This window comes from Rana temporaria, chromosome 3, assembly GCF_905171775.1.
Source record: "Rana temporaria chromosome 3, aRanTem1.1, whole genome shotgun sequence".
NCBI classification, from domain to species: domain Eukaryota; kingdom Metazoa; phylum Chordata; class Amphibia; order Anura; family Ranidae; genus Rana; species Rana temporaria.
In genome coordinates, this window is record NC_053491.1 from 347,566,531 (window position 1) to 347,638,619 (window position 72,089).

The 72,089-nt window shown below is 42.9% G+C and overlaps 1 long non-coding RNA gene across 1 annotated transcript; it reads left to right on the plus strand.

The window, feature by feature from the left end:
* Positions 1-18,396: 18,396 nt before the first annotated feature.
* LOC120932625 lies at positions 18,397-49,693 on the plus strand. The gene is made up of 2 exons (XR_005748022.1): positions 18,397-18,580; positions 49,341-49,693. It is a non-coding gene; the product is annotated as an uncharacterized LOC120932625 (long non-coding RNA).
* Positions 49,694-72,089: the final 22,396 nt, after the last annotated feature.

Sequence of the window (72,089 nt, forward strand, 5' to 3'; positions counted from 1 at the left end):
TTGGGTGTTTTTGAACATTTGTATTCCCATAGAAACTAATGGAAACGCTCGATTCAAGTGTCTAGCACGACAACGAGCGTTTCTATGGGCGTTTTGTCGCTTTAATCTGTTCTGTGAAATAGAATATTCACCCAGGAAGAAGATAAAAAAAATCTACAAACATAGCAACAAATAATGAAATAGATGAGCATTTTTCCTATTGGCGAAAATAAAAAACGCCGAAGTTCAAAAACGTCGGACAATGCTGTATGCAAACGCACGAATATGTATTAATACGCACAACAAAACGTGCGACAAAACACCAGAAAAAACGACCGAAAACGCTACGCTCAGGTGTGAATGCGGCCCAACCCTGGGTTTCCTACACGTGTGGCTGTTGCAGCATTGTGTAAACTATTAGAATAGTTTTTTACATTTTAGAATGGGGTATCTCAAGACTGTCCATAATTTTAGAGGGTGCCTTGAGATTGTCCATAATTTTTAAGGGTGCTTTGACTGAAAAAAGGTTGAGAAACACTGATCATGTAAGATGGATAAGATGACCAAGGATATAATGTGAGGCCAGTAAATCTTTACTGCACACAATACAAGAAAACCAACACGTTTCAGGGGCTTACCAATCCCCTTTTTCAGCCTGTCTGTCTCTTCTTTTTATTCCACTTCTGTACCATGAAAAAGGTAATAAAGAAAAGAGACAGACAAGTTGCTGGCCCTAATGAAGGGGGACCGATGAGCTCCGAAACACGTTTACATTTCATACGACCTTCTGTTGCATGCAAAAAAAAAATCTTAACTTACATTAATCTTTTGCGCTCTCATCTCAAGGAAGTGATTTTTTTTATTATTCCTAAAATGACAATAAGGTGCCATGTTATGCTACGATTTAACAAAGTTTAGTGTCTCCTTTAAAGAAGAGCCGCTGTGTTATATTTTGCTAGCAGGGCCCCTTGTGATGTATATAAATATATATTCCATTTGCATTCCTCCCATTGTTGTTGCAGCGTAAGTTGCCAGCTTGATATTTTGTATTTTAGTTTTCAGATTATCACATCAGATATCTCTTGTTTGAAATGTGATATTAGCACGAGTGTTGATGTAGCATCTGCTTAAACTGTCAAGCGATTTGTCACCAGGCTGCAGGACCCCCTCCGCACAGACTGTCTGGTTTGCATTCTACACATGCTAAGAATGGAGTTTATGAAGAATGGATGGTGTCCCTCCTTAAGTGTGCCTCTCCGCTTCATTTTGAGGCTAGTGAAAAAGATCGGACATAGTTCATTCATTCTACAGAAGTGTTTCCAAATGCTTGAAACTGGAAATTGTTTTCAACAGTAGCGCAACTAGAACCTTCAGGGCCCCGGTGCAAGAAATCATGAAAGGTCTCCCTGACCCCCAGCCAAGGCCATTCCCTCCAAGCCCAGTGGTGGAAAGCCAGAGTCTGGTCGCAAGTGCAACTTTTTTGACCCTGGTAGTTCTGCCACTCAGAGGCATTGCTAGGGGGGTGCAGGGGGTGCGGTCCGCACCCGGGTGACACCCGCTAGAGGGGTGACACCATCCCGACATTTTTTTTAGCTGACATGTGGGGGGCGGCACACTGGGGGGTGTCAGGCCGAGCACCGCGGTACAAGAGGAGGGGGGTTGCGGGGTGACACCGCGGCACCATCCATCCCCTCCTCTCACAGCCACGGGCTGTTAGCGGTGCTCGGCACACAGGCACAGCCGAGTGAAGCCGCTGCCGCTTCCCCCTCTCTCTTTTTTTGTGTACAGAGGGGGAGGGGCCAAGGGGATGTTCTGTCCATGTGCCGTGACAGTCGGCGTCACTGCGATGATCTGAGGCACTGAATGGGGAGGGGGGTGTTTGCACCTGGGGGGTTTCACTGGGGGCGGGGGTGTTTGCACCTGGGGGGGATTTCACTGAAGGGGGGGTGTTTGCACTGAGGGGGGGTTTGTACTTGAACTAGAACAACCAGTTAAAGAAGGGCTCTATTGCGCACCTTTATTCTAGAACAGGGGTCATCGAAACTTCCTAAGCCAGTTTATTGTCCTATAGACTTTAGGGGGCAGATTTTATATTAGGGGAAGTAATAGTGTCCCATCATTGGATGGGAGGAATAGTGCCCCATCATTGATATCATTGGGATGAATAGTGTGCCATTGTTGGTATCTTTGGGAGGAATAGGGCCCCATCGTTGATATCATTGGGATGAATAGTGTCCCATCGTTGATATCATTGGGAGGAACAGTACCCCATTGTTGATATCATTGGGAGGAACAGTGCCCCGTTGTTGATATCATTGGGACGAATAGTATCCCACTGTTGATAGCATTGGGATGAACAGTGCCCATTGTTGGTATCATTGGGAAGAACAGTGCCCCATCATTGGTATCATTATGATAGGAAAGTGCCCCATTGTTGGTGTTAGTGGGAAAATGGTGCCTAATTTTTGATGTCAGTTGGCAGAATAGTGTATTGTATCAATGGGAGGACTAGTGCTTCTCAAGGGCCGGATAAAGGCAAAAAAAGGGCAACGGTTTGGAGACCACTCTTCTAGATTATGGAAGGGTTAGAATCATTTCTTTGTTGGGAAGTTCCATTTTTACTGCCCAAGCCAATAAAAGCCAACCTTTGTTATCCTTTGTGTGCTCCAATGTGTCCCTCAAACAGGAACGATGGGAAATCTCCCCGAATAGGAGCCAGACAGCAATGAAAACAGGACAGAGGTTCACATCCTTCGCCGGAGCATCACAAACAAACAACAATAAGTGGCATCTATTATGAATATAATAACACAAAGGACTGGCAACATAACATTATAGTCCCTCATTTGATAATCAAGCCTCAGTTTCCTGAGATAGCACTGCCCCAGGATCACAGGGCTGTAAGGGAATAGCGCTAACCAGTAAACCAAAGACCTCTTTTCCTCATTTGTAACAATGATCAAACGTAGGTGCTGCAGCCTGAACGCCGCGCCTGAATATATATTTATGTATTCTATACTAATTTGGCCTACTTTAAAGCTTTGATCAGTAAGCCTTGTTTTATCCTTCCAGGAGAATGACAAGAGGAGCAGCGTGCAAGCTGTATCAGTCATATCTGGTTTGCTTACAGAAAATAGGCTTTCACCATAAAACCTCTTTCAACCCTCTCTACTCTTGGTAGATAACCTTACCGGTAGTCTTTGACATAGTTATCATTGGCAGAAGCGTATCTCTTTCAGACCATGGCAAACTCTATAAGGTATACATTACTCCGCTTCTGTTCTTCCCTGAAGTTTGTAAAGTTTTTTTTTCATTAGGGGATTTAAATGAGGAAACCAGGAGTGAAGTACGTGTCTCCCAACTGTCCCTTACTTGGAGGGGCGAGCCCTTCTTTAGAATAAAGACTCTGGCCCGGATTCAGATACGTTATCGTATCTATCAGCGGGCGTATCGTATCTCAGATACACTACGCCGCCGTAACTTAGGGCGCAAGTTCCGTATTCAGAAAGAACTTGCGCCCTAAGTTACAGCGGCGTAGTGTAAATGTGTCGGCGTAAGCCCGCCTAATGCAAATGTGGATGATGTGGGCATGCTTTATTTAAATTACTTGTGACCCCACGTAATTGATGGTTTTTACAAACGGCAGATGCGACGTCCGTGAACGTTTCCAAGTGCGCATGCTCCAAATTACACGGCAAACTGTCAATGCGTTCGACGTGAACGTAACTTACGTACAGCCCTATTCGCGAATGACTTATGTAAATGATGTAAAATACGACACTGTTCGTATGTTTCCGACGTCCATACCTAACATGACTTACCCCTGCTTTATGAGGGGTAACTTTACGCCGGAAAAAGCCTTACGTAAACGACGTAAAAAAATGCGCCGGGCGGACGTACGTTTCTGAATTGGCGTATCTACCTAATTTGCATATTCCTCGCGTAATTCTACGGAAGCGCCACCTAGCGTCCAGCGTAAATATGCAACTAAGATACGACGGCGTAAGAGACTTACGCCGGTCGGATCTTAGGGAAATCTATGCGTAACTGATTCGAAGAATCAAGCGCATAGATACGACCCTGCACACTCAGAGTTACGACGGCGTATGCGGAGATACGCCATCATAACTCGTATCTGAATCCAGGCCTATTTTTCATTTTTTTACTCCTCAGTCAACCCTATTTTTGGTCTAATGTTAAGACCAGGGGTGCCCAACCAGTGGCCGGGGGCCACATGTGGCCCGCGGAGCCCTCTGAAATTGCCCGCGACCTCTTGCTCTGGGATGGTTTAGAAAAAATACTGGGCCATATTCTCCTAGATTTCCCGCGGGCGGCGCGTAAGTCATTTACACTCCGCCGCCCCAACCTACAGGAGCAAGTGCTGTATTCCCCAAACACTTGCTCCGTAGTTTGGGGCGGCGGAGTGTAAATGGCCCGGCGTAGCCACGCGTATCTCCAAGGGGGCGGCTTCTATTTAAATTAAGCGCGCCCCCGATTCTAACGAACTGCGCATGCGCCAGGCTTAAAATAGCCCAGTGCGCATGCTCCAGTTCTCGGCGTAAAACGTCAATGACGCCGACGTGTGCGTCATTGACGTAAAGTCGTATTCAAGAACGACTTAGGGAAACGACGTACCCGACGGGAAAACACGACGCGGACCCGACGCCATACTTAACATGGCCTACGTGGGACTTGCGTAAACTTACCCCTCATATAGCAGGGGTAAGTTTACGCTTACATAAACGACGTTAGCGACGGTTACGCGACGCGAATTCGTTCGGGAATCGGCGTATCAGGCTCATTTGCATAAACAAATGAGACCTGTACGTAAACGCCATCTAGCGGCGGGCGGAGTAATTACATTTAAGATCCGACAGTGTAAGTGACTTACACATGGCGGATCTTAAGTGTATCTATGCGAAAATGATTCTAAGAATCAGTCGCATAGATACACGGGCCAAAAAAGAGAGATACGATGGAGTATCCTTACTCAGAATATGGCCCACTGTTATTAAAGGTAAGTTTATTACTAAAATCATAGGCCCGGATTCACAAAGGAGTTACGATGGCGTATCTCCAGATACGCCAGATACGCCGTCGTAACTCCGAATGCTGGCCGTCGCATCTTGGAGCCTGATTCATAGAATCAGATACGCCTCAATGTTGCCTAGATACGAGCGGCGTAAGTCTCCTACGCCGTCGTATCTTAGGGTGTAATATTTACGCTGACCACTAGGGGCGCTTCCCAAGACTTTGGCGTCGAATATGCAAATTAGGTAGATACGCCGATTCAGAAACGTACGTCGCATTTTTTTATGTCGTTTACGTAAGGCTTTTTTCGGCGTAAAGTTACCCCTGCTCTATGAGGCGTAGCCAATGTTAAGTATGGACGTCGGGCCAGCGCCAAATTTTGCAGCGTTTATGTTGTTTGCGTAAGTCGTACGCGAATAGGGCTGTGTGTAAGTTACGTTCACGTCTAAAGCATTGACTATTTGCGGCGTAATTTGGAGCATGCGCACTGGGATATTTTCACGGACGGCGCATGCGTCAATTACGTGGGGTTACGGCAAATTAGCATACAACACGCCCCCTACAGCCTATTTTGAATTACGCAGGCTTACGCCGGCCAATATATGCTACGCCGCCGTAACTTTAGGCGCAAGTTCTTTCTGAATACAGGACTTGCCTCTCAAAGTTATGGCAGCGTAGCGTATATGAGATACGCTACCCCAGCATAACAATACGCATTTGTATCTGAATCCGGGCCACAGTGGCCGTGGCCGTGTCCGTGTCTGCTCTGCATATGCAGAGCAGACATGGACCTGCCATCCGCCTGCTCTGCTGATTGTGGCCCGCCACCGGTTACCAAGTCGCTTAAGTGGCCCTCACCCTTCAAAAGATTGGGCACCCCTGGTCTAGACTACTATAAAAATTTATTATTTAACTACCCAAAATGTTATACTACATTAAATCGTTCATCCAATTATTGCATTTGTTGTTTTAAATACCATTTTAAAGTTAAAACAATGGTAAAAAATGATTGTGGGTTTAGCCAATTATTTGTTGATTATGAATTTGTCAATAGAGCTGATGAACTTAAAGAGTAACTCCATTCTGAAGAAACTGCTGTTTGTTTGTCTGTGTCCATCTGTATGAGAGTGACTTTATAATTATCAATCAGCTGCTGCACCTACAGGGCTCTAATGAGGAAAGTTGCCGGGTCTGCATCCCTATAGAAGTGATTTTTCCTTTGAGAGTATCTTACTAAAATAACATTTTAGTTCCAGGGGATACCCAAAATCTGATATGTTTGTGAGTGCAGGCTTGTGGGAAAATCATTAAGTCAATCACACAAGCAGGAAATTACATTTCTGGGGGGCATTCTGTACGCCATCTGTGTACAGAACGCCTCCAGGTAGCCATATTGCATTACATTTTACAGAAGATTGCAATGCTGAAGATCGAAAAGGAAAGGTAATTTTTAGTAACATTTTATGTGACTTGTATTTGCTATAGTATATTTGTTAATGTTTTTTTTCCACAAACGTAGTTACCCTTTAATGTAAGTCTCAGGCCTCGTACACACGACAGAGAAACTCGACGTGCCAAGCCCGTCGAGTTCCTCGTCGAGTTCCTTGTTGAACTTGTCGAGAAGCTCGACAGGCTTGCTTTGCGTACAAACGTAACAGACCAAAATCTGGTCGTTCTCCGGCGCGATGACGCTCACGACGTATGACGCGACTATAAAGGGGAGGTTTGATTTTGTTGGCGCCACCCTTGGGGCTCCTTTTGCTGATTCCGTGTTTACGCGTGTTAGTAAAAGTTTGGTGAGTGACGATTCGTGCTTTTCAGTCTTTGTGCTTTCAGATTGATCTCTGCCGTTCAGTTTGTACTTGTGGGGGTCGTATCTAGGCAATCGGGAAGTGCGGTCAGGTCGTATTGTTTTACATTGCGGTCCTGTCCCCTCGTTTTTCATTGTCAGGGTCGTTCTTCATAGGTCTTGCTGTTCTTCACTGCGGTCTGTTTAGTGCAATTCTGATTTGTCGTTCGTAACTAGCCTTGTAGCCATGTTGCAGGCACCTAGTCGTCGCCGACTTCGTGCTAAGCATCTTCTGTGTGTAGGTCTGTTTGTTTATGACCTAGACGATGAGGAGTTCATGAACAGGAGGAGGACGCGTTCATGGACCAAGAATTGGTTGCTCCGTAGGAACCAATTCTCTCACATGCCTTTGCTGCGGGAGCTTCAGGAAAATAATCCTGTTGATTACAGGAATTTCCTGAGGATGTCTGATCCCGTCTTTCAGCACCTGTTGGCTTTGGTGTCCCCCTATATTACCAGGCAGGACACTGTTATGCGGGAAGCCATCAGTGCTGAGCAGAGGCTAGTTGCCACCCTCCGTTATCTGGCAACTGGGAGAAGCCTTCAGGACTTAAAGTTCTCGACGGGCATCTCCCCCCAGGCTCTGGGCCTCATCATTCCTGACACCTGCTCTGCCATCATCCAGGTTCTGCAGGAGGAATATATGAGGGTAAGTTTTCTCCTTTAATATCACATTTTATGTCTATAATGTATGCTAATGTATTGTAGTTATCTCCTCCTTCCCTAATTACCATGTCTGGAATATGCTGTGAATGTCCCCTTTGCCCCCATGCATGCTGTAAACTTTGATGCCCCTTTTTTGGCCTACATGCATATTTCCCATCACGTACCTCCCCAGCATGCTATCCTGGGCCCCAACCTACCTAGTCTAGTCACTTCCCAATGTATTGTGTTATATCCATTGTAATGTCCCCCCCCTCCCCTCCAAAATGTGTTGTAAAGTCTATGTTCACCAATAATCCAAATTATATTATTGTTGTACTCCCAAACTCATCTAGCCCTCCCCTCCAAAATGTGTTGTAAAGTCTATGTTCACCAATATTAAATATATATTTTTTTATATTTTAGGACTCCAAAACTCATCTAGCCCTCCCCTCCCAAATGTGTTGTAAAGTCTATGTTCACCAATAATCCAAATTATATTATTTTTGTACTCCCAAACTCATCTAGCCCTCCCCTCCAAAATGTGTTGTAAAGTCTATGTTCACCAATAATCCAAATTATATTATTTTTGTACTCCCAAACTCATCTAGCCCTCCCCCAAACTTGGGCACTGGCCCATCAGAGGGGGTGTTTAATGTGTTAATTGTCTAAATATATTTAGATATAATATGCTAGTTCCCAGAAATGTTATAATGCTTATAATGTCTTTGTCTTATCTGCTTGCAAGGTTATGTGGCTAATTTTTTGCATTTTTTCATCCCCAGCTTCCGTCCACACCACAGGAATGGGCAGTCTGTGGCTTTGGACTTCCAGACCCGATGGAACTTCCCCAACTGCGGGGGAGCCATCGACGGGAAGCACGTCCGCATCGTGCCTCCACCCCGTTCGGGATCCCAGTTCTTTAACTATAAGGGGTTCAACAGTATTGTGCTGATGGCGGTGGTGTCAGCACAGTATGAATTCCTTTTTGTGGATGTCGGGATGAACGGACGGATATCGGATGGGGGAGCCTTCAGGCAGACGGAGTTTGCGCTTCGCCTTCAGGATGATGATCTGTCATTGCCACCGGATGACCAGAATGTAGAAGGCCTGCCATTTGTTTTCCTGGCTGATGAAGCGTTTGCCCTGGGACCCCATCTTATGAGGCCATTCCCTCAGCGCACCCTCACCCCAGAGAGGAGTGTCTTTAATTTCCGGCTGGGCCGAGCACGCAGAGTGGTTGAGAACGCTTTCGGCATCATGGCCAGCCGGTTCCGCCTTTTCCTTACCTCTCTCCACATGGCGGAATATAAGTGGAATACTATTATTTTTGCATGCTGCATTCTCCATATTTTTTTGCGGAGACAATCTCCAAATTATATGGCCCTGGTTGGGCCTGAGGCACAACTTTTGGCTCCATCACAAACTTTGGCGGGCCTTGAAGCTGGCCACACAGGACTGCCCCCCCAGAGTGCCCGTGAAGTCCGGGACAAATACATGGACTGTTTCATGGGTAGGGGGGCAATACCATCTCAAGCAAATTTGCCATAATTTTATCTTTCCCAAAAATAAATCCGAATCTTTTTTATAAACTTGTTATGTCTTGCTTGTGTTGCTTGGACTTCTTTACTAAGTGTAACTAAGTGTATTTTCATTATCAACTAGCAAACATTTCCCAGGTGACCCCCAAACCAAACACATAGAAAATTTAACGTATTTTAGGAAAAACACCACACACTTTTTTGAGGTTCAAAAGCTCTTTATTTTACTAATTTTTTTTTTGGTTTGTTTTCCAAAATACCCTACAAAAATATTTGTTTGTTTTTTCTCATACAATATACAATCATTTTTGTAATTTTTTTGGTCTTTTTTTCTCATACAATATACAATCATTTTTGTAATTTTTTTGGTCTTTTCTCATACAATATACAATCATTTTTGTATTTTTTTTGGTCTTTTTTCTCATACAATATACAATCATTTTTGTAATTTTTTTGGTCTTTTTTTCTCATACAATATACAATCATTTTTGTAATTTTTTTGGTCTTTTTTTCTCATACAATATACAATCATTTTTGTAATTTTTTTGGTCTTTTTTTCTCATACAATATACAATCATTTTTGTAATTTTTTTGGTCTTTTTTCTCATACAATATACAATCATTTTCGTAATTTTTTTGGTTTTTTTTTCTCATACAATATACAATCATTTTTGTAATTTTTTTGGTCTTTTTTCTCATACAATATACAATCATTTTTGTAATTTTTTTGGTCTTTTTTTCTCATACAATATACAATCATTTTTGTAATTTTTTTGGTCTTTTTTATCTTAATAAACATTAAAATCTGGTTATTTTATTTTTTTGTTGTTTTTTTAATTAAATAAACAGTAAAATCTGTTTTTTTAATTTTTTTGTTGTTTTTTTAATTAAATAAACTGTAAAATCTGGTTATTTTATTTTTTTGTTGTTTTTTTAATTAAATAAACAGTAAAATCTGATTTTTTTGTTGTTTTTTTAATTAAAGAAACAGTAAAATCTGTTTTTTTCGAATTTTTTTTTTTTTTCTGATTCAGACTGTCCCCAAAACATCAAGTACATTTTTTAATTTATTTTCCACCCTCCTTGTTCTTTCTTTAATTTTTCGGTTGGCCAGATGAATCTCCTCCACCTCTTCTCTGCAGGCCCAGATTTCCGAGATAACCATCTGGACAGTATGCCTGTCCAAGCCACCACCTGATCCTGAAATGTGGGACAAAACCATTTTTTAAAATTAGGCAGGCCTACATCTACATTACCTGAAGCTGGGTTAGTTATATGTTACTTTACCTGATGTGGTGGCAGGCTGCGCATCATCACCATCCCTCGGGGGTGTGGCTTGCTGGACTTCTTGCTCCCGTGTCGAAGCTTCATGACGCCCTACGAGAATGAAGAAAATGGAAACAGGATTTTTATAGCTTATAGGCCTGAAAGAGGAATATGATTCACTTTATAAAATTTCTGGGACTATTGATGTTTTGAAAAACCCCTCAGGGCAAAACACAGGATTGAAGGCATTCACAAAGATCATGACAATTCTTGTAGCTTTGGTCTACTTTTAAACATGTAAGCCAACCAAGTATACACTGGATCACCTCACCTCTGTGTGAACCCCAAAATGGGTTATTAAAGGGGACAACAATTATGCAAATGAGTCCACATGTGTCACCGACTGCTGAGCAGACTCTCCTTTTACTGTATATATTTTAATTTAACAAAAAGTTTTGTTGTTTTAATAGCACATCTACATAATTTTCAATATTGATCTCACCCCAATTTTTGTGAAATGTCATAATTTTGAGGATTTTAAACACAATATTTTGTCGTTCCGAATGTACGTCCAGTTTGACGACAAATTCTTGTGCAGAAAAACATAATACAGTACAACCTGAAATAAAAAACACATGGCGCGGAACAAATCTTACAAAATATATAACAAACTTACTTCTTCTAATCACTCTCCTGATCCTCTTCATTTGTTCCGGCTCCCGTTTTTTCAGGTCACACCACCTTTTCCGGATCTGCTCCTTGGATCTTTTCACCCCAAATTTCTGATGGAGACTCCTCCTCACCTTCTCCATTATTTGGGCCTTGACCTTATTAGGGTACTTGTATGGCCCATGCCTCCCATCATAGTCCTCTGCTTTGAGGATGAGGACCATCTCCACCATTTCCTCAAAGGTCATGTTGGTGGCCTTAAAACGGATTCTCCGTGTCATTCCTCGTCCCGCCTGGCCTGGCTCCTGTCTTGCTGCCATATTATCCAACATGTGCTCCCAACAAAAAAAAGATGGAAAAGGGGCGGGAAAAATACGACACCATGAACGTCAGGGGCGGGGAGACGTGCGTAAAGTCCCACATGCGCGTGTATAAAGGGCTACCACGTGAGTAAAAGGGGCGTTCACAGTTTGTGGAAGACGGCGGAGATAACGATCGGGTCAAAGACCGGTATGTAACTACATTTTACATGTTATTCTTGATTGAATGATTTTGTGGGCTACATCTTAGGTTCATAAAATAAAACATAGCTAGTTCGAAATTTGAAGGTAATGGTCCGCTATAGTGCCGTCGTATGTAACCAACGCTTTGATTATGCATTTTGATCCAACTACTGTTGTGTGGGCAATCTCGGTTCTCATCAGGATGTCTTCTAAAAAAAAGTCGGTTTAAACATGATGCAAATGGTCGCTTTTATGTCTTGACCAAACTAGATCGGAGTGCTTTTCTCTAACGTTTCATACACAAATGAGGATGAGATCTGGCTTATTAGTTCGACACAACTGGTCATCTGTTTCCTAGGAACTGACCCAACATGATCTGCTGCCAATTCCTCCTTGTCGTTTTTGCGACGGAAGATAAGGGGCGGGGGGAAACATCAATTTTTTTTTAAGCATGGGCGGATGTCGTGTGCGGAGTGTATATAAGGCTCGAACACACGTAGCGTCCATACGACCGGGTTGCGTAAGAAAGACGTTTGAACGACAAGCGTGTAGGTATGCTTCGAACTTGGGACAGCAGTGGCATATTCAGGAAAGACAGACATTTAAAGGAGCAATAAGCCCAAATTGTTTGGGGCAGAAATAACTAACTTTACATTATATCAGTCTTGATTTCATGTCCTCATTGTCCTTTTTTGCTTTTAAGCAGCTGTAATCCTTTGCATAAATCCTCACTTCCTGGTTCTCTGGCTCCCTCTAAAATTTATCAGGGGAGCTTGTCACTGTGGTCTAAGCTGTGTGTCTAAAAATCCACCAAAACAATGCTAATAATTTTTGAAATGAAAATATGCCCTTGATTTTATTTTTTTTGTTCTGTGTGTCTCTTTACTTCACAGAAACATTAAATAATTTTAAAAGCAAAAGTGAAACTAGAGGCACATTATATGTATGCACTTGTATGTCTCTAGACACTGTAAACAGTCATTTCCTCCAAAAAAAGAGTTATCCATTAGTGACCCTTTAAGGGCTAGCTGGTGAGAAAGAGTAATTAACTTTATAGACTGTGTATTGACATTATTTTTTTCTCCTTGGTTTTGGACAGGAAAAGATGAACCTGTTTAACAGACCTGAATTTTTGGAGATATTTATTGATCGGTGGCAAGAACTTCCTGTTCTGTGGGCCACCAAAGACCCCATATCACGAAACAGAGAGTTGCGCAAAACCGCACTGGAGAGCCTGCTCCCACTTGTGCGGAGACAGGTGGGGTTTGATGTGACAACTGACCAGTTGGAGGTCAAAATTGGGACCTTGAGAGGCACCTACAGGAAGGCACGCAACAAGGTCTTGGCTTCGATGAGGTCTGGAGCTGGAGCAGGGCGGGTATTTAAACCCAAGTTGTGGTACTATAGCAAACTGAGCTTCCTGGATGAACACCTGGAGGTAAGGGAGTCACTTTCGAGCCTTGCCCCCAGAAGGCACAGAAGGTCCAGCCTTCCCTCCAGCCTTCCCTCCAGCCAACCTGCTGCTCCCTCTGCAGATGAACCCTCTCAGCAGCCTTCCATCCTGGATGAAGATCCGAATTTGCCCAGCTGGAGCCAGGTATATAGTACTTTCAATGTGCAAATGTGTGGTGTTTAAATGTTGTTAAAGAGATGTAAATTAAGATGTTAAAGGTAAAAAAAAATTAGAGCTAAAAGTGTTATACAGAACATTTGTCAGTATTGGCCAGGAATTTTTTTTGTGTGATTGACCATAAAACATGGGTCACAATGATTGGCTTAGCTAAGTCGTGACTAAAAAATATGCAACAGTCAGGAGCTTAAAAAAAAATATTTTAATTTAAAAAAAAAGTAAAACTGTACTTTTTTTCCATACACAGGACGAGACCAGGCAGCAGGAGGATCAGGAAAATGCCAGGCAGGAGGAGGACAGGGTGAGTGGCTTGGAGGAGGCTGCAGGCCCAAGTATCTTGGACGTGTTGGCAGGCCCAAGTGGCTTGAACGTGGTGGCAGGCCCAAGTGGAGCGGATGAGGTGGCAGGCCCAAGTGGGTTGGACGAGGTGGCTGGGCGAAGTACAAGATGTCAGGTGCCTCTTCGCCTGCGTCCGAGAAGGCAGGTGAGGGATACAAGGGTGCGTGACGCCTCACTAGCCCTCATTCGGGACGCCCATGCAACCCTTCAACAGCCTCCCACTGCTCAGGAGGGATTTGTAACGGTGGTTTTGGCCAAAATGTCCGAAATGACAGTAGACCAGCGCCTCCTCTTTGAGGGACTCCTCATCACCCTCGCAAATCAGGGGGTGAGGGGTCTTCTCACGGAGGACACTGTCATTTGCCGCCATCCCCATCCTCACACACCACATAACTCCCAAGCTCCCCCACCTTCTTCTTCTTCTCATGCTCCTTCTCAACCTCCCCCACCTTCTTCTTCTTCTCATGCTCCTTCTCAACCTCCCCCACCTTCTTCTTCTTCTCATGCTCCTTCTCAACCTCCCCCACCTTCTTCTCATGCTCCTTCTCAACCTCCCCCACCTTCTTATTCTTCTCATGCTCCTTCTCAACCTCCCCCACCTTCTTCTTCTTCTCATGCTCCTTCTCAACCTCCCCCACCTTCTTCTTCTCATGCTCCTTCTCAACCTCCCCCACCTTCTTCTTCTCATGCTCCATCTGAACATTCTTCTTCCTCTTCTTCTCCTGCTCCTTCTCAACATTCTTCTTCCTCTTCTTCTCCTGCTCCTTCTCAACATTCTTCTTCCTCTTCTTCTCCTGCTCCTTCTCAACATTCTTCTTCCTCTTCTTCTCCTGCTCCTTCTCAACATTCTTCTTCCTCTTCTTCTTCTACTACTCCTCCTCCTTCTACTCCTCCTCCTTCTACTCCTCCTCCTTCTACTGCTCCTCCTCCTTCTACTCCTCCTCCTTCTACTGCTCCTCCTCCTTCTACTGCTCCTTCTACTACTCCTCCTCCTTCTACTACTCCTCCTCCTTCTACTCCTCCTCCTTCTAATGCTCCACCTCCTTCTACTACTCCTCCTCCTTCTACTGCTCCTCCTCCTCCACCTCCTCCTCCACCACCGTCGTCTACTCATCCTCCACCACCTTCGTCTACTCCTCCTCCTGGCATGAGTACTACCCCTGTGGCACCACCTCCAGCCAGGCAGAAGAGGAAGGCTGCTGAGAAGGCTGCAGAGAAGGTGAAAGAGCAGGCTGCAGGGAAGCCACCAAGGAAGGCCTTGAAGAAATCAAGAAAGTGACTCCCTTACTTCCATGTGGTGTACCAGAGTTCAGGCTGCTATAGTACCACAACCTGGTGACATCTGCCTGCCCTGCTCCAGTTTGTGACCTCGGGGAGTCCAAGACCTTGATGCGTTCCTTCCTGAATGAACCTCTCAAGTCCCCATTTTGGCCTCCAACTGCTCACCAGTCACATCAGGCCACACCTGGCTGTGCACAAATGGCAGCAAGCTCTCCAGTGCTGACTTTTGCATACTTAATTTATTTTTATAACCAAAATAAATGGTACATTTTTATTTTACAGTTCATACTTGTCCTTGTATTTTTTTGAATTACAATTTTGCAAGTGAGAAGGCAGGTTATTTTTTTGAAAAAATTGGATATAAGGTGTAATTTGAAAGGGACAGATGAGATAAGACAAAGCAATAAGGTTTCTATGGGGGGAACTTGACATTACAAAAAATAAAAGGATTTGCATTTTTGTGAACTTTAAAATTAAGGTGAATATTAAGAGCAGGATTTTAAACACAGGACCAAAATAAGGTGAGAATATAAAAAAAAAAAAAAATATTGAGATCAGTAAGAAAAAGGTTCCACCAAATTTTAAGGAACTCTGTGTGAATATCCTAAAAAAAAAAAAAAATAATATTGCTGTTTTGTGCCCTTACAAAAAATTGTGTAAAGCGCTGCAAATAAACGATGAAATAATGTTGGAAGCGACACGAATGTGCTATCTCCATTACAAACGCTAGTTTTACCTATGTTGTTCTCCAGTGTCTAAGTTTTTGACAGGTTTCTTAGCATACACACGACCGAGTTTCTCGTTTAAAAAACAGCCCGATGAAGAACTCGACGAGCCAAAATCGACTGCGATCGAGAAAATAGAGAACCTGCTCTCTATTTGCTCGACGAGTTCCTCGGCGGCTCCATCGGGCCGAAAATGTACACACGACAGAGTTTCTCGACAGAATCCGGCTCTTCACCGAGATTCTCGACGAATTCTGCCGAGAAACTCTGTCGTGTGTACGAGGCCTCACACATGCAAGTAGAATGCTGTTTTGAATTAACTAAGTTGCTAAACAGCATTGACTCTAATGAGTTAAGCCTGTAAACCAGGGATATGCAATTAGGGGACCTCCAGCTGTTGCAGAACTACAAGTCCCACGAGGCATAGCAAGACTCTGAAAGCCACAAACATGACACCCAAAGGCAGAGGCATGCTTGGACTTGTAGTTTTGCAGCAGATGGAGGTCCGCTAATTGCATATCCCTTGCATAATTTTGACTGTCCTATCATCCTGGACCACAGACCTTCCTCGCCGTGCTATATGTTTTCTGCTGCATCATTGGCATGGTTATAGCTCCTTAGTCCTCTCCATAAAAATATGGAAATTTGTGCTTAAAGTAGAACTATAGGCAACTCTTTTTTTTTTCATTTTGTATAGAGTAAGGGAGGGTTATAGCCACTGTCAGTTTATTTTTTACCATCTCTGTCCCATTGCAGAGATTTTCCTTCACTTCCTGCCCCAAACAGGAAGTGAGAGGAAATCTATGCAAATTAAGGGAATCCAATATCCCCCCCCCCCCCAGGCCCTAAGAACTAGTGTCCCCTCTCTGAAATTTCAGGGCGGGTCTTAAACATAAAGAGGTGTGGCCCTGACAGGAATAGGTGGGTTATATTTAAAATGTGGGGGTGCTCGAGTTTAGTCAGGCCTAGGGCAGCACAAAACCTAAATACACTACTGCTCACCAAGGTAACATATTTAAATATGACCCATTTCTCCCACCATATAGAGAAGCAGAGGTCTGTTTTATAATTCGAGGAAAGAGATGATTTCCACTCCTGCTGAATCGGGCAAAATTCGAGTCATGGTCGGCTCTGTCGGCACCATTTTGTTTGACAAAAGACGCTTAAATAATCTACGGAACTGGATGAAAAATTCTCAGCCAAACAATGACTGCATCTATTCAGATACAGGCACTTCGGGTATACAGGCTGTCCAGATACAATAGCCAGTAGTGTAGATTCCTCCATCTGCACTGAATACGATAAAGGGCTAGATTCAGGTACGGCGACGTAAATTTGTGCGGGCGTAGCGTATGTTATTTACGCTACGCTGCCATAATTTAGAGAGGCAAGTGCAGTATTCACAAAGCACTTGCTCCGTAAGTTGCGGCGGCGTAGCGTAAATCTGCCGGCGTAAGCGCACTGAATTCAAATTGTCAAGAGGTGGGCATCTTTTATGTAAATAAAACATGACCCCGCGTAAATGACGTTTCTCACGAACGGTAAATAGTCAATGCTTTCGACGTGAATTTACGCAAAGCACTATTCACGAACGACTTACGCAAACCACGTAAAATTTTCAAAATTCGACGCGGGAACGACGTCCATACTTAACATTGGCTATGCCTCATATAGCAGGAGTAACGTTACGCCGGAAAAAGCCTTACGCAAACGATGTAAGAAAATCTGCCGGGCGCAAGTACGTTTCTGAATCGGCGTATCCAGTTAATTTGCATATTCTACGCTGAAATCGACGGAAGTGCCACCTAGCGGCCAGCGTAAATATGCAACTAAGATACGACGGCGTAAGAGACTTACGCCAGTCGAATCTTAGCCTAATTTCGGCGTATCTTGCTTTCTGAATACAGAAAGAAGATACGCCGGCGCAGCTTTGAATTTACGTGGCGTATCAATAGATACGCCGTCGTAAATTCTTGCTGAATCTAGCCCAAAGTGTGTATGGCTAGGCTTAAGTTGATATTTTTCTCTAGTCTGGAGCCCACGTGAGGTGCTCTATTATGGTGACCTTCTGGGGACTAGATGTGATCATTATGAAGTAGATGCACTTGTAATTCTGCCATTACTTTACTTAAGGTCCTCTGGGCTTCACCCAACACTCCAGTGATGGTCCTTAACCTATACGCCTGACCCCATGGCTGAACAAGAGAAAATCAGCATGATAAAGTAGTGGATGGAGGAATCTTCACGGCCTGCAATGGTGTTCAGCAGCCCTGACACACGCGACAAACTGAATACAATGGCCCTGGCCCCTGCCAAAAAGGGACTGCACCTAATAGCATAAAGTCACTGATTGTCAATGATATTCCACCTGGCTGAGTGTATTTTTAAATCAAGTTTGTCAAGCTAAGTGGTACTTGTAGGGCCACCCACAGCTTGAACTTTAGGCGATTCAACAAAATTGGCCAAAATCCAAGACCTCTACGGACAACCTTACACTGGAACACTGGAAAAAGAATGGGTTGATTTAATATCCTAAAATTAGGATTAGTACTCTTATTGGGTTCTATCGCTATCAAGGGCTCCGTTAAAGAGAATTACCCTAAATTCTTGCCCTGCTGAAACAGTTTCAGCAGACGCCGAGAGAGGAAACATTTGCAACAGGGACACAGACTGCCATAAAAATCTGATGGAGGTTCCCGCCTTTTCCTACTCTACTGAAGAAATAATTTTTTTATTTCTGTCTGTGTTGCTGTTAGAGAGTTGCCCCCACTTCCTGTTTAGTAAAACACTATGAGCAGGACAAGAAGTGAGCATGTTTATACTGGAGCCTGGGATAACAGCAAAACCTGTACTAATTACTCTATCCAAAACTAGAAAAATTAATTCTGTCAAATACAATAATGTTTACATTGATAATACTGTATATATTGTGACAATCATATTTTCTTATTACTTATGCAGGGTGTGTTTCCTGTTTGGGCCTTGCTATTCTGCTTACCTTACTGCAGACAGAAGGAACTGCCTGATTTACAGTCTCTAATTATATGAAACACCCACTATTCTTATGGAAACCAGAGATGTGATTCTTGCCTAGGATTCAGCCACTATAAGGAGACTGGAAGCAGGTGAATTGTCCTTTTTTTTTTAAGATAATAATGCAAATTAAAATGTGTTTAAAAGATTTCTGAAATACAAAGGTCACATTATTTTTTATACAAAAGAAGCACACTGAATAACGTGTTTATTATAGTCCTGCATTCAGGGCCGCCATCAGGGGGGTAAAGGCAGTACACCTGTAAGGGGCCCAGAGGTGCCCAGGCGCCCGGATGGCAACCCCCTTTTTTTTTAGGGGTCCGGAGGTTCCCAGGGGCCCGGAGGCCCACATGGCCCCAGATGGCAACCCCCCCTTTTTTTTTTTTATTAAAAAAAAATATACTTTTTTTTAATATATTTCTATTTTATTTTTTATTAAAGGGACAATTTTTTTATTTATTTTTTTAGAGGTCCGGAGGCAACCCCCCTTTTTTAATTTATTTTTTAGAAAATAATTTTGGTTTTTTAATATATTTTTATTTTATTTTTTATTAAAGGGCCAATTATTTTGGGGTCCGGAGATCCCCAGGGCCCCAGATGACAACCCTCCTTTTTTTTTTATAAAAAAAAATATTTTTTTTATATTTTTATATATATATATATATATATATATATATATATATATATATAATTATTATTATTATTATTAAAGGGCCCAGAAGTCCCCAGGGCTCTGGATGGCAACCCCCCCTTAATTTTTTTTTATAAATGTTTATTTTTATATATTTTTTCTTTATTTTTTTATTTTTATTAAAGGGCCCAGAGGTCCACAGGGCCCCCGGATGGCTACCCCCCCTTTTATTATATATATTTTTCTTTATTTCTTCTTTCTTTTGTAAAGAGCCCCCCCGCTTCTCAATTCGATTCACGGCATCCCCCCCACCCCGCTTCTCAATCTCAGGCGGCAGCACCCCCCCCCCCCGGTTCTCTGCTCCAGGAGGGCCCATGCCTGAAGCTGTGTAAGGGGCCCCATAATTCCTGATGGCGGCCCTGCCTGCATTACAAGGAAAGGCTGTATATTTTATGTAGTTATTCTTTTATATACTGTATTTGCTGGCGTATAAGACTACCCTTTACACCTAAAAAAAAAATACCCAAAAAGCAGGGGTCGTCTTATACGCCGGGTCAGCTGCTTGGATGCCTGCTGGATGTGCGGGAATACTGTATGTGGCTTCGGCTTAGCCAATCCCGGTGATCGATGTATTCAAATGAATACAGAGCCTGCTCGGATTGGAGTAACAACCTCTGCCAATCCGAGCAGGCTACATACAGTAGCCTACTCGGATTGGCTTTGAGAGTCAGAGAGGCGTGGGCTGATGATGTTACAGCCTCTGCCAATCCAAGCAGGCTTTGTATTCATTAATAGAATACATTGCTCGCCGTGATTGGCTCCAGCACGAATGAAGAAGAAGAATATGGCTCCAGAAGGAAGAAATATGAAGTGTTGGAAGCCTCGGAAGGGGGGGTCGTGTTATATGGTGAGTACAGGCAAAAACATCTTAAAAAAATGTAAAATTAGGTGGTCGTCTTATACGCTCGGTCGCCTTATACACCGGCAAATACGGGTAAGTAAAATGCGCGCTTATTTGTAAAATGATGCTTTGTTAGCTTTGATTAAATTCATTAGAGTGAGAGATAATCGGGCAGTCACTTTTTAATTTTTAAAATAAGTACATTGAGGATCCGTATGTTCCAGCATGTTAGCAGTCTTGAATATTGGAGAACTAAGATTGACCGAATCACTTAAAGATCAAATACTTCAGCTGGAGGTGGAGTCTGGTGGGTTGTCCTCTTATTTCTGCCATGAATTTCAGTGGAGAACACTACCTAATAACTGTGACAAGGTGAACAGAGCTTGGAACTCAAATGCAGAGACCTTAATGCGCAAGAAATACAAGAACGAAGGAGATTTAGGTTGCTACTATACCTCTGAGCATATTCTGATAAGAACAAAACCTGATTGATATGGGCTGATGGATTTTGTGTTTTGCCAAAACTGCTTTTTCCCACATACAAGTGTAATGCTGGCTGGTGTCTAGGGTGACCACGTGTCCTGGATCGCCCGGGACAGTCCCGCATTTTGCAGGTCTGTCCCAGGTCCCGGGCACCTTCATTCCAGGACAATACAGTGTCCCGGAATGAAGCTGACACAGCCACCCCCCTCCCCTCTATCTGTTGCCCCCCAAAAAGGCCACCACATCGCTGCTTTACTCACTGACAGCACTTGTCCTGGCTGGGGATGTCTGGAGAGGCACAATCCCCGCCCCCTGCTTGTGATTGGAGAAATAATAAATCCCACCTATTGTGTCTAATCACAACAGGGCAGTGTAAAGCCAGCGTTGGAACAAGGTAAAACGAGTCTCGCCCAGTTAGGACATGTGCTGTCAATGATTAAAGTGTTGATGCGCCTGCCTTTTTTGGGGGCGTGATCAGTTCTTCTGGGTAGAGCGAGTACCCGCTGCCCCAGCTGTGCTGTGGTTCATTACAGCACAATAAGATTTTTGGGAAGGAGGTCCCTGAATGGCCGTTTGGGAATGTGGTCACCCTACTGGACAATGACAGAATGCAGGGAGAGGGCAGGACAATGTAGGACCCACCCAACCCATGGGCTCTCTGGGGTACAGAAGAAAATTTAAGTGGATGACCGTACACCCGGTAATAGAAATCCAATTTATTTATTTCAGCAGATTGAGATCTTGACACCAGCACACAGCATAACACACAGGGATTGTTTCACGTCGCTAACAAATATTCATAACCTTCTGTTGGCATGCTTCTGGCCCTTTTGCAGTGTGATAACAGCATCAGGAAATGCAATCCAAGTCAGGAAGATGGAAACAGTCACCCAGTCACAAATGAGTGCAACTAACATCCATTCTGAAATAGCCTTGCTGAAGACGGGGGCATCTCAGATGATAGAGATGGTAATCTTACTAGCAACAAGAGTCATGGCGCAACTTGGAGAGGCATCTTGAGCTACTCCCATGAAAAAGTTGTGTCTTTAGTGTTCTATTACAATTGTGGGGGCAAAGGCTGTCATTTGACCTGTTGTTTGTTTGCCATGTTGCACCAGTTTCTGATACAAGAGAAGAAGCCCTCAACAGATAAAGGGTTGGAGTCAGTTGAACTGCCCCATTGTGGACCTGAGAAAGCAATCGAGACTCAGAGTATGGGAGAAACATCCTTTTCACAATTTTCACAACTTTTTGTGAAAGTGGGAGTAAACTCCCATGCATGATTTTTACCTATAGGTAAGGCTTAGCTATAGGCACTCTTTAGGAGATGTTTACTTTATATGCAGCACGTCACTGATGCATACGCTCTGAGGGAATGCCATACCTGTCCCGTTTCTTCAGAGCTGTGCTGTAAAAAGAAACTCCTGTGCGCATTCAAGAGAGTGATGTCATCGCTGACTCATCCAGCTAGAAAGAAGACCAACTGAAGATAGAAGCGCCTTCAGCGGTGACAGCGTGCCACTGAAGGACTTTGTTTTCAGGTAATAGGGTTGCCACCTTTTCTTCGAGCCAAACCTGAGCACTTTAGCGGCGCATGTCATGTTTTCTTTTTTTAGTATACACTATAAGATTTTATAAGTGTTCGTACATATAACATGTACTACTGCGTTGACTTCAAAGGAATATATTATTTTAACCTATAAATGTGACTAAACTACATGTACCAATCATAAACATAAACTCATATATTATACAATGGTTATCCCAAAAAATATATATTGTGATGTGCTCACATCAGTGAGTTTAATCTCTAATTAGTGAACCCCCTTGCGCAAACTCGGAAGTGCCAATGCGCTGACAATCAATAATATAATAAGAATAAATATAAAAAAACTGTATAGATCTGTATAGATAAATAAAGTCCAATATAATCGTGCACTGATGCAATATCCTCAAAGCGTGCTTCCAAACGTGAAGAAATTGTGCCTTGCCGCAAGAAAACATAAACAATTTCTTCACGTTTGGAAGCACGCTTTGAGGATATTGCATCAGTGCACGATTATATTGGACTTTATTTATCTATACAGATCTATACAGTTTTTTTATATTTATTCTTATTATATTATTGATTGTCAGCGCATTGGCGCTTCTGAGTTTGCGCAAGGGGGTTCACTAATTAGAGATTAAACTCACTGATGTGAGCACATCACAATATATATTTTTTGGGATAACCATTGTATAATATATGAGTTTATGTTTATGATTGGTACATGTAGTTTAGTCACATTTATAGGTTAAAATAATATATTCCTTTGAAGTCAGCGCAGTAGTACATGTTATATGTACGAACACTTATAAAATTTCACACAATTGCACCACCCGGTGGGGTAAAACCATAACTGCAGCAGACTTAGCACTATTATTACATTATTATTTTTTACTTTGTATTTTGCGCCGGTGTCACAACCCTTACTATAGATACACTATAAGATTGTTAAAGACCTGGGACACTTTTGGGTACCCCTAGGAGAGTAGTAATGCAGCTCACTGCGCCACAGTGAACTGTAGGTGTAGCCAAATTGTGTTCTGGAGTTCTGGATCTGGATTCCCGATTCGCCAAAAAAAAGGGGGACACACTCATGATCCTGTTACTTTCAATAGCACCCCAATCGCGGTGCAATTTTCGCACGACATATCGCTGCAAAATCCTGCAAACAGTTTTACGGGATGCCTGTCGCCCAAAAGAAGCCCAAAATAAGTTTCTATTCCGCCTCAGATTTGGAACGCCTAGCTGTGAATGGAGCCTGTAAATCTTATGGACAGAATGCAGGGGGCAGGAGTGTATAATGCATACTAGAAGTCATGAGTACAAAACAAAAAGAGTGCAGAAGGCAGGGGCTAAGAAGAGTGCAAAAGTCCCTCTGCGAGCAATACTCTCCTCCACTTTATCCTTTCATCAAAAAGCCCCACACGCTCTCCTGCAAAAAAAAATTCCAGCATTAATTTTAATGCTCACCCTCCACCCCCCACCAGTAAAAATAAATCCCAGAGCAACCAGCACAAATCCTCCTTCCCGCCCCAATACCAGGGCTGCCGACAGGGGGTACCACCGGACCTCCTATAGGGGATCCAAGCACGCAGGGGGATCCGGACAGCAGGGAGATCGAAGTGGCAGTGCGGGGGATAATTACAGAGGAGACAAACTGGGAGAGAGAGAGGCGCCAGGTAGCCTCTGGTGCAATATTTTTTCCTCTATCTAATTGTTTAAAAGCAAACAATCTGCATTGCACTCACACATGTCAGAGGCGGCATATCAGTCTGTGAAATCCGCTATCAGCATTCTTCCGATCTCCGCTGCTCTGATCACTGAATCACTGGAGGAAGCCTGTACACGCATAGAGAGAGCCGCGGTGAACTCCATTGACCTGCCAGCCTCTGATGATGGAGGCGTGGTTAGCCTCAAAAACTTTCTGATTGGTCACAGTGCCCCAGGCTATCTGACAGGTCACTGGAGTGTCCCGCGGCTCTCTCGATCCTTGTACCTGCTTCCTCCAGTCACCGGAGCCGATGCACGTGGCTGTGATGTCGGCCGGCCACCCGCGATCACTCCACAGAGAGCCAGAACAGGGATCTGTTAATATAAACAAACAGATCCCTGTTCTGTCAGGGGAGTAGAGAGAGATCGTCTCTCCCTAGTGATCAGGAACAGCGATATCTCTCTACTCTCAGTCAGTACACTCCCCCCACAGTTAGAAACACCTCCTAGGGAACACTTAACCCCTTGATCGCCCCCTAGTGTTAACTCCTTCCCTGCCAATGTCATTTATACAGTGATCAGTGGCTATTTTTTAGCTCTGATCACTGTTATAATGTTACTGGTCCCAAAAGAGTGTCAACAGTGTCCGATCTGTTCCTTGCAACAGTTCTCTTAAAAATCGCTGATCACCACCATTACTAAAAAAATTACATGAATATACCCCCTATTTTGTAGACGCTATAACTTTGGCGCAATCTAACCAATGTACACTTATTGAGATTTATTTTTTTACCAAAAACATGTAGGCGTATACATATTGCCCAATACATTTTTTTTCTATTTGGGATATTTATTATAGCAAAAAGTAAAAAATATTAATTTTTTCAAAATTGCTTGTCTTTTTTTGTTTATAGCGCAAAAAATAAAAACCGCAGAGGGGATCAAGTACCACCAAAAGAAAGCTTTGTGGGAAAAAAGGACATCAAATTTGTTTGGGTACAGCGTCGCAATTGTCAGTTAAAGCGACGCAGTGCCGTATCGCAAAAAATGTCCCGGTCATTAAAGCAGAGTTCCAGTCATTTGTGTGTTTATTCAAAGTCAGCAGCTACAAAAACTGGAGCTGCTGACTTTTATAAACACACACTTACCTGTCCAGCGGTGCACTCATACCAGCAGTTTTCTTCCTCTCTCCTCCCTCAGCGGCGCCGGAGTCTTTACTATGGGCACCTGGCTGTGACTGCTTGCGGCTTCACAGCCAGGTGCCCACTGCGCATCCACGAGCGGCGCTGCGCTCTGTTATTGGTCCCGAAGTCTTCTAGGACCTGTCCTGTGTCCCAGAAGTCATCGGGAGGGATGGGGAAGGAGGCAGCCGGAACAGAAGTGGCTGTTAAAATCGGGTAGCCACCCCCCTCCTCCCCAAAAGCTCAGTTTCACCACCAGGAGCTGGGGAGAAGGCCTTAAAGCGGAACTCCGCTTTAAGGGGATAAAGTGATTAAATATTCCGTCTTACTGCAAACATTGCCTGACTGCTGATTAGTAAAATTTTTATCCAATCATTTCTGTCCACCCCACTTCCACTTGTGGGAAAATTCAAACCTCTCTTGGAAGTTGTTACAAGCACAGCGAGAGGAAGTTACACAGATTTCTAGCAATGTGTGCAGTTTTTCAAAGGGTTACATAGAAAGTTGGGTACAGTGAATTGATTATTTAAAGTGAATACTGGATTCTCAATTTTTGCTGCAATGGGGGCTGCTTCTTGCACTCCTTTAGCGATTCGCTGTAACGATTACCTGTTTTGCTCAAACTTATGTTTAGAGTGAACTGGCTTGGTCTCCTGCAAAGTGTGACTAATGCAAAACAGTTCATCTCTATTGCTGTGCATCAGCACGCCGGATCATCATGCATGAAAATCATATCCAGTTAATTGTCAGGCTGCACTGAGAAATGCATTGACAGAACACTAGCTCCCTCTAATGGAAAATCTGAAAATGGCACATTGTAATGGTTATTGAAAACATGAAGAAAACTCAGACAACTGCATTTGTCAGTTGTGTTTCTAGTTGCATCAGTGATATATAGATATTTATTGAAAGCAAGTGAATAAAGTTAATATAATATAAATTTGTAGTTTTGTTATAACACATAATTGTAAATTATTGAAATATGCAAATTATTAATAAAATAAAACAGGTGCACCAACCTTCCTCTCCTGCATATGCTCAGCTCCCTTCATTTGTCTTTCAGTACTTCCCTTAACATTCCAGGCTCAGGAAGTATTCAAATCACTCTCTATCCACCAATGATGCAGAACGTGTGCTTGATTGGCTTGAGGCCCGAGTGCCATGGGGGTGGTAGAGAGTCTTCTTCTTCTTCTTCTTCTAGCACACTTAACTGTCCTGGAGGCCAGCGCCGTCCGCAGCAGAGGATGAGCGATCGCTCGTCACTCTGCTGCCCACCCCCCGCCATCCTCAGTGAGGGAACCAGGAAGTGAAGCGCTCCGGCTTCACTGCCCAGTTCCCTACGGCGCATGCGCAAGTCGCGCTATGCCTGCCGATTGGCTCCCGCTGTGTTCTGGGAGCCGAGTGTTTCCAGAACACAACGGGGGGGAGGGAGGTGACGTCATGCCCGCAGTTTACCCGAGACTGTGTGGCCGGAAGTGGGTGAAAAAACCTGTCTTTAGACAGGTATCTGCACCCCCTCCCCCCTGAAAGGTATCAAATGTGACACCGGAGGGGGGGAGGGTTCCACTTTAGGGTGGAGCTCCGCTTTAAGGTACTTATATAGCGCTGTCAATTTACGCAGAGCTTTACATATATATTGTACATTTACATCAGTCCCTACCCTCAAGGAGCTTACAATCTAAGGTCCCTAACTCACATTCATATACTAGGGCCAATTTTAGACAGAAGCCAATCAACCTGTCTTCGGCATGTGGGAGGAAACCAGAGTCCCCTGAGGAAACCCACGCAGGCACATGGAAAACATGCAAATTCTAGGCAGGTAGTGTCGTGGTTGGGATTTGAACCAGCGACCCTTTTTACTGCTAGGCGAGAGTGCTACCCACTACAGCCTTTTTGGAAAAAAGTTGGCAGCTGCAAATACGATAGCTGCTGACTTCTATTAAAAGGACACTCACCTGTCCAGGGGTCCAGCGCTATGCTCACCCAACCCGCTTTTCCCCCAGTCTTCGGGTCATCTTGCATGCTTTCTGTGGGCAGCTGGCTGTGATTCCTTGTGGCTTCACAGCTGGCTGCCCACTGTGCATGTGAATGGTCCTGTTGGGACCTGTGACTTATCCCAGAGGGTTGCACGTGGAGGAGAAAACTTCCAGAAGTGGGAGCGTATACCTGTCAAAACCAGGTACCCACTCCCCTCCCCTGTGCCAAAAACAGAAGAGGAGGAGAGAGTAGGGCATAAGGCACAACTTCCCCTTTAGGGCAAAGTTTTGCTTTAGCATCATTCTTCACTTAGCCAAACAGAGTACAGTGGATATAAAAAGTATACACACCCCTGTTAAAAGGTTTCTGTGATGTAAAAAAAAATTAGACAAAGATCGATAATTTCAGAACTTTTTCCACCTTTAATGTGACCTATAAACTGTACAACTCAGTTGAAAAACAAACTGAAATCTTTTAGGTGGAAAAAAAATGAAAAAATATGGTTGCATAAGTTTGCACACCCTAAAACTAATACTTTAGGGAAGCACCTTTTCATTTATATTAGTCTTTTTGGGTATGAATCTATTAGCATGGCACATCTTCTTTGCAAAAACACTCCAAATCTGTCAGATTGTGAGGGTATCTCCTGTGCCCAGCCGTCTTCAGATCACCCCACAGATTTTCAATCAGGTTCAGGTCTGGGCTCTGGCTGGGCCATTCCAAAGCTTTAATCTTCTTCTGGTGAAGTCATTCCTTTGTTGATTTGGATGCATGCTTTGGGTCGTTGTCATGCTGAAAGATGAAGTTCCTCTTCATGTTCAGCTTTCTAGCAGAGGCCTGAAGGTTTTGTGCTAATATTGACGGTTATTTGGAACTGTTCATAATTCCCTCTACCTTGACTAAGGCTCCTGTTCCAGCTGAAGAAAAACAGCTCCAAAGCATGATGCTGCCACCACCATGCTTCATTGTGGGTATGATGTTCTTTTGGTGATGTGTAGCGTTGTTTTTGCGACAAACAAAAAGTTCAATCTTGGTTTCATCAGACCATAACACATTTTTGCTAATGCTTTTGGGAGACTTCAGATGCGTTTTTGCTAAATTTAGCCGGGCTTACATGTTTTTCTTTGTAAGAAAAGGCTTCGGTCTTGTCATTCTACACCATAGCCCAGACATATGAAGAATACGGACATTGTTGTCCCATGTACCGCACAGCCAGTACTTGCCAGATATTCCTGCAGCTCCTTTAATGTTGATGTAGGCCTCTTGGCAGCCTCTCTGACCATTTTTCTTTTTTTCTTTTCATCAATTTTTGGAGGGACAAAAATTCTTGGTAATGTCACTGTTGTGCCATATTTTTTCCACTCAATGATGGCTGTCTTCACTTTGTTCCATGGTATATCTAATGCCTTGGAAATTCTTTCATACACTTCTCCTGACCGATACCTTTTAACAAAGAGATCCCTCTGATGCTTTGAAAGGTCTCCGTGGACCATGGCTTTTGCTGTAGGATGCGACTAAGAAAATGTCTGGAAAGACCTACTAGAACAGCTGAACTTTATTTGGTGCTAAAATTAGTTTGAATGTGATTGCTTAATTCTGAGCAAAGCTACATCCCCCGTTATAAGCGGGTGTGTACACTTTTGCAACCACATTATTTTATTTTTTTATCCCCCCCCCCCCAAAAAAAAATTTCAGTTTGTTTTTCAACTGAGTTGTACAGTTTATGGTCACAGTAAAGGTGGAAACATTTCTGACATGATTTATCTTTGTTTTGTTTTTTTACATCACAGAAACCTGATATTTTAACAGGTGTAGACTTTTTAATATCCATTGTAAGTGAGGGGAAGGTTAGCATTTTTCCCATTATTTGCCTTCTGAGAGGGACACTTTGTAGCACTAAGTGTGTAGAAAAACAATACAACCCCCTCCCCCCTTCAGTATCACAGATCATTAGGTATGAGTTTACTAATAACTGATTGGTTTAAAGGAGAATTCCAACTTTTGCAAAAATATAATTACATGCACCCATAATGCAAAAAGCAAAAAAGTGCATTTATTATTTTTTGCATTTGATCCTGCAAAGCATTGCAACTGTCATTGTTCCTGCAAATTATTCCTCCAGCTCAGTATGGACCATCAGCTACATAGCTGGAGGAAGTATCAAAGGACCACAAGTGCAGTGACGTCACTTCTTTTGTGCTCCTTTGAGAACTACAATCTCTCTGCCACTCTCTGTGGATGAATGAATGGCATGGCTGCATAGGCAGGACCACACACAGCCTCTCGGAATTTAAATTTGACTAGAGCAATTGGCATGAAGAACCTTTAAAGTGGGATGTGGAGGAGTTTGTGGGTGGAGGCTGCAGACTCCAACCATTTTTCATGGTCAGAAGGATCGACTTAGCTTTTACCTCCAAATTGTTTTTCATCATTACTTTTTCCTTTTTCCAGCACACACTTGCCTCTACATAGAGATGCTGCACCCAGGGCACGTTCCCCTTCTGACCCCCCTTATCCCAGCCTTGTCAGTGGCTGTAATATTACAGCATAGGCACAGCCCAAGTTTGCTCAAAGAGACATTCAGACTTGGGTACCTATAGGCAAGATGGCACTGTCTCTTTAAGAATCTCATAATGATCCACAAGTGTGACAACTGAGCACAAAATGCATTTTTTTTTCTACTGTTGTTGGGTTTCTTTTGTGATAGGTTACTTTTTAAGCAAAAACAAGTATCCTGTTGCAGACGCAAGTGAGACATTTTTTAAACACGACATTGGCAAGAAAGGAATACTTGGGAAAATGTCCCTGATTTTACATAATGGATCTTTATTCTGCTGAATAAACACACAGTGTATACAGGAAAAGGCGGCTTACACCAGCCTGTGGTTGATGGAATGTTTTAGCTGGGGGTATTTTATATCACCTTTGGTACCTCGGCCACAAGTATGAAAATGTATGTAACTCTCACTTAACAGAAAGTAAACATTTAAGTTGACTCATCACCACCAGTGGAAACACTGAGACATTGTGAAGGGTTTATAAACTTCCAGTTTTAACACAGTTCTGTTTGAGTGTACAGTAAGGTGTTTTCTGCACAGACATCAATGACCCCAAGATTTCTATAGACCCTTTTCTCAAAACCTTAAAATATGTATCGTTACTATTCAATTTGTGATTCTTTTATGAAAGTATCGGAAGAAGGAAATGTATGTGGTAGCCATCAAATATATTTCATTTTTTGATTATGATTTTCCATTGCATATTTGACTTTTATTACTTGCTTGCAGACAGTTTTTTTTTATATGTATGCCTGTGTATGCTGTCAAAGCTCAACATTGGAATATATGTTGGTATGTATGTATCCATGCTTGTATGATAGTTTGACTATTTCAACAATTTTATTGTATTCTGCATTTCATAGGGGTTGATTTACTAAAGGCAAATAGACAAGTCTCTGCAAGTGCAATTGCTCCAGAGCTTAGTAAATGCGGGGAGAGCTCTGCTGACTTCCATCATCCAATCATATGCAAGTAAAAATGTTTTTTGTTTGATTTTTAATTTTCCTTGCATGTGATTGGGTATTTTTTGCAAAGTGAAGCTTTATATTATTGCTAAGCTCTCAAGCAACTTTATCATCTTGACAATTAAGTTGCATGTTATTAATTCAAATAAAATGAAAAAAAAAGTAAAAAAAACTTTGGCCCAGATCCACGAAGAACTTACGGCGGCATATCTATTGATACGCTGCGTAGGTTCTACGATGCACCGGCGTATCTTTGTTTTGTATTTACAAAACAAGATATGCCTGAATCTGGGCTAGATCCGACTGACGTACGTCTTAGTACGCCGTCGGATCTTAGGTGCATATTTACGCTGGCCGCTAGGTGGCGCTTCCGTTGATTTACGCATAGAGTATGCAAATTAGGTAGATACGCCGATTCTCAGAACGTACGTCCGCCCGGCGCTTTTTTTTACGTCGTTTACGTAAGCCTTTTTTCGGCGTAACGTTACCCCTGGGTCTATGAGGCGTACGCAATGTTAAGTATGGATGTCGGGACAGCGTCAAACTTTCCAATGTTTACGTCGTTTGCGTAAAACGTTCGTGAATAGGGCTTTGCGTAAATTACGTTCACATCGTCTAGGCATTGAGCGGGCATAATTTTATTTGAAAAATCAACGTGATACTGAGCATGCGTGCGCATGCGCCGTTCGAAAGAAGCGTCATTTAAGTGGGGTCAGGCTTAGTTTACATAAAACACGCCCCCTTGTTCCTCATTTGATTTAGGCGCGCTTACGCCGGAACATTTACTATACGCCGCCGTAACTTTAGAGGCAAGTGCTTTGTGAATACAGCACTTGCCTTTCAAAGTTGCGGCAGCGTAGCGTAACTACGATACACTACGCCAATTTAAAGTTACGCCTATCTACGTGGATCTGGCCCTTTATGTTTAGTGGAAAGTTTTTTCCACCAAGTGACAGGGTCTCTTTAAAGCCCAACCTAATCACTTATCTTGACAGTGCTCCCCAATTGCTCCATTCTCAGAGGCAGCCACTGTAAAATACCCCTTGTCGGCTAGTGTTGCTTCTTACATGGGGAATGTTACCTGCCTCCAAAGTTAATGAAAAAGCTGGAGTCTACTTATGATCTTTATTAATACTTAAAGGGTCACTAAAGGAAAAAAAATGTTTTGCTGAAATGACTGTGTATTGGGTATAGAGACATACAAGTTAACTGATTCCTTTTAAAAATGATTAAAAATTGAATTTAATCTATCATATAATGTGCCTCTAGTTTCACTTTCGGTTTTAAAGGTACATACATGAAGTTCCGGGTGAGAGGTGAGTCGGGAAGACTCACAGAACAAAAACAAACAAATCCAGGGCAGTGTTTTGTTTTTAAAATTAATCTGATTGGTTCTGAGGAGTTTTAGACACACAGTAATGACAGCTTAGACCACCGTGAAAATCTCCCAGTATCATGGTTATAAGGAAACAGGCAACCAGGAAGTGTGGAGATCACAGCAGAATTACAGCTACTTCAAAGCAAAAATGAACAATGAGGACATGAAACCAGTACTGCAGTAAGGTAAAGGAAGCTATTTAGCTAAAAAAAAAAAATTCCTTTAGTGACCCTTTAATTTGTAAAAGTTTAAGCAGTCTTGAGCATTTATATGAACAACAAGGAGCTAACACATTTTAGCCAAAGCCATAATCATAGCTAGGTATTAGCACCTTTTGGTCAGGAAGTGTAGGAGGCATTTGTTGTCTGACTACAGTTGCATTTTATAGTCTACCTACACCCAGTGAATAAGTATTTGTTATCCATGTAAATGTATTATTTTTGTATGGGGCCTTTACATACAAAATATCCCCTAAAGGAATATATAGTGCATTCAATAAACGATATTATAAAGAAAGCTTGTATCACCAGTGCTAAGACGAATATGTCACCTCTGAACCGGCTCTGCAGCCCCGGCCGTCAGTGCTCCTTGCGTCTGTTACACTCAGAATGTGAATCACATCTCCCCGAGGAAGTTACGAGGAGTGACGAAACTAGTAGGAAGGACCTGAGAGGCTGACGAACGTGGAACCGGGAAGCACTATTCTGAGTATAACAGACGCAAGGAGCACTGGCGGCCGGGGGCTGCAAAGTCGGTTGAGAGGTGACATATTTGTCTGAGCACTGGTGATACAAGATTTATTTATAATACACACAGGCTTGTTTTAAGTTTTAAAATGTGAGTGCACATGTGTTATGACCTTTTTGAATGAATTCTTTTTTTTTTTAATGATCAAGAGCTTTTGCCAGATCTGATTGCTTTGCATGTGGTCGATGTGATTGGAATTCATGAGCAGCAGCAAGGAGGCCTAACCCTTTGATTGACCGATGTGACTGGAGTTTACGGGCAGCTTATAACAGGAAGGAATATTATGAGAAGCGTTAATCAAAGCCTATAGGGTGGGGGCACAACTGGTAGAGGGAGCACTATGAGTTTTAGATACACATATATGGGTGGATAATTGTGGAGAGATCGTTTAGACCCATAGACGTGGTTTATCTGGATTTTGCGAAAGCATTTGACACTTTTTTGTGGAAGGGAGTTTAATAAGACACGTGGCCACTCATTAAAAGTAGAAGAAAAGAGGTTTAACCTTAAACTGCATATTGGGTTCTTTACTGTAAGAACGGCAAGGATGTGGAATATTGCTGGACTTAATTTATTAGAGTGATTAATGCAATGACTCTCTATGCTACCCACAGTTAGTACCGAGACTCAACCAGACAATTGTCAATAATAAAAAAAACATTTGAAAACTTTTGCAGTTGGATTTGTAGAAAAATTTAAACTGTCATCCTTAAATTATCTTAAATTATTATAACACAAACTTACTTGATTATTGTATATTTTTGCCCGTTATTTAGATTTACTATGACTAAGGATAATGCCTGAAAGCCACAAGGGAGGTCTGGTAGCTGCAGTTCTGTCAACTATCTGATCTCATGTTCCACTATTAGCTCTTGAGTGTACATAACAGTATGAAGTAACCAAGCCCTGTAGTTGTTCACATGCCTCCAAACACTATTTTCTAGGTTCTGATGTTGTGTTGCACAGTCAGACGCATGCTTCTTGGCAGTGTCATTGAAGAGAGTGCTACATGTAGTAGTGAATGCCAGGAGTGCATAGTTTCTTATTACAGTCCAGGAAAGGATCATCAAGACATATGGGAGCTGTCATTACTGAAAATACGAGAACTTGTGAGATTAAAATGAATTACCAATTCTGACCACAAGAGGACAGCATTGCTCAGTCTTAGATATGTATTGCACTTATAGGGTATTTCTAAGGCCTCGTACACACGACTGTTTTCCTCGACAGAATCCATCAAGAAACTTGGTGTCAGAGCTTTTTTGCCGAGGAAAACGGTCGTGTGTATGTTTTTCATCGAGGAAACTGTCGAGGAACTCAACGATAAAAAAAGAGAACAAGTTCTCTTTTTCCTCGACGGGAGTCTCTATTTCCTCGTCGTGTTCCTCGTCGGGCTGTTTTTTGACGAGAAACACGTTCGTGTGTATGATAAGAAACCCGCGCATGCTCAGAATAAAGTATGAGACGGGAGCGCACCTTCGGTAAAAGTAGCATTTGTAATGGAGATAGCACATTTGTCACGCTGTAACAGACTGAAAAGCGTGAATCGTCTCATACCAAACTTTTACTTAACAAGCAGTAACATGAGATTAGCAAAAGCAGCCCCAATTGTGCCAGTGGAATCGAACTTCCCCTGCCATTGTATGTGTTGTACGTCACCACGTTTGAGAGCGAGGAGATTTGGTCTTGACCGTGTGTACGCAAAGAAAGCTTGTCGAGTTCCTCGGCAGGCCTAACAAGGAACTCGTCGAGGAAAACAATGTTTTAATTACGACGAGTTCCTCGGTTGTGTATACAAGGTCTAACAGTTCAGAGCAGAGGGGTCTCCAAACTGCAGACCAAGGGCCCCTTGCTAGCCTTTATCTGGTCCTTGGAGTACTATTCCTCTCAATTATATAAGACACTATTGCTCCCACTGACACCTACTATGAGGCAGTATTTCATCCACTGATACCAATAATGGTGTACTATTCCTCCCACTAATACCATTGATGGGGCACTACTCCTCCTCCTGCTGACCATCAACCCGGTGGCCCTGTTTGTTCTCACTGATGCTGGGTGCAGGACATTTTATATCCCCGCTGGCCACAATACACCCCCTACAGTCAGTACACTTGCCCATTGTTTGAAAAGTTTGGAAGCCCCTGGCTTAGAGTATCATTTTTTTATGGAATTTTTTTTTACTTAAAGCTAAACTAAACTATCTCAATCAATATTAACTATTTTAACTCTCATGCTACACGCCTTATTAAATAGATAGGAAATAATATTTACTTTTTTAAACTTTTTTTGTATTTCAACATACCAGGAGTCCTCATGGACATTTTCTTTCCTTTCATCTGGAGAAGAGGCTAAGGGTCTTTCTCAGCTAAACACACCCTCCTGACTGCATTCCTGAGCTAACGGTAGATGGATTCTGGGAAGTAAGTGCTACATGAATCATATGCCCTTACTAAAGATGGCTGTGGCTAAAAATGCTGGGTGGAGGTTAAAGAGATTTCTCAACAAAATAAAACATGGGGACAAGGATGGATGTGGTGAATTTGCTATAAATATTTAAAATTAGGTAAAGCGGAGGTCCGGCTTAAAAAAAATAAAAATAAAAGTCAGCAGCTACAAACACTGTAGCTGCTGACTTTTAATAAGGACACTTACCTGTCCAGGGTGCCCGCGATGTCGGCAGACGAAGCAGAGCAATCGCTCGGATCTCGGCTGCCCCGCCGCCATCCTCGGTGAGGGAATCAGGAAGTGAAGCTTTGCGGCTTCGCTGCCCGATTCCCTACTGCGCATGCGCAAGCCGCGCGGCGCTATGTGAATGCGCGGATGTCTACTGGGACACAAAGGTCCCAGAACACACCGCTCCCTATTTCCCAGTAGGCAGCGCCACGGGGAGAAGAAAAAAGACCCACGCGGACAAGGAAGTGGCAGATTAGTAGAATCAGACACTTTTGGTAAGTATTAAAAAAATAACATTTTTTTTTTTCAAATTTTTGTAACCCTTTTGGCTATTTTTTCTTTTTTTTTTTTTCTTTTTAGGGTGGACCTCCGTTTTAAATTGTGTTTTCAGTTTGTGGTGCTCAGAGATAGTTTAGTTCCGCTTTAAAGTTGGAAGCGTTAGCACCCTGCCAATGGTAGTTCCCCTGATTTTCCGATCTAATGGCACCTTTGTGACATGGACAGGAAGTTATGGGGAAATCTAAGGCCGGGTACTCACGACCAAACATGTATGGTGAAAGCGGTCCGTCGGACCGTTTCCACCATACATGTCTGCCAGAGGGCTTCTGTACGATGGTTGTACACACCATCGTACAGAAGTCCGCGCGTAAACAATACGCGGGGCGTGTCCGCGGTGTCGCCGCGTCGATGACGCGGTGTCGCCGCGACAATGACGCGGCGACGTGGGCGGCCCGCCTTTAAAATGCTTCCACGCATGCGTCGAAGTCATTCGACGCATGCGAGGGACGGCGGGCGCCTGGACATGTACGGTAGGTCTGTACTGACGACCGTACATGTCCGAGCGGGCAGAATTCCAGCGGACTGTTTTAAAACAAGTCCAGGAATATTTGTCTGCTGGGAAAAGGCCCGGCGGGCAAATGTTTGCTGGAATTCGGCCCGCTCGCGCCCACACACGACCAAACATGTCTGCTGAAACTGGCCTGCGGGCCAGTTTCAGCAGACATGTTTGCTCGTGAGTATGGGGCCTAAAAGGCACACAACAATAGAATTTAGCTAGAGCCCTATCAGCTTTTTAATCACTCTCGTTGTCTTGATTACAAATGTACTCTTGTTACTTGCCCTGGTAATAAAGGAATCTCCCCAATTATGCTACAGATACACTATTTTGCTAAAAGTATTGGGACGTCTGCCTTAACACACACTGAAATTTAATGGCACCCCAGTCTTAGTCCGTAGGGTTCAATATTGAGTTGGCCCTCCCTTTGCTGCTATAACAGTTTCATCTCTTCTGGGAAGGCTGTCCACAAGGTTTAGGAGTGTGTCTATGGGAATGTTTGACCATTCTTCCAGAAGTGCATTTGTGATGTCAGGCACTGATGTTGGACAAGAAGGCCTGGCTCACAGTCTCCACTCTTATTCATCCCAAAGGTATTCTATCAGGTTGAGATCAGGATTCTGTGCAGGCCAGTCAAGTACCTCATCCATGTCTATATGCACCTTGCTTTGTGCTCTGGTGCGCATTCATGTTGGAACAGGAAGGTCCATCCCCAAACTCTTCCCACAAAGTTGGGAGCATGAAATTGTCCAAAATGTCTTGGTATGCTGACGCCTTAAGAGTTCCCTTCACTGGAACTAAGGGCCCAAGCCCAACCCCTGAAAAGTAACCCCACGCCATAATCCCCCCTCCACCTATTGATTTAAACCAGTGCACAAAGCAAGCTCCATAAATACATGGATGAGCAGGGGACCAGTTGCAGCAGCATCCTTTTCTGCAACTTTGTGAAACTCCACTTAATGAATTATTTCAGGTGTAAAATAACCAGGAATTTCAGTTAGGGGTGTCAAATCAATTATGTTTTTTTTTGGAAAGAGAAGCAAATACTGGAGGGACATCATCTTACTGAATTAGCCTGAATTAAAAAAAAAGTATCCCAGGACAATAAAGTCATGCTCTATCTATGCTTCTAAAGACTTATACCTAGATTCAGGTACGGCGGCGCATCTTTCCGGCGGCGTAGCATATCGTATTTACGATACGCCGCCGTAAGTCAGAGAGGCAAGTGCTGTATTCACAAAGCACTTGCCTCCTAACTTAGGGCGGCGTAGCGTAAATGGGGCCGGCGTAAGCGCGCCTAATTCAAATGAGGATGAGGGGGCGTGTTTTATGTAAATTATTGGTGACCCGACGTGATTGACGTTTTTTACGAACGGCGCATGTGCCGTCCGTGTACATATCCCAGTGTGCATTGCTCCAAAGTACGCCGCAAGAACGTATAGGTTTCGACGTGAACGTAAATTACGTCCAGCCCCATTCACGGACGACTTACGCAAACGACGTAAAATTTTCAAATTTCGACGCGGGAACGACGGCCATACTTAACATTGACTAGGCCAACTAGGGGCAGCTTTATCTTTACGCCGGCGTACCTCTTTACTGCGACGGGCGTGCATACGTTTGTGAATCGGCGTATCTAGTCATTTACATATTCTATGCCGAACTCAACGGAAGTGCCACCTACCGGGCAGCGGAAAAATTGCACCCTAAGATACGACGGCGTAGGAGACTTACGCCGCTCGTATCTTAGCCTAATTTAAGCGTATCTGGTTTCCAGAATACGCTTAAATTTACGACGTCGCAGATTCAGAGTTACGACGACGTATCTACTGATATTAAAGTAGATTCTTTTCATATTTACACTGATCTGGCTTGGCTCAATGTAAGTATCCATTTCTGATATCCAGAGGGCTGCTAAGGATGCTATAAATCTCACTGTAGTAATATGCACTAAATGCAGTGAGGGCCATGATCTTCTGGATTCTGTGCAAGCAGCTTTACATTTACACAATGAATACAGGGGGTCACTCACTGGGCACTGCCACCATTCAGAGAAAGCCTTGTTTTTTTAATGAATACAAGATATTCTCTGATTGGACATGGTACTAAGCAAGTAACCCAACACACATGCAAGCAGTGTAAGTACCTCAATTTGACCTGGTGTCAACCTCTTGTAGTCCCTGTACAGCAGGTCTTAAGTGTGCAAAGAAGAAGCAGAAAAATTAGTCAATCCATTCATGTGCTGACAAGAAGCATGCTGATAGTTACATATAATTACGTAGTCAGGTTGAAAAAAGACACAAGTCTATCCAGTTCAACCATAAAAAAATAAAAAATAATAATAATATCAGGAGAGCATAGTGACAGTGAGATTAACTTATCACTTTGCTGCTTATCCTTTCACTGTCCATTCACAAGCTAGGGAAAGGGCCCACCATGACCTGGGTTCAAAGGAAGTGGGTTGAATGATGCTGGCCATCAGACTAAGGACATCGAGCTAAAGACAAACAGTATTACAGGATACAATTCCTGAATTATTGCAGCAAAAGCTGGTTTTGTTATTTTATCTTTTAATGGGCTACTAATTTTTTTCTTATTGATGGCTTGAATAATACTTCAATTTTTGGGTTTAGATCTGTTTTAATTTCCAGCTTTGACTCAGTTCGGTATACCTGTAGTGCTGTAATGGATCAGTGGCTCTTACACGTTCTGTAAGAAACCTTTGGTTTTTTGGTCTTTTGACCAAATACCACATTCTCTAGCCTTGGGCTTGTTCACAAAGGTATACTTAAAGTGGAACTCCACCCAAAACAGGAAGTTTCACCTTAAGTCCTCCTCCCCTGCCACATTTGAAATGTAGTTCTATATTATTTGGGGGGGGGGAGGTGGAGAGGGTATCTAGTTTTTACAGGTACCCGCTCTTGCTTGGATTGCCTAGTTCTCCTCTCCTCCTCCCTCCCTACAGTCTTCTGGGACAGGTCACATATCCCAGAAGACTGCGGAACCATTCACAAAGTTCAGTGAAGCTTGCTCATGCACAGTGGGCAGCCGGCTGTGAAGCCGAAAGTAACATACCCATCTGCCCACAGTTAGGATGCCAGCGCCGGTAACCCAGTGGCTAATAAAGAACTAGCCCAGGTAAAGACAGCGCTGGTTCCCTGGTCAGGTAAGTGACCTTTTACTAAGTCAGTTGCTAGAGGATTTGTAGCGGCTAACTTTTGAATTATTTTTCCAGTGAAACGCCTCTTTAAGTATACGCCACCTAACAAAGCTGTGTCTGAGATGCGCTTATGTTCCGTGCAACCATGTGCAGGCAGTCCCAATCATGTCACATGGCATGCAGTGGGTGCACAGACACAGCTGCAACTTCAAACTTGCGGGTGCTTGTCCCCGAACACACACTGTCTGCGTCCTAGGACACACACCCAACCTGCATGGCTGTCAAATTGGGAGCAATCGTTGTCTCTGTGCCGCTGCTGCATCCCAAATGACATGAATGGGACTGCCTGCATGAAACACCTTTTGCATCCTTTGTAGGCAAAGCAAGTCCCTCACAGGGTTATAATAAAAATGCTGCTGGCCCTTGTTTGTGCTTCCAGATCTTGCTGTGTGAATCCTGACACTCTGGTTATGAGCTCAGCTTGTTCTCTGGCGTCTCTTGTTTCTCTGTCTGATGACTGCATCAGCGTTCTGCTTGGGTCATGAGTGACTCTGCCGAATTCCTTGACCTTTGTTTGCAGCTAAAGTCCGCTTGCTCCAACCCCAGCTTGTTAAAAAGTGCTGTCACCTTGCAATTCAAGCCCAGTCACTAAAATTCCATATAAGTTTTAACCTGTTAATGTCAATTTCAAAATGAAAATTTGATATTTTCAAGCCTGCAGATTTTATTAAAATAGTAGACTGTAATGCCAAAAGTTTGAGGACGCCTGACCTTCACACCAACATGAGCTTGCTGGACCTTCTGCTCCAAAACCCTGGCTATTATTAGGGGTATATATTTGCAGACAGAGCAGTCTCCACTTATCTGGGAAAGCTTCATCAAAGTTTTGGAATGTGTCTTAGTATGATCAGTTACTGATACAGGATGAGAATACAGTAAAACTTTGGTTTGAGAGCGTTTTGCAACAATTTTTAAATACATTTTGACTTGATATACAAGCGATGTCTTGATATACAAGTAGCATCATGTCACAACTGAGTATAAGGCCTCATTCACACTACGGGCCGTTCGGGTCCATCTGTTACGGACCTGAACGGCCGCTCCATGCATTCCTATGGAGCGTCGGATGTCAGCGGAGACATGTCAGCTGACATCCGACCCGATCCGATCCGCTGAAAACAGACGTATGGGGGTCCCATCCCCATCCGTCATGCGGATCGGATCGGGTAAGATCTGATGAAAACGGACATGCTGTCCGTTTTCATCAGATCGCTCCATAGGAAACAGCAGTGCCCGACAAGCCCCTCCCCGCTCAGTGAGCAGAGAGGAGCTTGTCATCCGTCGACTCAGCGGAGATCTGCGGACTGATCTCCCGCTGAGCCGACGGGAGCAGGCGGACTCCGTCGCTACAAGTGTGAATGAGGCCTATAAGAGAAGAGAGGTGCCTCTAAGTGTAGCAATATGGTTACATTTAATGAAGGCACAACATTTGGCAACATATTGCTACACTAAGTGCCGGCTCACACTACCGCGACTTGGGATCCGTCTTAAGTCGCCCCAAGTCGCGTGGCATAAGAAATTCAATTGAAGTGAATGAGAGCCGTCTTAATGAACACTACTGAAGTGGCTCCGACTTCATAAAAGGTTCTTGTACTACTTCAAGGCGACTTGTAGGCAACTTGTACCCATAGATTTCAATGGAAGTTGCCTCCAAAGTCGGATCACTGTCTTAACTGAAGCAACTTTACAGGAAGAGAGAATAGTTTACTCAGGCAAACCCCACCCTCCCATAGAGCTGATTATTCTGTGATTGGCCACAGCCAAAGTCCTGGAGGCAACTTTAAGTTGCGTTGTAAGTTGCTCCAAGTCACGCTGAAGTTGCCTTGCAAAGTCGCGTTGTAAGTCGGGTTGCCCCTGTGTGAACCGGCTCTTAGAGGCGTTTCTCTTCTCTTTTAAACTCTGTAGCTCCTACTGGATTTTGCTTCTAATCCCCTTGTGGACACTTACATTTGTGGAACATTGCTATAATCTTTTTATATGGACTATAAACTGAAGGACCTATGAATAAATGTTGTGGAACAAATCATTTGCGTTTCCATTATTTCTAATAGGGAAATTTGCTTTGATATACAAGTACTTTGGATTACAAGCATGTTTCTGGAACAAATTATGTTCGCAATCCAAGGTTTTACTGTACCTGGCTCGTAATCAGCATTCCTATTACCGTATTTGCCGGCGTATAAGGCGACCAGGCGTATAAGACGACCCCCTAATTTTATTTTTTTTTACGATTTTTTTGCCTGTACTCACCGTATAAGATGACCCCCATTCCGATGCTTCATATTTCTTTCTTCTGGAGCCATAATCTTCTTCATTCTTGCTGGAGCTGGAGCCAATCACGGTGAGCGATGTATTCTATTAATGTATACAAAGCCTGCTTGGATTGGCAGAGGATGTAACATCATCAGCCCATGCCTCTCTGACTCTCAAAGCCAATCTGTATGTAGGCACTCGGATTGGCAGAGGTTGTTACCCCAATCCGAGCAGGCTCTGTATTCATTTGAATACATCGCTCACCGGGATTGGCTTAGCGGTATATACTGTATGTAGCCAAAGCTACATATAGTATTACCGCACATCTAGCAGGCATCCGCTTTTTGGCCAGTTTTTTTAAGTGTAAAAGGTAGTCTTATACACCAGCAAATACAGTACTCCAGAAGGTGGTTAAATAGGGCTTTTAGATAGATACAGTTAGATAGAGCTCCATGCCAGCCACTCAAGTATGCCCTGAGAAATGCCATGCAGCCATCGCTAGAGAGCATGCACACTAGATGGGAGGTGGCTGCAAAAAGGCTGTGGAGATCGACAGCATTGATATACAAGAAGGGATGGCAAAAGGTGAACACAAATATTTTTACTTAAAAAAGCAATTGTTTAACACTTTAGAAAACAGTGAGGGAAATTTACTCAATCCGGAGCATTCAGAATCTGGCGCAGCTCTACATAGAAACCTGTCATCTTCCAAGTTTTATTATCTAAGCGTAATTGAACAAGCTGAAGTTAGAAGCTGATTGGCTACCATGCACAACTGCACCAGATTCTGAGTGCTCCAGTTTTAGTCAATCTACCCCTAAATGTCAGTAAGGGCAGTAGGCCAAACCTGGGGGAGTGACGTGGGGGATAGGGAACCATTTATTTATTATTATTATTCTTTTAAAGGGGTTGTAAAGGTTCGTTTTTTATTTTCTAAATAGGTTCCTTTAAGCTAGTGCATTGTTGGTTCACTTACCTTTTCCTTCGATTTCCCTTCTAAATGTTTTTTTTCTTTGTCTGAATTTCTCACTTCCTGTTTCTCCTCAGTAAGCCCCCCGCTCGCCCCTGACGCTGACGTGCGTGCCCAGTGGTCGCGATCACCGCCGGGCACCCGCGATCGCTCGTTACAGAGCGAGAACCGAGAGCTGTGTGTGTAAACACACAGCTCCCGGTCCTGTCAGGGGGGGAAATGACAGATCGTATGTTCATACAATGTATGAACAGCAATCAGTCATTTCCCCAAGTCAGTCCACCCCCCCTTCAGTTAGAACACACCCAGGGAACATGATTAACCCCTTCCTCGCCCCCTAGTGTTAACCTCTTCACTGCCAGTGTCATTTTTATAGTAATCAATGCATTATTATAGCACTGATCGCTATAAAAATGCCAATGGTCCCAAAAATGTGTCAAATATAAATTTTTTCAAAATTGTCGCTTTATTTTTGTTTATAGCGCAAAAACTAAAAACTGTAGAGGTGATCAAATACCACCAAAAGAAAGTTCTATTTGTGGGGAAAAAAGGACGCCAATTTTGTTTGGGACCCTTGTTGCACGACCGGGCAATTGTCAGTTAAAGCGACGCAGTGGCGATTCGCAAAAAGTGTCCTTGTCTTTGACCAGCAATATGGTCCGGGGGTTAAGTGGTTAAAGGAAGCTATTCAGAAAATTAATAAAAACGAACCTTTGCAACCCCTTTAAGCTAGTTAATATTTCTTACATTAGATATATACAAAATTGGACAACTATCTACTGGAATATTCTTATGCCAAAGCACATCTCATATCCTCTAAAAAAATAATCCCAATGGGGCCTATGGCTCAAAGACCAGAGGAGCTCCCATTTCCTCAGACATCATCTCTGTCTCATCCTCTGATTCCACCTTTCCTACTCAGAATCCAAAAGCCTCATTTAACTCTACCCGCAAATGACTCCACCGGTAAAACCTATTCCCATTACTGACTTTATTAGATTTTCTGCCTGATATAGTTTCCTTTTGTACTTCATTGCCCTGTATATACGTATGCTTGTTTGTCTATACCACTTCTTATTTGTCTGATGTAGCTGACCTTGGGGGAGATGACCCCCCTACACAGAGCTGACTCAATATACTCTGACTGATAACATGACTCTTATACTTTGTTCTTGTATTCTTCTGTACTTTTCAAGCTAAAAAAGATTTATAGGAAATAAAAAGAAATACAATAAATTGTGGGCCAGATTCAGGTACATTTGCGGCGGTCTAACGTATCCCATTTACGTTACACCGCTGCAAGTTTTCAGCGCAAGTGCTTGATTGACAAAGCACTTGCCTGTAAACTTGCGGTGGCGTAGCATAAATGCGTCCGGCGCAAGCCCGCCTAATTCAAATGGGGCGTGTATCATTTAAATTAGGCGCATTCCCACGCCGAACGTACTGCGCATGCTCCGTTTTGTAATTTCCCGCTGTGCTTAGTGCGAAATGACGTCGCGCCGACGTAATCTTTTGAACGGCGACGTGCGTTACGTCCCTTCCTATTCACGGACAACTTACGCAAAAAAAAATAATTAAAATTTGACGCGGGAACGACGGCCATACTTTAACATGGGCAGTCTAAATATAAGCTATGAAATAGCAGCCGTAAGTATACGCCGGGAAAAGCCGACTAGCGACGACGTAAGAGAATGCGACGAACGCGCGTACCTTCGTGGATCGCCGTAAACAGATAATTAGCATACCCGACGCGGAAAATGACGCAAACTCCACCCAGCGGGCGCCAAAGTATTACACCTACGATCCGAAGGCGTACGAAGCCGTACGCCTGTCGGATCGAAGCCTAAAGCCGTCGTATCTTGGTTTGAGGATTCAAACTAAAGATACAACGCGGCAAATTTGAAAATACGCCCAAGTATCAGTAGATACGCCGGCGTATTTCGACTGTAATCTGGCCCTGTATTGCTAGTTGTCTTAAACTCTGCTTTAGCAATGGAATCGTTTTCAAACCTGGCTGTGATATCCCTTTTAAGGTGAGAGATTTAATTAGACCAGGCAATTCAGCAAATTCTATGAAATGAATCAGTTCCAGGAATAAAGTGGCCATGATTCACTTTGATGTAGACATCTGACACAGGAAACAACACAGATTATTTTAACGCCGTGTTTGATGGTAAACAGGATTATAAAGACTATTTTAACAGTGGCAGCAGTGTAACTTCCACATACAGTTGAGTCCTGGGATAGTGTGACGGAGAGGCGCCTGTGCATATTATATATGTATGGTGTCAGTTACACCATCCTTCCTAATGACTGACAGCTCATAAATATACAGTATCACAGGCCATTGTGACTTTTTTTAACAACTTGAGCTGTTGTGTCTTTATTGTGTATGGTATTAACCTCCCTGGCGGTATGATTCTTTCAGAAAAAACATGCTGAAAGCGGTACCATTATTTGCAAGGAAATTTGGAGTTTTATATTGTAGGTCTGTAATTTTTAGAAATAACTCACTTAAATCTGACCAAACAAGATTCTAATAGGCATCCCGAGTATGACATTTTTTTAAAAACAAAATTATAAATTATAATATAATAAATAATTATACATAATTATAACAAATAATAATATAATTATAATAAAAATTCTTCAATAATGTAATCAAATCAAAATCACTGAAATTTGCTCAGTTGCAGAATTGTCGCTGTCATTTTTTTTTTTTTTTTATGACAAATTTCCCCACAAATCGCTATCGCACAATTCTGCAAGTGATTATAATTTATTATCGCTGTTTTTTAGCTGATCTAAAACTATTTTTGACATAAAGGGACAGTTTTGGTTGCTATGGACAATCTACAGTTTGCAGGGAGAAAGAACAGTTTTTATTATATAAAAGTACATGTAGGACACAGGGCAGACCACTAGGGACAAGGGGGGTGTGTTTTTTTTTACATACAGTACTGTAATCTATAAGATTACAGTATACTGTATGTAATGTGTTTGTTTACGTTTTTGAATTTGGCGCCGTTCTCCGTCCCCGTGCGTCGTAACGTCGCAGGGAACGGAGATCGGCGGCACAGGAGGACGCTGTGTGAATCGAGCGAGGTCCCGCTCGCTCACACAGCGCGGTGGCATCGCTGGATCCAGGAACAAGGTAAGTAAGCAGTGCCTGTGGATCTAGCGAGGCAAGCCCGAGTCTGACTCGGGGTTACCGCTCGCAGCAGGAAAATCTAACCCTGAGTCAGACTCGGGAATACCGCCAGGAAGGTTAATAAATGAGCTTCATAGTTACATAGTTAGTCAGGTGGAAAAAAGACACAAGTCCAGCTATTCCAACTAATAAAACAAATTATTTAATTTGTTTAAAAAATTCATACAATCCCAAATACAAAATCCTTCACCCAAAATTGATCCACATGAAGGTGAACCCCCCCCCCCCCCCCCAGCAAAGATCCAATTGGCTACAGCAGGGGAAAAAATACTTCCTGATCCCCCGAGAGGCAATCAGATTTTACCTGGATCAACTTTACCTATAAATGTCAGTACCCAGTTACATTATGTACAGTGCCTTGAAAAAGTATTCATACCCCATGAAATTTTCCACATTTTGTCATGTTACAATCAAAAAACGTAAATGTATTTATTGGGATTTTACGTGATAGACTAACGCAAAGCTGCACATAATTGTGAAGTGGAAGGGAAATGATAAATGTTTTTCAACATTTTTTACAAATAAATATCTGAAAAGTGTGGGCTGCATTTGTATTCAGCCCCTTTACTAGTGGAACCAATTGCCTTCAGAAGTCACCTAATTGGTAAATAGATTCCATCTGTATGTAAGTTAATCTCAGTATAAAAACAGCTGTTCTGTGAAGCTCTCAGAGGTTTGTTAGAGAACCTTAGTGAACCAACAGCATCATGAAGGCCAAGGAACACACCAGACAGGTCAGGGATAAAGTTGTGGAGAAGCTTAAAGCAGGGTTAGGTTATTAAAAAAAAAATAGAATATAATAACACATGTATGTGAGCTGCTGGTGCTGCACACGCCAAAATGTCAGGGCTGTCTTAATGCAAGGGTACCTCTGGGCACTGCCCAGGGGCCCCAGGTGCATGGGGGCCCCATGATCTTGTGTTACATCATACTTGCCAACTGTCCCAGATTTGCTGGGACAGTCACGCTTTCTACTAAGCTGTCCCGGGATGGCCATGTCCCAGCCACGTCCCATAAACTGTACTGTGCCCTCCTGCTCCCAGTATTCTGCCCTCCTGACTCCCCCTGTACTGTGCCCTTTGTGTTGATTAGTCTTTGATTAATGGCATGTTTTCTTATTGTTTAAAATCAAATGTATTATGTTTAATTCTATTAACTATTTATACTTTAATTCTTGAGAGTAGGTGAGTAAATTGGGACAGGCTGGAAGAGGCCCCAGTGCATTACTTTGCCCAGGGGCCCCTGATGCTATTAAGACGGCTCTGCAAAATGTTATACAAAATAGAAAAATCCATCACAGGGTTTTTAAGCAGCCAAAAAAAGTATTCAAATGTATTAATTAAAATTATTTTGTTTTATCAAAAAACAATGTACACATTCATGAAAGTTGTAAAAAATGAGCTCTGGCATTTACATGAAAATAATATTACCCATCAATCATGATAACTACACATTTATATGGAAACCGTTGTTGGCATTTTACTACTACAAGGTCATCCACATGATAGGCCGTCCACCTAACTTGAGAGGCCGGACAAGGAGACCTTTAACCACTTAAGACCCGGACCAAAATGCAGCTAAAGGACCTTGCCCCTTTTTGCTATTCGGCACTGCGTCGCTTTAACTGACAATTGCGCGGTCATGCGACGTGGCTCCCAAACAAAATTGGCGTCCTTTTTTTCACACAAATTTTATTTTTTGCGCTGTAAACAAAAATAGAGCGACATTTTAAAAAAAAATGCAATATTTTTTACTTTTTGCTATAATAAATATCCCCCAAAAATATATATAAAATTTTTTTTTTTTCCTCAGTTCAGGCCGATACGTATTCTTCTACCTTCTTTTTGGTAAAAAAAATCGCAATAAGCGTTTATCGGTTGGTTTGCACAAAATTTATAGCGTTTACAAAATAGGGGATAGTTTTATTGCATTTTTTTTTTTTACTACTAATGGCGGAGATCAGCGATTTTTTTCATGACTGCGACATTATGGCGGACACTTCGGACAATTTTGACACATTTTTGGGACCATTGTCATTTTCACAGCAAAAAATGCATTTAAAATGAATTGTTTATTGTGAAAATGACAATTGCAGTTTGGGAGTTAACCACAGGGGGAGCTGATGGTGTTATGTTAGACCTGAAGTGTGTTTACAACTGTAGGGGGGTATGGCTGTAGGTGTGACATCATCGATTGTGTCCCCCTATAAAAGGGATGACACGATCGATGCTGCCGCTACAGTGAAGAACGGGGAAGCCGTGTTTACACACGGCTCTCCCCGTTCTTCAGCTCCGGGGACCGATCGCGGAACTCCAGCGGCGATCGGGTCCGCGAGTCCCGCGGTCCCGGAGCTTTGGACCGGGCCGTGGAAACGCGCCGCGGGGGCGTGCCCGCGACCCACGGCTGGGTACTAGTACAGGACGTACCTGTACGTACATGTGCCCAGCCGTGCCATTCTGCCGATGTATATGTGCAGGAGGCGTTCCTTAAGTGGTTAATCAGAGAAGCAGCCAAGAGGCCCATGGTAACTCTGAAGGAGCTGCAGAGATCCAGAGCTCAGGTGGGAGAATCTGTTCACAGGACAACTATTAATTGTGCACTCCACAAAACTGGCCTTTATGGAACAATGGCAAGAAGAAAGCTGTTGTTGAAAGAAAGCCATAAGAAGTAAAAAAAAAAAAAGACAATCTCCAAGGGAGAAAAAAAAGAACCCCAGAATCAAATGAGAATAAATGCACATGGGTGCAAAAATGTTGTGTTCTCTATTTATATGTATCTGAATGCAGGTACTGTATATGTTTTGCCCATGCTCGCAGCTGTTTAGGAGCCCAAGATCCACCTATGTCCAAGGAACAAAGGTGGCAAAGGCTTCCTGCATGGTAAAAAAACAATTGGCTTCCTTAAAGTGGAGGTTCAACCGGAAATAACATTTTTTAACCTTAGATTCCTGCTCATTTTGTCTAGGGGAATCGGCTAGTTGTTTTAAAATCGAAGCTGTACTTACCGTTGTAGAGAGCGATCTTCTCCGCCGCTTCCGGGTATGGGCTGCGGGACTGGGCGTTCCTATTTTGATTGACAGTCTTCCCACAGGCTTCAGACGGTCGCATCCATCGCGTCACGATTTTCCGAAAGTAGCCGAACGTCGGTGCGCAGGCGCAGTATAGAGTCGCACCGACGTTCGGCTTCTTTCGGCTACTCGTGAAGCGATGGATGCAACCGTCGGAAGCCTGTTGGAAGACTGTCAATCAAAATAGGAACGCCCAGTCCCGAAGACCATACCCGGAAGCGGCGGAGAAGATCGCTCGCTACAACGGTAAGTACAGCTTCGATTTTAAAACAACTAGCCGATTCCCCTAGACAAAACGAGCATCAATCTAAGGGTAAAAAATTTTTTATGGGTGAACTCCCGCTTTAATGCTGTACGTTTTTATGCATGTATGCATGAACGATACATGTGTACAATGTATGGACTACTTAACATAGAATCTTGCTGACATTGTATAACTCAGTATGTCCCTGTGCATGATCCCTAAAGCTTCCCTCAGTTGTCAGTAACTGGAAAAGGCATCCCCATTGGAAGATTTCATGCTTATTCTTGTTCTTTTTTAAGGCGCGGCTGTCTGAGAAGAGATGGGAGAAAGAGGACATTGCTGCTGCTGTTGGGCTGTGTGTGTGGCCCGAGTAAGCCCCACCCACCACCTGTGAACACAGAGAGGAAGAGGATACTGAGCTCCTGTGCATTCTGGGAATGATAAAACCCTTCTGGGAGGACTTGTGGTATTTTAATCCTCAGCTCTGGAACTACAAATCACAAAATTACCAGAGCTCCGGAGAGCGAAAAAGAAGGAACTGTTCCTAGGCTATGGGAATTCGCAGAAATGAAAGACACATATAGTGTAGCAGATTGCTGTTGGGTTGATTTGCCGCAGAAAGGCTGAGTAGCGGACATCCCCTAGTTTGTGGGAAAGTCACTGTCAAGTCTAGTATCACCACCTGATCATGGATAAGACATCACGGCACCTGATACCATTGAGCCGTGTATGGAGAGTGGGAAGAGACAAGTCATCACCCTTGGAGTTGGTGAGAGGCCGCTGGCCAAACCCTATTACACCCGGTTTGAAGAAACACTTTTTCCCACTTGGGATACCGTATGGGCACCCATACCCTGGTTCTTGAAGAATTTTTTGGAGTGCTCCAACGCTGGATTTGGGACCCAATGCACTAGACAGTAGGTGAGGGTTTGCCAAAGACTGCTGGATCATTGTGCTAGCATTGTTTCTTAGACAGAACCTTCTCCAGTATAGGGATTATTTACAGGTCTGCCTGTTTATAAATAAGTGTGTACCTGTGTTTTTTTTTGCAATTGTTGCAGTGTTTATTGCCATTTTCCTTGGCTCAAGTATCATTACAGGTACTTATATAGCACTATTAATTTACACAGCACGTTTTATATATATATTGTGCATTCACACCAGTCCCTGTCCTCAAGGAGCTTACAATCTAAGGTCCCCAACTCACATTCATACATACACTAGGGCCAATTTAGACAGGAGGCAATTAACCTACCAGAACTGGTGGTGTGGGAGGAAACCCACACAGGCAGAACATGCAAATTCCAGGTAGGTAATATCATGGTTAGGATTTGAACCTTTGACCCTAGTACTGCCAGGCAAAAGTGCTTATCACTTAGCCACTGTGCGGAAGTATTGCATACTGTTGCAATAAATTTCCACTCTTCAGCACGGGTCAGAGAACATGGTGCTGCTTGCAGAGTGGAAGGCACTAAGAACAAGGTATCAAAGACAACAGCAGTTCCTTTGGAGGTAAACACTACATGTCTTTTATAACGATTCAGATATATTGGCAATGTGTTTACTCTGCAGTTGGGAACCTTCGTCATTAAAAACTAGGGTGTGGGGGCAATGTATGCATGGAGGGGTGTCAAGAACATAGCCATCTCCTCCAGTGCCACTGGAACCCCCAAAATAACGTTAACATACAGCTGACTGCCGACCAGGGCCGATCCTTGGGTCACAGGTGCCTGGGTGCAGAATTATTTCTGGCGCCCCCACAAGGGCGTGGTCATTTTACTAACTTCTTCCCTTTACACATGTTTCTATGGAAATGACTCAACCTCAGAGATGCCCCCTTACGAAGTCTTCATTACCCTGGGATCCTTACATGATCTCTTAACAATAAACAAAATACAGGAAGAGAAGTACTTGGGACCTGGAGGGGGGCCTCTCTGATGGACACAGATAGGGCTTCTTCTAGAGAGTCTCTTAGAAAGAGCCCCCAGACATACTACAGACATGATACAGGAGATGGTCAGAGACTGCAGACATAGTACAGGAGATGGTCAGAGACTGCAGACATAGTACAAGAGATGGTCAGAGACTGCAGACATAGTACAGGTGATGGTCAGAGACTGCAGACATAGTACAGGTGATGGTCAGAGACTGCAGACATAGTACAGGTGATGGTCAGAGACTGCAGACATAGTACAGGTGATGGTCAGAGACTGCAAACATAGTACAGGAGATGGTCACACTGGAGGCGTTTTTCAGGCGCTTTAGTGTTAAAAATAATGCCTAAAAAAAATATATATATTCCTGCAAGTAGTTTCTTTGAGGCACTTTGGGAGCGGTAGATAGAGATGGGAGGGAGAGGCATTCCAACTGGAGTTGGTGAAGACAGTGCAGGATCCAAGACTCCCAGTGTGAGGAATTCATTCCTGCACATCAGCACTCAACAGCCACTGAAAACTAGAACCCTATGCTCACATACCAGTTCTAGACAGACACACACCTATGCTCAGAACACAAACAAGGAGAGAAGGAGGGAGGGGAGAACTCTGGCACTTCGGCGCCCCCACCTCGGCAGGCGCCTGGGTGCAATGCACCCTGTGCACCCTGCCTAGGATCGGCCCTCCTGCCGACACCTGTACCTGTATACTAGAACAGCCTGATCAGATGTAGTCACCATTTGCAAAATATTTTCACCCGGTTCCGTCGATGGAAGTCAATTGAAAAATCAAGACTGGTGATGCTAACATGGCCACCCATGCCTATGTGGATATTTATAACATGTTTGTTATTTTAAAAAAAAAACTAACCCATACAACCCCTTTAAGGGCAGAGCGATCTGGGGAATAGTCGGCATAACATCATCTTGTATATTTTACAAAACAATTGGACATTATATTGTGTTTTGTGCACAATAATCCGTTAAAGTGTATTTTTCCAAGAAATTTGCATTTTAAAACTGCAGCACAAATACGGCGTGACACAAAAAACACCCACCATTGTATTCTCGATGGCCTCTGTTAAAAAAAAAATATGTTTTGGGTTCTAAGTAATTTTCTAGCTGATTTTTACATGTATAGTATGTGAGAAGTGTCAAAATAGGCATGGTCTTAAAGTGGTTAAAGAGGAAGTAAACCGTGATGGCTTTTACTTGATTCCCCCCCCCCCTGCAAAGTAAAAGCATAATGGGCTAGTATGTATGCACTTATCTGCAAATGAATGTCCCCGCTGTTGGCCCTTACCATCTTGACCCCTCTTTTTTCCGGGGCCGTGGACTCTGGCTCTGTGACTGACTGGATACGTGTGATGTCACTCCCAAGCATACGCGTGGGAGCAGCCGCCATGACACGGGCCCTTTAGAAACGTCACAATGGTTCCCTTTCTTCAGTGCGCATGCGCAAATGTATATGGTAAATATCTCCTAAACCGTGCAGGTTTCCAGTACCTACAGGTATGCCTTATTATTGGCTTACATGTAGGTAAAAGTGGTGTAACTAGGTTGACAACCACTTTAAGTGATTCACAGTAGTTGTGCAGTGGTGGACCCCAAAGCTGTAAGTCTATGAGGGGTAGTGCTGGGGATAAGGTGAGTGTTGCATCTTTTTTTTTTTTTTTTGAGGATGCAAGGTAGCATGTTTAAAAGAAAACAAAGCATTAAGTTCTACATTATGAGACAGCAAAACAGTTGTTTCCTTTCAGACTGTCTCTCTTTAATTGAAGGTCTCTAGTGAGAAACAACTTTTACTACTCTGTATTGACATTACCAGGCTTGTAAAATCAATCCAGGGACCACAGCTTAAAGTGAATTTCCCAAAGTCATAGCACAGTTTTTATTAATTTAGACAAATCCCCCATTTGTACATCTCCCAAGAGACCTTTCCCTACACACAGTGTAGCAACGGAACTGAGTTGTCTGCCTAAACAGAAAGATAAACCCAGAGCAAAAAAAGACCTACTGACAAGAAAGGAGAAAAGGAAGGCAAGAAAAGGATAAATGGTTAACAAAAGGGATGAACTAGAGGGCACTTATCTGACTGGGTGGATAGAAGTTGCAGGGTTTTTGCAGGGAGAAGTACTGCAATGGTGCAGATGGAAAGTTTCTAACGTCAAGAGATCTTCCCATTAATCTACCCTGACATATCCGATGTTGATTCCCATTCTGGAAGATAGTAAGCGGATTTGGGTCCTAGAAGGCATTCAACTTGGTGTGATAAAAAATGGTTGGGGACCCATTTTAGAATGAACACCTTCATTATATGTGGTCAACTTGGAGTGACCAGGTGCATAATAGATCAGTTAGGGTCCAAGTGGTGTAGCTGAAGGCCTCATGTAGGGAATTTGGTTCCGAAAACACTTACCGTATTTATTGGCGTATAACACGCACCCTAACTTTAAGAGGGAAGTTTCAGGGAAAAAACTTTCCACAGCCCCCTGCGTATAACATGCAGGCACAGTTTACACTCCATTTTCGGGGTAAAAAAGTGAGTGTTATACGCCAATACATACAGTAAATCTTGTTCTGTTTTATAGTGCCTTGCCTTCAAGTGTCTTCTTACTGTTAATTGTTATTCATTGTTATTCAAAGTACTATTAAAGATTGTTCAGTGATATATATATTTTCTTTTGCCTGCAATGATGTAACGAATGAGCTCCCTCCGTGCTGCTCATTTCCGGGTTTACGTCCGCCTAAACACTACAAATGACTCAGATGGCACTGTTCACGGACATTACCCATGATTAAGTCACGTTGACAAGTGACGCAACGTGTAGGGGAGGAGCCTATCGTGACGAGACCATCGGAGTTCCCGAGTGAGGATCTCATGTGTTACTGAGCGGCTTTAAGTCTGAGGGGAATTTGTGAGTGTATCAGCTTATACCTATCGCATTGGTTCCCCAAGTGTTACAATATTATGCTATATTGTTTCTCTTTTTCACATGTCTTGTGGAATCATATGGAGTGGAGGGGAAGCTGCTTAATTATATACATCCCATTGCTCGTGTTGCAAGATTGACTTTCACTTATGGTGCTTTATTTCAACACGCTGATGGTTATGCATTGTCAGTAGTTGAGCATGTTGCAGTGATTGCTCATATGTGGACACACTATTATTATTTATTCATTATGTGCATTTGATGTCTTTTCACTGGTATCATTAGTTATTCACACTGTTGGATATTTGTGTGTATCCATCGTTTAAGTCACTATTGATTGCACTTGATTTTTTGTACTGTAATCACATTATTAGTTGTTTTTAGCGCATTATTTACAATTATTCATTTTTTATCTTGGATTGTTCACCATTCACCTAATGCAGCTTTTTACATTTGGTTATTAATTTATGTGTTGTAATTTAAGTTTTAGTAGCGCTGTGTTTTTTCACATTTTTCACTATTAAACCCTAGTAGTAAAATGTATTTTAATAATAAAGACCCATCCAAATAATATCAAATGCATTTTTTTATTTGTGCCCCAAATATTTTAATTTTTATTTAAATCTCTATTTCTTCTTCCTTTATGTCCCCATCGTCATTCCCAAACTTTTGGTCAGGAGTACACCTTGTGTTTGTTAGTAGGGGCCAGAATATGCCCAGTAGGGGTCACTGGCTCTGTACTACTGGTGTGTGTGCAGTGGGGGCAGCTCTTCTGAGGCGCTGCTTAGTAGGACACATGCGCAGTGCGGACACTGGTCTTCTGATATTGAACTTGGTCAATGCATGCACAGAAACACTCTTAGAAATACATAATCGGCAAGCATAGAACAAGATCATAAACGAGAGCTGCCCCCTTGACCCACTGTGCACACGCTGGCAGGACAGTACCAGCCCCACTAGTAGTCCTAATGTTCATGCATCCAAAAAAGGTGGTAGAAACATGCATGGCTGGAGAGGAACCAGGGAGACACTTAAGGCCAAGGGGGACACACTACAGTCATGTAGCCTATTCCAGCCTTGTCCAGGTCTACAATCACCTCCATGATGTCTTTAAGAGCTATTTGGTCTTGCCTGTGATAGTGAGATGTGAATGGAAGAAAAAGATTCTGTGGACAGGTGTCTTTTATACACATAACAAGTTTTCGTTAGGAGCCCCGTCTTAAATTGACAGGACTAATCTGTGTACCACATACTGTAGCCAGTCCATGGGAGCCAGAATTATTGTTGGTTGGTAGGGGATTAAATACTTATTTTACTCACTGAACTGCAACTCAATTTATAAATTATAACATTTGTATCATGTGTTTTTTTGGGGATTTTTGGTTGATATTCTGTCTCTATCATTTAATATACATCCAGGGCTTTTTTTTCAGGTGGAACTTGGTGGAACTCCACCACCTCTGGCTCGGACCCTTTGGTGCCTGCTCATCACAATCACTTGTAAACACAGAAGTTCGGTTTCTGTGTTTACAAGTGACAGCTCTGCAATCTGTGTGTAACCCCCCTGAACTCTGCACTCTGTATGTAATGCAATCCTGGTATTTATTACCCCTTTAAGACCCTCATACTGTTTATGAAATCTGATCACAACCACTATTTGATGTGATTTGGAGGGTGTGTGAGGGAGGGGTTTTGGGAGGTCGTGGTTGCGTTCCAGCATCTATTGTTTCAGGGGAAAAGCCAGGGGTCAAGTCCTGGGGAAAAAGGCGTGGGAACTCCCACCCAAGATCCACTCCCCCACCAAAAAAAAAAATTATACGCTCATATGCATAATTACTAAACCACATGTTTTTTTTTATTTTTCGATTCACTGTACCTTAGTAAACCTTTATGTTACTGGCCGCTTCCTGTATATGAATTAATCGGGTAGTGTGCGGGTATTCCGTCACTTCCTCGATGCCGCAAGGTTTCCTGGGAGCTTTTGTCTTTGTTCCCAGGAGCAAGCAAGTTCTTTCTAAATCCCGCGATAACTCGCAGCAGACCTCGGCAATGTCTCCTGGGAACAATGACAAAAGCTCCCAGGTGACATTGCGGCATCGAGGAAGTGACGGAATACCCGCACACTACCCGATGAATCCATATACAGGGAGCAGCCAGTAACAAAAAGGATTACTAAGGTTCGCCTGCCCCTGACAGTGACTCGAGCTGGGCATCGCCGCTTAGTGAAGGATTAGCTCGGGCGGCTCGGCTGCTCTAGTCCTGCAAAGGGAACTGCGTTCCTGCTGTGAAAAAAGTGCAGGAACTCCGTTCCCACGTGTTCCCGCAGGACTTGAGCCCTGGGAAAAGCCCTGTATACACCTATGATAAAAATGATAGACCCTTCATTTCTTTGTAAGTGGGAAAACTTACAAAATCTGCAGGGGATCAAATAATTTAATATTTTCCCCACTGTACATCATAAAGCAAAAGTTTTGCCAACTTTGTGTTGCTTGGTAAACAGCATAATATAACTGGGACACTGAAAGCCTGGATCCATCCTGCGTTGTATCAACAATTCAGCCTGGTGGTGGTTTAATGGTGTGGGGGATATTTTCTTAGCACACTTAGTAGAGCATCATTTAAACACAATGGCCTACCTGAGTATTGTTGCTGACCATATTCATCCCTTTATGACTACAGTGTACCCATCTTCTGATGGCTCCTTCCAGCAGGATAATGCTCCATGTCACAAAGATCCAATCATCTCACCACTGGTTTCTTGAACATGACAATGAGGTCATTGTACTCCAATGGCCTCCACAGTCACCAGATCTCAATCCAATAGAGCACCTTTGGAATGTGGTGGAACGGGAGATTCGCATCATGGATGTGCAGCTGACAAATCTGCAGCAACTGTGTGAAACTATCATGTCAATATGGACCAAAATCTCTGAGGAATGTTTCCAACACCTTGTTGAATCTATGCCACGAAAAATTAAGGCAGTTCTGAAAGCAAAAGTGGGATCAACCCAGGAAAAACAAGGTGTACCTAATAAAGAGGCCGGCGAGTGTATATCAATCTGTGATGAAGTCATGAGGCAATATTCAGAAACAGTCATTTCTTCTTCAAGCTAAGTCATTATTGTTTGTGATCACCATAATTCGAATTTGGCGCAGTTCCGAGCTCTTGATCATTTTTGTTATTTGCATGCACTGGACAGCTCAGTATGTTTTATTAATAGGTACAGTATGAAGGAAAATGAAACCGCAGTTTAAAGTTACCATTGTGCGCTGATATCGATAATGTTATTGTAACATGCGGTTTTTCATTTCCCTCCATTCTGTACTTGTGAATAAAACATTCTATTTAGAATCTGAATTATATGTTTGACAGGGTCTTTGTTCTGTGGTATTTCCAGGAATGAGACAATCTTATACTCCTAATAATGGAGAGACATGTGAACTGGTGTCACTTGCACCTGTTGTAGACTCCTCATAATAAGGCCTCATGCACACTGGGCATTTCTCTATCTCTCCTGGACATCCTTCCATCTGGCAGTGGCATTTCAGGAAAAAAAACCTTGATGCTTGTAAACATGTTTAACGTGCATAGATGTGTTTAGCTGTGTCAAGCGTTTGGGCATTAATTAATTTCATTGGCCAGAATAATAATATATTTTGGCCATTAAAATGAATTAATGCTCAAGCGCTAAACTTAGGCGCTAATGTTAATGATCATTTAGACATGTTTACACTGCTCTTGGACGTGCTGGCAGTGGAGTTTTTCTTCTGTCTCTACATCATCTACTGCAGGGGTGTCAAACTCAATTTCATCGTGGGTCACATCAGCATTATGATTGCCCTCAAAAGGGCCGGTTGTATCTGTAAGATTAGATGTCCAGCGTATCCCCTCCCCTTACATTAGATGCCAAGAGCTAACCCACCATCATAAGTTGAGTCCCTTACATCACAGTGCACCCCCCTTTCCTTATGCTGCTGCTGGGAAGAAGCTGGATGGATTGCTTAAAAGCAGAAAGTAAGGGTTGAGGAGGACCAGAGGAGGGCTGCAGGAGAGGTGCGAGGGCCACATGAAATGGCCTGGAGGGCCGCATTCGGCCCGCGGGCCTTGTGTTTGCCACCTATGATCTACTGTATGTGTAGCATCCTCATCCTAGAATAGGGCTACAGGTAAATGTAGTTTTGCTAGGTGGTAGCCAGCCTGGCTAATTTGTAGTATTTAGTGGTCAAATGACTTCACTTCTAATCCTGTTGGCTGTGGTTTCTCCCTTTTGTCAGTAGAGTGTTTATTAGAGTAATAAGCTACAGTGAGTTCAGGTTATGGATAAACATATCTTTCTCAGCCAATCATATTTGCCGCTATTGCATGCTAGGAAAAGGTATTTTTTTGGAAGAAGTCAGTTGATCAGGGTCAGTCTTCCGGCAGAGGGCTGCGGCATTGGTGGATGGTGTATGGAACAGCTCCTGGCTGCTAGGCCTGAAGCCTGAGGCCTATCAAGATGGCTTCTGGCTGCTAGGCTTATTTAAGGTCTATCCGGGTGTTCAAGGTTCTGTTGAGAAAAGCCTGCTAAAGATTTTGTCTAACGAGTCTGCCAATATGCCTGTTGCTGATCGTTACTAAGGGTGTCCTGTGCCCTATTCCCCTCTCTCACGCATTTTTCCTGTTTTCCTATTAGTCACCATTTGGCTCCTGGAAAATCAGGGTAGGCACTACATATGTGTCTATTGCTAACACACAGGGGCCTTTAGAGGCAGGGAAAAAAAATAAACGCCAGATGCCCCTAGGAACAGCTGAAAAAAACCCAGTGTGCGTGAGGTCTAAAAAATTGATTTACAGTTTGTATTGTGAAAATGCACACAGTTTTGTGTGTTAAAAAAAGCACACCATGCAATATGTGAGTCTGCAAGTGTCACCGAGTAATACAATGTAACAATCTGTTGTTACACTGAAGTTAATATTTAATTCATCTGTAGGTCAAAGGTGTGACTTTGATGAGCATTTGACATTTGTTAAATTTTTTTTACAAGTAAAAACAAATATATATTAAAAGTATCCCTATTTAACCCCTTTTTCACACTTAGTTACCCTAATCAGCCTTAAAGCGTTTGTTAACCCAAAAATCACTGATTGGAGGCATTATTGTTTGGCACTGATTGGCATCCATTGTAGGCACTGATTGGCATCTATTGTGGGCACTGATTGGCATCCCTGGTGGCCATGGGTGGCATACCTGGTGGTGACTAGTGGTGGGCATCCCTGGTGGTCCTGGTGGCATCCCTGGTGGTCCAGTGTGGGCATCCTCAGGGGGGGTGCGCTGATAATCAATCAGCACAGACCCCCTATGTCAGAAGAGCAGTTGATCGGCTCTATTCTACTCGCGTCTGACAGACGTGAGTGAGGAAAAGCCGATAAACGGCTTTTCCTGTTTACACTGTGATGAGCCGTGATTGGACACGGCTGATCACGTGGTAAGAGTCTCCGTCAGAGACTCTTAACCTAGATTTTTCCAGACTGACACGCGGCACCACCTATCGCCGCACTGTGCGCCCCCGTGGGCACGCGCTGGCTAGTTATCTTGATCACGTCATATGACGTCCGATCAGGATAACAGAACCACTTTGCCGCCATCATTTTGCTGGTTAAACAAATCCTCCTACATAGTTATACCTGTTAATCTGCAGTCTTCTCTACATCTATATAGTCCAGAATTTCTAAAGCTTGTCTGAGCTTGTAGAAAGCCACTGAAAATATTGGCATAACCCAAAGCTTTAGTCTGTGGCCTACAAGCTCAAGAAGAGTTAGATCCATCACTAAGGCGATAAGAGGTAGAAAAATGTATGATGGTATTTACAAAATCACTGCGGTTTCTGACAGTTGTAATGCACACAAAATATGTCTATTTTAAAGGATCCACGATGACCTGCAGAAGTAGAAATGTTCATTCTGTTACAAGGTGCAAATAATCTTCCATGAAAATATTCCAGCCATGTACACTTTGCTAGGCAACAATGACTGCTTTCACTGCACTGAACAGGCAGCAACCAACCTGACAGCAAATGCCTAATTAAAACTTGGTAGCAGATGCATTTTCTGCAAAAGAGTTATAATAGATACAAATCCAGTACTAGTAATTAGCAAGCTGCTGTACATATATAGGGGCAGATCCACAAAGAAGTTACGCTGGTGTATCTATTGATACGCCGCGTAACTTCTAGTTTGCTCCGGCGTATCTGTGTTTTGTATCCACAAAACAAGATACGCCTGAAGCTGTGCTAGATCCGACTGGCGTACGTCTTAGTACGCTGTCGGATCTAAGGTGCATATTTACGCTGGCCGCTAGGTGGCGTTTCCGTCGATTTCCGCGTCCAGTATGCAAATTAGCTAGATACGGCAATCCACGAACGCACGTCCGGCCGGCGCATTTTTTTCCGTCGTTTCCGTAAGGCTTTTTTCGGCGTATAGTTACCCCTGCTATATGAGGCGTATCCTATGTTAAGTATGGCCGTCGTTCCCGCGCCGAATTTTTAATTTTTTACGTTGTTTGCGTAAGTCGTTCGCGAATAGGGCTTTGCGTAGAATGACATTCACGTCGTAAGCATTGGCTTGTTGCGGGTTAATTTCGAGCATGCGCACTGGGATACCCCCACGGACAGCGCATACGCCGTTAAAAAAAAACATAATTTACGTCGGGTCAAGACGTATTTACATAAAACACGCCCCATCACATCCATTTGAATTGCGCGCCCTTACGCCGCCAAAGTTACACTACGCAGCCATAACTTACGGCGCAAATTCTTTGAGGATAAGGAAAATACGATGTAAGTTACGGAGGTGTAGTGTTTCTGAGATACACTACGCCGGCCAGGATCGTGGATCTGGCCCATACTCTTTATACAGTCTCATTCTGAAACAGAGAACAGTTGACCTGGACATTTACAGCCCCTTTGCACTTGTGTGCACAGTAATAAAGACATTTAGAGCCAACAAGACTTTGAGGACAGATAGGGGAAGGCTGAGAGTGAGAATCATATAATAGAATGATAAAAAAGTATGACAAAAGTTTATTGGTTACAATAAATAAAATGTTCCCAAAATGGGGATGTATATACAAAAAGGATCACGGCACGATGAAGCACCAAAATCGGCCTATGGGGAGTAAGATGGCCAACCAAGGTTGCAAAGGTGTTCACAGCTGGACCTGAACCCAACGCGTTTCGGAAATGTTATGTACAGTCATTTTCCTTCCTCATGGGAGAGGATGAGGGTGCAATATGTCTACAACAGTAATAATCATGGGTATAAATAACAAATGTATGTTAGCAGTATGTTCCAGCAGCATATCCAACTTAGCATAACAAAGGTAGGTGCGTCCATAGAGACCAGATCCATGCAACATGCGGAGACCGTAACAAGTAAGGTATGAGTATGTCACCTCTCATGCAAAAAGAGGGTGGGTAAGCTGTGGAGAGATGTCAAGGCGCCTAGTCTGAAGCTGATGGAGAATCATCATCAGCACAGTAATGCACTTGTTTTCGTGCACTGAGGTACATGGTGTATCGCATTCATTTTTAAATGGGCTGTCAATGTGTTGCAAGGCACAAAAAATATGCACCTGCACTATTTTGTGAATGTTGTACAGGTACGTTAACATCTCCCCTGCACACTTTGCACATTACACACTTCTGATTCCTGCACACAGTTCATTACACACACCTGGCCCTTGTGCAATACATATTCCTGACCCCTACACTCTGTGTGTTACATATTCCCAACACCAGCACTATGTGTGTTACATATTCCTGACCCCTGCACTATGTGTGTTACATATTCCTGACCCCTGCATTATGCGTGTTACATATTCCTGACCCCTGCACTACCGGTATGTGTGTTACATATTCCCGACCCCTGCACTATGTGTTTTACATATTCCTAACTCCTACACCCTGTGTGTTATGTATTCCTGTCCCTGCACCATGTGCATTATGTACTCCTAAACCCAGCACTGACCACAGTATTCCTTGCATTAAAAGACTCCTAACAACAGCACTGTGTGCATTATAGATCCCAGATTCCTGAACTCTGTGCATTACAGACTTCTGATCCCAGCACTCTGTGCACTAAAGACTCCTGACCCCAGCACTATGTGCATTACATAATCCTAACCACAGTACTCTGCATTATAGACTCCTGACCCCAGCATTCTGCAGACAAAAATGTTTGTGCTGAGGTTTATACAAGTCTGTCAGACTCTTGCTTGTGGAACAGCAATTATTTATGGGTACAAGAAGGCGTGAGTTTTATTTACCCATGCCCCTTTAGGATAAGCCATGACAAATCGGACAGATGCCTGTTTTCCTCTGGAGCCTGTTCAGGTGGTAAGGATGGGGACAACCCATGGGTTTAACAAAGTGGCCACCAGTGCCGGGACAAGATCATTCGGTGCCCAGGGCAAATATTCCAAATTGCAGAGAAAGCAGAGCCCGTACCTCCTCCTGGCTCTCACCTCCTCTCCTTGCCACTTCCAGTGCTGGGCTGACAGAAGTAGTGATGCCGTTGTTACTACTGTCAGTGTTATAGTAGAATGAACTTGTGGTGCCCCCATGCCTACAATACATTCTGCACCCAGCGCAGCTTCCCCTTCTGTCCACCCCTTGTCCCAGCTCTGCTGGCCACTGTTCATGGAAAGTCCTGCCAACCACACAACTATGTTGTCCATTCTAATGGTAAGACCTATGTAAGGAATTGCTGTCGTGTATGAAGGGGACTAACTGTATTCTAAAACCTCTTAGCTACACATTGTCCAATTTATGATAAGTTAGACCCCTTGCATTATCCATATCTTGCCATGGACAATAAAAGCATTTCACATACCTTGGACCTCCAAGAGACATTGGACGTCTAACGTCCAATCTCATCCACTAATAGGGGCAACTCTGCTGGCTTTCACGAAGGCTTGTCAGGCATACTCAATATCAAAGACGGAATGCAGACTAACCCCTCTTAGAGGTAACCTGGACTTCATACCGGGACAAGATAGGCTCTACCTGACAGACGAGTGGCCACATGCAGATATGTTGGCCAAACACTTCTTTTCTGGGAATAGATTCCTGAAAAGAACTTGAGAAGATATCCCGTACCAAGAAATTTCCCTTATTAGCCTATTTCCAGGTGAAACACTTTCTTGATAACCCAAGGGTAAGGGGAAGCTTTACGAAATCGCCTACGGTGTTTGAATCGCTCTGTTCTAGTACGTCACCTCAGAGACATGTGATCTCGATGCTGTATGCGTCCATGTTCGAGGCACCCTTTGCGTCTCTGCAGACAGAAAAGGCTTTCTGGGAAGCTCGGTTAGACAGACCGATTGAGCCGAAGGCCTGGGAAAAGATCAACTGGTTTATCTTTAAAGGTTCACTGAGTGTGAACATTCAGGAGAATGGATACAAGATCAGGACACGGTGGTATAGGACACCGGACGTTGTCCATAAGTTCTCTCCTTCGGTACCTGACAGGTGCTGGAGGTGTGGACAAGCCTTGGGCTCCTTCCTCCACATCTGGTGGGACTGCCCGCTGATTCAGCCATATTGGCAAAAAGTGCATGATGTGACGACAGCGGTCTCGGCACTTCCCCTGGAGTTCTCACCAGCACAGTACTTACTTCATCTTTCCAAAATTTCCAGGAAAAGATATCGTAACTCGGTGGCGATACATATGATCAATGCAGCTAGACTATGTGTTCCTGTTCATTGGAGAGCCACAGTGCCACCAACGATAAAAGAATGGGTGGCACACATTAACCATTTGGCAGCGATAGAGGAGCTGATATACACTGCACAAGACAGAATTCCCACCTTCACTTACGTTTGGAGCGAGTGGTTCGAATTCCGAAAAACAGCAGATTATCAAGCTCTGGTGCGACACGTGGGCTGATTGAAATCCGGTGACTTTAAGCCCGATTGGTGACTGGTTTGTGACATCACTAGTCTGTATTTCTTCCAATATGATGTGGACGGCGAGGGCAGTGGACCTCCCCATCTCCCCCCCCCTTTTTTTTTTCTCTTCTTCTCTCTCTCTCTTTCCCTCGTCTTCTGTATCTCTCTCTATCCCCCTTTATCTTCTCTATTCCCTCTTCCTCTTCTATCAATGATGGGAGGGCAGGTTGGTTTTGGACTGACCCACCCGCCCATCCTGTTCGTAATAGGTAGACTTTAATGACAGATATAGGACCTGATTCTGTGATCAAGGAGCCATAATTGGATATGAGGTAGAATTTGTGGAAGCATTCAGAGGCCCTTGAACACAAGCATCCTAATGTCTTCCTTCTTTACCACTTTGAGACACATCCTCCATGGGTGATATGAAAAAGATAAGAGTGTTCATATGGATCGTGTGAAGATTATTTGAATTTTGTCATAGATATTCTGCTTGTACCTATATCTCATGTGTAGCTACACGTTGTAGCGCCTCTTGTATTCACTTGTCATGTATGTTGCTGATGCTGTTTTATCTGTAAAGCTGTTCCTTTTCTCTCAATAAAATCTTTATGGATAAAAAAAAAAGCATTTCACATGTGTGTATTACCAGACTTCATTGTACAGGCCGTTCAATATCTAAGTGCATATCTATTATCCTTGAAAGTTGGTGTTCGGTTCACCGATTATAATGCCAATGATGGACAAAGATTTAAAATAACCTTTCTCAGCAGATAATCTTGAGAAGGTATAAAGAGTTTCAGTGATAAAGAAATGATAAGGATAAAAATGTAAATATATTACCATTTCAGAATTCCTCTTATTATTATTCCAAACACAATGGGATCAAGAGGATTAGTGAAATTGTATTAGTGACTCATACATTAGGACCTCAGCAAGTTACAGAGGCTTCCGGTGTATTAAATTCAAAATCTGCACAATTACAGTTTTTATCTGATTTTTTTTTTAGTTGATAAGGTTGCCTGCAGAGAGGTTGGTTCTAGAAAACAGGCATTAAGATACAAAAATAGACAGGTGCGTGCAGTAAATTCTAATAAAGCATGTTAATAATATGGTGGGATGTATTCTTAAAAGAAAAGAAAAAAGAAAGAAAAAGAAGAAAAAGTGGAGCTGCGCGATACAAAAAATTATAAAGTGAATTACCATGAGTGCCAAAGATGACAAATCAATAACCAATGTGATGTGAAACATAAAAAAAAAAACATATAATATATATAAATTAAAGTGCATATATAAAGTGCATATGTGAACCAACAAAAAAAGAAATATCCAATCACTGATGAATCGATATGATAGTCCTATAGTAAGATACACAGTGCAGCAACCAGTGAGCAAATAGAAATCCTGTGCGAGGAAACAGCAGAACCACAATGTGTCACCAATCACACCTGTGCACCACCACCTATAAAGTTGTATGCTTACCAGAGGTAAGCTGTAACGGGCCAAAAGTATTGGATTTGTTCCCAGTGGATAGCGGTCTCCAATGGCAGGGAAAGCGAGCGATCAGATGGAACAAACTCAATGGGCACAAAGGCCGTGAAGCTCAGCGTGGATACCCAAAATTAAGAGAGACTCACATAGTGTGTATCATATGGTGAATCAGATTTAATAACCAAAATGGCAACTTACAGTTTAAAAGAGTAACAAACATCCGTATAGGACAATGGAGAGCCGGCCGGCATGCGATCTCCCGTTCAGAGCGATGACGTCAGCACGTCTACCTCCTTTTTTGTTGGTTCACATATGGACTATATATGCACTTTGATTTATATATATTATATGTTTGTTTGTTTTTTATGTTTCACATCACATTGGTTATTGATTTGTCAGCTTTGGCACTCATGGTAATTCACTTTATAATTTTTTGCATTGCGCAGTTAAATTTTTCTTTTTTGTATTTGTTTTAATGTATGGTCCTACATTATGAGCTGCGGCATTGAAATTTTGATATGTTTAGTAGTGCAGTATATCCCATTTTTTCTCGGATGTATTCTTAGTTTGTTCTCTATAATATTGCCACTGTCTGGTTCATTTCATTTACAGTCTGGGCATTCACTTTTCTACATGGAAAATACTTATTGTGCATTCCACGTTCAGTATTTTTTACTAACATTTTGAGTTTGATAAACCCTTGCGCTAATATCACGTGACATTAAAAAATGGCACTACCACTATTTATTTTCCAGGGTCTCTGCTTTCAGAAAATTCTTAGGGGGAGATTTACTAAAACTGGAGCATGCAAAATGTGGTTCAGCTGTGCATAGATACCAATCAGCTTCCAGGTTTTAGGCTCCATTCACACTAATGCGACTAGTCATGCAAATTTGGACACCTAAAGTCGCATGACAAGTTGCAGCCCATGCATTTCAATGAAAACCATTTAAATCTATGTGACTTAAAGTAGGTTCCTTCACTACTTTGATGCGGTGTTCATGCCACTTGAGTGCCATAGACTGCAATGTAAACTCTCAAAAGTTGCATAAAAGTCTTAATGTTATCAATGTGCCGATTTTCTGGCCGGTGGATACTGTACACATGGGCTGAATGTTGGCTGGTTTCTATTGAACCAGCTGATACTGCCCGATATTCGGTCCGTGTGTATGGGGCTTTAGAGTGGGATTTTGCATGTTGATCATAATCAAGCGTAGGGAAATAAACTGAAAGATGCTCCTGTTGGTGGCCTACACTAACTGCATTTAAAAATAATAAATTTCATTCTTTGTTAATGAAAACTAAACTGGATTAATTGCAAGTTTTTTTTTGTTTTTTTAATATCAGCTTTGAGTTCAGCTTAAAGGCTTAACTTTACAGGCAGTTTGTCATGTGAGTGATCGATTTAACCATTTGTTTGCCCCATTAACTCATTCGCTACATGGAGATAAAAAGAGCAGCTAGTACACATAACCTGATTTTTTATAAGCTTACTGGTAGTGATTTTTACTGTGACTGGAGCCCTCCTTTAGTTCATTATCCGCCCCACCCCCACCTCCGGATTAGCTCTTGGTGAAAGGAAGCTGTATCTACAGATGTTCCTGTGATTTGCCACTGACTATGCATTTAATCCTCCCAAGCATGAACCACGCAATTGGGATCACCCTGCAGAAGTCTGACAGCTTAAACTGAAACTATACTCCATGTCAGCTCTGAATCACCACAACACGCGGCATCCGGCTGTTTTGGGATTAAAAAATGATGAAATAGATTGCGAGCTGACCCGTTTTGCAGCACGCCTTTCTAATAGCAGGGAAATGTCTTGCATATGTGATCTTTTAGGCTTGGGCTGCACATTTGCCTTTTCAGTGCACCACCATACAATGTCTTCCCACAATAGACGGAACACCACCATACAATCAAACCTCTTCCCACAATAGATGGAACACCACCATACAATCAAACCTCTTCCCACAATAGATGGAACACCACCATATAATGTCTTCCAACAATAGATGGAACACCACCATACAATCAAACCTCTTCCCACAATAGATGGAACACCACCATACAATCAAACCTCTTCCCACAATAGATGGAACACCACCATATAATGTCTTCCAACAATAGATGGAACACCACCATACAATCAAACCTCTTCCCACAATAGATGGAACACCACCATACAATCAAACCTCTTCCCACAATAGATGGAACACCACCATACAATCAAACCTCTTCCCACAATAGATGGAACACCACCATATAATGTCTTCCAACAATAGATGGAACACCACCATACAACCAAACCTCTTCCCACAATAGATGGAACACCACCATATAATGTCTTCCAACAATAGATGGAACACCACCATACAACCAAACCTCTTCCCACAATAGATGGAACACCACCATACAATGTCTTCCCACAATAGATGGCACACCACCATACAAGCAAACCTCTTCCCACAATAGATGGAACACCACCATATAATAAAACATCTTCCCACAATAGATGGAACACCACCATATAATCAAACCTCTTTCCACAATAGATGGAACACCACCATACAATCAAACCTCTTTCCACAATAGATGGAACACCACCATATAATCAAACGTCTTCCCACAATAGATGGAACACCACCATACAATTAAACGTCTTCCCACAATAGATGGAACACCACCATACAATCAAACCTCTTTCCACAATAGATGGAACACCACCATACAATCAAACCTCTTCCCACAATAGATGGAACACCACCATATAATCAAACCTCTTCCCACACCACACTAGATGGAACACCACCATACAGCCAAACCTTCTCCCACAATAGATGGAACACCACCATACAATCAAACCACTTCCCACAATAGATGGAGCACCACCATACAATCAAACCTCTTTTCACAATAGCTTTAACATGTCAGGCTCATGTCACACTAGCGATTCTGTTGTTGGTGACAACTCTCTAGAGACAAGATCCTTAAAATGTGTAGCAAAAAAACTCACGTTCATGCATGTGTCCATCCCTTGCTGACTGGATGAGTGAGGCGTCCTCACATTAGAGGAAAACATCAGAGGAAAACATTGATAAAAATGTCTTCCTCACCCAGCTGGAAAGGAAGCAATTCATGCAAGGTGCTCATTTAACTGCCCTGCTGTGTTCTGCATAGCAATCCCACCATGATCACTAGTCTGACATAGCTCTCAATGTCAGGAGAAAAACAGCAGCCACACTCCAATTAGCATTTCTTGCAGTTTTTTTACTGTAATACTCCATGATGAATTGACTTATACAACTCCATATTTGCTCAGAAGGATAGGAGAAGACTTTCCCCTATATTTGTGAGCAAGCCAGGAGTAATGAAACGCATCAAGAAAGATTGATTTTGGGTTGAAGACATCACTGTATGAAGTCAGTTCATTGATTATTAAAAACACTGCAAGAAGATCTAATTGGGGTGCCACTAATGTTTTTCCTGTTTTTGGTGAAGAGCTGAGATGGACTGTGATGACCAGCACCCAGGATGTCCATTTGCAGGAGAAGACGGTTTTGACCAAAGCTATGGATCTGTATGGCTCCCAATGTTGTTTCAAAAGTTTTTGTTCTTTAATTGAGCAGCTGTAAACAAGAGTGCCTGGTGATGTTTCCATAAAGGTCCTTGTAGAGGAATACCCTGTCATGGGGTAAATTGCAAATGTTCACCTACATTGTCACCCTTTCCCATGCACCCCCATTAGAGACTACAACTTTTTGTCCTGACACACCATGCACAAGGTCCTCTGTTGTCAATAGGGATGAGCTAAGACATGTTTGGATCCCAGTCCGAACCCACCTAAGCGAGCCCGTCATAACCTCTCACCTGTAGTGAGCTAATCCATAAGCAGCTGAGCCATGTCTCGGCTGCTTATGATTGGCACAGTAGAGTTGGGATCAGACTAGGATCTGAACATGCCTGAGCTTATGCCTAGTTGTCACTATCAGGAAGCTGGTCCAGAGCAATTATGTGGGAGAAGAATGTGTGTAGACAGAAATGGGCTGAAAGACTCTGGATGGGGATCAGCACCGGGATGGAAAAAAAAAAAAAAGATGAAAAAAAATCTGCTACTGTACAGGAGGTCAGAATGGGGTCTGTTATCAGAAAAAACAACTGACTGCAAGTGAATCTGTGATCAGGTGCAGGTATTTTTTCTGGTTCAAATATTTTATCGAAGATTGCACAATATAATACATATTGGGCCAGATTCCCGTCTGCTCGCGTAACTTTGTGCGGGCGTAACGTATCTGATTTACGTTGCCCCTCCGCAACTTAGACGGGCAAGTGCTGTATTCTCAAAGCACCTGCTCCGTAAGTTGCGGCGGCGTAGCGTAAATCGGCCGGCGTAAGCCCGCCTAATTCAAATTTGGATCAGGGGGGCGTGTTTTATGTAAATGTTGTGTGACCCGACGTGATTGACTTTTTTTCCCGAACGGCGCATGCGCCGTCCATGGAATTTCCCAGTGTGCATTGCTCCAAAGTACGCCGCAAGGACGTCATTGGTTTTTGACGTGAACGTAAATGACGTCCAGCCCCATTCACGGACGACTTACGCAAACTACGTAACTTTTTCAAATTTCGACGAGGGAACGACGGCCATACTTAACATTGTCACGCCGCACTTACGCCACCATATAGCAGGGGTAACTATACGCCGGGAAAAGCCTAACGTAAACGGCGTAACTTTACTGCGTCGGCCGGGCGTAGGTTCGGGAATTCGCGTATCTAGCTAATTTGCATACTCAACGCGGAATTCGACGGAAGCGCGACCTAGCGGCCAGCGTAAATATGCAGTTACGATCCGACGACGTAACACAGTCGGATCTACGGGAAATCTATGCGTAACTGATTCTAAGAATCAGGCGCATAGATACGACCGTGCAACGCAGAGATACGACGGCGTATCTGGAGATACGCCGTCGTATCTCCACTGAGAATCCGGGCCATTGGTTATACAAATTTTTAATTAAGTAGTTGTATATATATAACTTGTATCTTCTATACAATTGTGTAAAAGGAAATATAAAACAAGTATAAGACAAGAACTTTTTGTCAAAAATAAATAAATATAATATATAAAATAGAATAATAATGAAATAAGATAATTTAAGAAGTACCAATTGTGTACTTATAAATTATAGTACAATTTTAAACATAAAAAGGGTAAGATAAATCGGATAAAATAAACAAACTGTCAGGGGACAGTCGAGATCAGCTTATAGCATAACAGGGGCTAAGATCCGGCTAGGTGGCTTGGCGCGTCCTGAAGTGAAGAGAAAGTTCATCAACTGTCTAGAATGCAGGTTTGAAAAGCAAACATAATCCACAAGTGGTAGAATCATAAGAACTTGTATTGTTTGTGGTGTGAGTATATCTAATCAAGTAAATAGTAATGGATTATGTAAATCTGTATGATATTTGCTTAATTCATAGGGGGGGGGGAATGGGGGGGTAGAAATGAGGAATACTCCTGAGGATGATGACAATAATGTGATTATATTGGAATAGGAGGTGATCTAAGGTTTGTATTTAAGTCAAAATTAATGTAAGGTCAAAGCCTTGCGGTAAGTGATGATTTATCCATGGGCTCCATAATGTTTTGAATTTAGAAATTCTGTCCAGATAAATCGCTTCTGTTTTGGCGTGAATCATTGCCTGGTTAATTCTATGTTTGGCCGCTACAATACATAAAGTGGAAGTTTTCCATGCTGCAGCAATTGATTGCTTTGCAGCTGTTGTTACATATAACAGAAGTTTAAATTGTGGAATAGTAATGTTTTGGGGTTTACTGTTCAATAGGGCTACTGTTGGTTCTGGTAATAGGGTAGTGCTAAACATGGTAGATAGTAGATCAAATATTTGTTTCCAGAAGATGAGAACAATAGGGCAGGTCCACCAAATATGTAGGTGTGTACCTATATCTGTGCAACCTCTAAAGCATTGAGCAGGATATTGTGGGTGAAATTTAGCAATCCTAGCTGGAACTAAGTACCATCCTGTTAGAACCTTGTAATTAGTTTCTAGAGAGGCAATGTTGGGTGTAGCAGAGTTTGTTGCTTTCCATATTTGAGGCCAATCCAAGTCTCCAGGTTGGAGATTCAAGTCAGATTCCCATTTTGATGTATATGATGGAGCATTCTCAGAGATGGGAGACAGTAGTTGTTTGTATATGTCTGAGATTAAGCCTCGTCTGTGTGGGTCAGAAATACAGGTTTGTTCAAAGAGAGTGTAGCTGTCAGTGAGTATGTTCTGGGGATTGTTTAGTTGTATAAAGTTCTTTATTTGTAGATATCTGAAGGTTTCTGTATTGGGTATATCATAGGTTTCACTACGTTTGGGGAAGGGGATAATAGCGCTGGAATCGATAAATTGGTGCATTCGTGTTATCCCTTTGTTAGACCAAGTTGAAAAGAAGGATGGGGAAGTCCAGGCAGGATAAACATCAGGGTTATGTAGAAAGGAGAGAAGGGGATTGTGTAGGCATTGTAGTCCAAAACGGGATTTTAGTCTGTCCCATATAGCCAAGCTATGTTTGGTGATTGGATTTGAATTTTTTTTTTGCGAAGGGAAAGGGACAGCCATAAGATATTTGCCAAAGAAATAGGGTCACACTCAGCCGATTCAATCGACACCCATAGTGGTATTGCTTCGGAGGCGTGATATTTAGGGAGTTGAGCCAGTTGAGCAAGCGTAGTAATATTTGCTAAAATTAGGCATGC